This window comes from Hemicordylus capensis, chromosome 3 (genome assembly GCF_027244095.1).
Source record: "Hemicordylus capensis ecotype Gifberg chromosome 3, rHemCap1.1.pri, whole genome shotgun sequence".
In the NCBI taxonomy this organism is placed as follows: Eukaryota; Metazoa; Chordata; class Lepidosauria; order Squamata; family Cordylidae; genus Hemicordylus; species Hemicordylus capensis.
This window is the reverse complement of record NC_069659.1, coordinates 150,775,680-150,847,768: the sequence shown is the minus strand read 5'-3', so window position 1 is coordinate 150,847,768 and position 72,089 is coordinate 150,775,680. Positions and strand designations below refer to the sequence as shown.

Below are 72,089 nucleotides of genomic sequence, written 5' to 3'. Positions count from 1 at the left end.
ACAAGGGTACTAGAATGCTTTCTACTTCGAATCTACCCTGCAAAGCAGCATTACAGAGTGACAATGAGGAAGAGGGTGAAAGCCTCTGAGTCCCCACATGGCTGCACCATAGTGGTTATTCCCCTGCTGCTCGGGGTGCAGGGGAGTCTCCCTTCTCCCGGCATGGTACCATTGCTTCTGCTCCAGAGGCGTATCTAGGGAAAATAGTGCCTAGGGCAAGCACTGAAATTGCACCCCCTGTCCAAACATCTGACACCCATCTTTCAGATAACTCTAACATAATATCAGCTGAAAAATACAAGTCAAGCTCGTTAATCTTTTAATATTTCAAAAACTATTTAGCAGTGGATGTAGCCAGACCAAAAAATTCTCAAAAACTACAAATTTCAGTATGCTGGGGCTCATGAAATACCCATATACTATGTGGAGGTGTACTTGGAAAACTAAACAGAAGTGCCTGTCTAATTCTCTACTATGCATTGTAGCATCACTATTACATAAGTTTTTAAAATAAATAGAGAATTTTACTTTTCCCAGATACTCTGAAAATAATTAAAGTATATGCAGAGTAAACTGCGTCACTGTGTGGAATATATTCTAGTATTTTTTATTTTATTTTGTTTGTTTGTTTGTTTGTTTGTTTTTATTTACATTTATATCCCACTCTTCCTCCAAGGAGCCCAGAGCGGTGTACTACATACTTGAGTTTCTCCTCACAACAACCCTGTGAAGTAGGTTAGGCTGAGAGAGAAGTGACTGGCCCAGAGTCACCCAGCTAGTATCATGGATGAATAGGGATTTGAACTCGGGTCTCCCCAGACCTAGTCCAGCACTGAGAGAAAGAGAGCAAGAAACTCCCAGTGAGCCTTAATACTAAGGATTTCACACTGATTCAAAGACAAACTCACCATTAATAGCCATATTATTAAGACATCACATTTAACTCACTTATCACAAGAAGCAAAACAAGAGCAAATGAATACAATCCTAGCTCATAAGCTTCAGCTCAGTATTCACAAGCCCTGATTCTCTGTACATAGTGCCAATCTGAACATGTGTACAGTGACTTATATTATATTTTTAAAAATTAAAAAATTTTCTTTACCTGTAGCCCCTTGGGGGGGCTTCCTAAAGGCCATGGAGGGTCTGCAAAGGTTCCCCCTCCCCCCACTGGCCTCTAGGGCCTCACAGGGACCATTTGAGCATGTGCAGTGGCCATTTTTTTAAAAAAAATTAAAAATGGCTGCTGAAAACAAAATGGCTGTCGTGCATGCTCAAATGGCCTCTGCAAGGCCTGGCATGGCCTAGGGCCTCACAGAGGCCATTTGAGCATGCGCAGTGGCCATTTTGTTTTTGGTGGCCATTTTAAAATCTTTTTTTAATTTTTAAAAATGGCGCCCCCTTCAAGTGGCGCCTGGGGCACGTGCCCTGCCTGCCCCACCCTAGATATGCCCCTGTTCTGCTCCTCCCACCACCCAGCTGCTTCTGAGACCAATAAGGAAAGTGGGCACTGGGGGGGGGGTGCCAGGGAGGCCAGCAGGGAAGAAGTGAAGAACTTCAAACTCAGAAGCGCTCTTGGGGATCAGTAATCTTGTTTCTCCTTTGAAGAGGGTTTTTTTCAAGTCCGAACAATTCTCCTCTGAGCTGAGCCCAGGGACCTTTGCTGACACCCCTAAAAAGATAGAGCAAGAATCATCCCCGCCTTTCCAAAGAAACCATACTTCTATCATTCCTCGCCAGATAAAGATTAACTCCAGGAGAGAGGTTTGAAAATAGCTTAGGTGGCTCAGCATAAAAACAGCACAGACATAGCTGTAGGTTATGAACATGGACACGTGCGTCACAGCATGCAGGACTACAGAGACAGCTGCCTTGTACTGGGTCAGGTCATTGGTCCATCTCTCTCAGCACTGTACACGGACTGGCAGCAGCCCTCTGGGGTTCCAGACAGGTCTTTCCCAACTCAGCCTGGAGATGCCAAGGGTGGAACCTGGGGCCCTCTACATGCAAAACAGATGCTCTTCCACTAAGCGAGTCTTCCCGCAACTAGCTGATACTAATATTTTCCTTCCTCAGTTCAGAAACCATAGAGAAACCCGGGTTGCATACATGAACCTTGCACTCTCAGGCATCAGGATTATGGCTAGCAATCCTGATCCAACAAGAGAGATTTACAAGTATGAACAAAATGCAATGGAGTGGTGGGGAGGGGGATATCCAAAAGGTATACCAAGCATGAAGTTCCAGAGTCAGTCCGTGTGTCCCATTCCTCCTTTCCCAACCATCTAACAAGCATCAGGGATACTAGAGGTGCCATTTTGGACTGGCTGGCAAGAGAATGTGGGATTTGATTATCACATTTCTGGCATTTGTGATCGGTAGGTGGGTGTCTTTTGGATGGTCATATCTGATAGTCTCTTTTTTCTTGAAACAGTTGTAAACGTCCATATTGTGGAGCCTCATAAAATATTCCAGGCATTACATTCTTTAACATTATCTTCTTTGAGCTTATCTTCCAAGCTTATCTTCTTCAGCTTGATTCTCTTGCCTTGAGTAGCCTTTGGATCTGTTTTTCCTCCCCACTCCCACTGCCACTTCCCATCATGAAAGTATGAGAGATGAACATCCAGGGCCATGGAACCCTGAGAAGGGGCACATCATAGCAGCAAAAGCAGCAAAGATCATGGTTAGCAGACTCCTTGACAGGATAATTTAATTAGCTGGGACATTCCCCTTGAAAGGAAACATCTTGTTTTCAAGGATATTCTGGAACTAGAAAAGCAAAGCATTATAGGCACTCAAATCCCATACCAGCCCTGATGAGTCCATGTATGCAGCATCATGTCTGCCCTACAAGATACAGGCCTGCACTATGACAAGTTTACTACGAATATGTATATAGCACATTACAACAACAGTTCTCAGAACTGTTTACATTAGAAAGGCATAAAGACTTTTCCTTGCTCCCAAAGGACTCACAATCTTTTTTAAACATAATGTAGTCATCAGCAACAACAGCCACTAGAGGGATACTGTGCCCTGGGCTTGGATAGGGACAGTTGCTCTCCAGCTAGTAAATATAAGAAAATCATCACTTTTAAAAGGTACCTCTTTGCTTAGTTAGCAGGGGTTAGCAAAGCACAGCATGACTCCCACACCATATGCATATTGTGCCCAGCAAGTGCTCCACAATCTCATTTTTCACAGGACTAGGAGGCAGCAAAAGGAGGAGGCTTACTGAATCCCTGGTGGGCTACCATATTTGGTTGATGGGCTACATTCAGCTTGGTGGGTCACAAGTTGTGCAGACCTGGCAGGTCAGGTTAAGACTGTCCACATGCTTCTCTCTTTGGGGGCAACACTGCTTTACATGCAAAGCTATTCTCCACAGTACTTGTTTCTCTGTAGAAGAGCTGCGCATACACTGCCCATGTATCATCGTATATGGCATGCACACCTCTGTCTATTTCACTTCATATGGCAACATATGCACTTTAAACTTTTGATGTATGCTGCTCCTACTCTTTGTGGTTTTTATTATTTTTATGTTGCCGATCTTTCTGTTTTTATGATGTTGCCGATCTTTCTGTTTTTATTGGCTTGATTGCTGTTTTGTCTTTATTTTGCTCTAGTGGTCCGAGTAGTGTTTTAGTATGGATTTCAAATTCTGTTCTGAGCTGCCTCAAAGACGAAAGCTGAGAATCACAATAGACATATTTTAATGAAATTGTCATTATATTTTATCCGAAGCAGTGTGTCTGGAATGGAATTTGAGCAAGCAAACTTTCCTGCCCCTTCCTCAAGACACAGCCCCCTGCAGCCCCCACCCCCGAAAAAAACCTGCTCCTAGGGGTCAGAGGCTCTAGAACTGGACTACATGGGGCACAGGGGTTATAAGGGGAAAAGGGGAGGTGGCAAAAGTCACCCCTGGAGTGAACAGAAGTGCTTTCTGTTTGAGCAAGATGCATATTGGACCACTAGTATCATTAAGCCTGTTACATTAACGGGCGCTAGAAGAGTTGTATAGAAATGTTTGTGTATTAAAATGAAGAAAAATTAGCACCTGCAAGAGACACGGACACAGCACCATGGAAAAATTTAAAAACAGACACAGTGGGGTGATTTAAACAGCGACCAAGCGTGGCGTCTTCATCCCACTGACTGTTCTCCGCCTTGATTCCCCCGGGGCTTCCGCTGCTGAACTACCACCCGCCCTCCCAGCTGCCGAGACCTCTCCTCCCTGGGTGCACGTCCTTAAATCGCTTGCATAGCCAACGCACAGAAGGAGAGAGGAGCTCGCTTGCAGAGCTCCTCACTCCTTAAAGCCTCTTCCCGTACTGCTGCTTTGGCCGAAAAGGATGCCTATGCGTCCTATGCGCTCCGCGCATGCTCAGAACGGCCCAAAAAGACACGGGCACACGGGATCACGCTTTAGCCTTTTATTATATAGGATAGTTCCATGGTAGAGCATCTGCTTCACAAGCAGAAGGACCCGAGTGCAATTCCAGCACCTCCAGGCAGGGTTGGGAAAGATTCCTGCCTGCAACCTTGGAGAAGCCTCTGCCAGTCAGTGTAGACAATACTAAGCTAGATGGACCAATGGTCTGACTCAACAGAAGGCAGCTTCCTATGTGAACATAGTTTTTATGGCATTACATAGTTATTACAACATTAAAAGGCAGCTTCCTATGTTCCTATATGAACCCATTATTATGACATTACATCCATATCATATCTTTCTTCCATAGTGGAATTTTAGGTGAGACAAGGAACCTTTTTAATTATTATTTCTCTGCTATGCAAAACACTTTGTGAACGTATTGTTAGAAATCAATACATAAGTATTTTAAACTAAATGAACACATTAAAAATCCTAAGGTCTAATGAAAACTAGTCATATGAAATTCACCAGTCAGGTATAGTATTAGATTGCCTTGGGGTGAGACATTCTCACATGGACATGTGTTTACAAATTTTATCAAAATGCTTTCCAGCTTGGATATAGTTGTTTGAGTCTATATCCATGCAACCTTTGAACTACAAACCAAATTCAGAACTTATCTGCTTGTAACAATGGGTTTCCACACACACCCAACTATGACATGATTTACAGGTATAAAAAGAATCTAAAATGTGTTCATGTTCATGTAAACATAAAGCCTTACATATCCCATCATGAAGTAAAATAAACCTGGGCAGAGTATCTGTGATGCAACTTGGTTTCAGAACAAAACCAGGGTCATCATAATAACGCCAATATTCAAATCATGGTTTAGAGCTTGCCTTCGGCGGTCACTTTATAAGAAAACATCATCTGGAGACAGAATTCCTGTTCCAGTTTGGCTCTGGATGTATTCTCCTTTTTGTACTAAATATAGATGTGTGTACAATATACACTTGAAGCTTGAGCCTTTACCATACATGGGGAGAAGTGGGTGTAGCAACATTATCATGTTTTCTTTCTTAGTAGAAACAAGATTGTGTTATAAACTCCTTTCATGCCAACATCCTTACATAGCCATGCTCCAGATTCTGTGCTGTGGGAAATCATAAATATGCAGGGAATCTTCTTTTAAAGTACCTTAAATCATATAGGATTTTGTTTATAAAATAGCACAAGATATGCGCTTATGTAGGCAGAGTCCTCAAAAATCATACGATTGAAGTCAGGCATTCTCACATGTTTAGCTTTACACATCAACAGTTAGGCTTTTTAAAAAACCCTATAAATTAAACACAATTTTACACAAAATTTTGCAACGTTTCAGAATGTGACTTCTTGAGTTTGGAAATTTTCAAACGTTTGGAAATTTTCAAATGTTTGCTTTTGAAATTTGGTTTTAAAAACTCAGGGCCAAATTTTTCTCATTGAAAAAATAAGTTACTAATATTCATATTACTAGCCATAAGTTAATATTAGTTAGCATATCATGTTATCTATCTATGTGGTCACTAAGAGTCGAAACTGACTTGATGGCACGTAATCAATCATAGGAAGCTGCCATATACCATTGGTCTATCCAGTACTGTCTACACAGACTGGCAGCGGTTTCTCCAAGGTTGCAGGCAGGAATCTCTCTCATCCCTGTCTTGGAGATGTCAGAGAGGGAACTTGGAACCTAGATGGTCTTCACAGAGTAGTTCCATCTCCTGAGGGGAATATCTTATTAATATGAATATGAATACAATGAGTATTTATATACCGCTTTTCAACCAAAGTTCCCAAAGAGGTTTACATACAGAAAATAGTTAATTGAATGATTGATTGATTAAATGGCTGCCTGTCCCCAAAGGGCTCACAGTCTGAAAAATAAACATAAGAAAGACACCAACAACAGCCACTGGAGGGATGGTGTGCGGAGGTTGAATAGGGCCAGTTGCTCTCCTCCTGCTAAATAAAGAGAAACACCACTTTTAAAAGCAGCCTCTTTGCTCATTTAGCAGGGATAGGTGCCTCTTTGCTCAGTTACTCAGATCATTAGTGACCAAGTGGAATAGCACTTTCTCCCCCAGTTTTTTCCAGTACAGCTTCTACACATGCAACAGCATGCCTCTGCTCTGAGTCCCATTATGCCTGTTTTCAAAGTCCCATTATGCACATTTATCCATTATGACTCTCCATTAGGGTGATGCTGTCTCCCAAGTGCAATTTTTCGATGGGAGTGAATGATGGTCACTCACATTTATATGAAAAAAGGGAAATACTTTTATTCAAAAATAAAATGGGGTGATACTGCACCCCTGCTGCTGGGGACTCCCATTTAGGATGGGTTATTCTTCCCTCAGAGTCTTGTCCATTGCAACCCACTTACTTTGTCCCATATAACTTAATGGCAGCCATCAAAATTGACACCTATTTCTGCATAGCTCCCTCTCCAAAGCAAAACATCTAGAAATCCCTAGCTCACACAGCCATAAAACGAAAACAATTGTATTGATCAGATCATTACGCCCAGAGACACCCAGAGACATAAGTTTTGGGCAGTATAAAAATGTTTTAATAAATATTAAATAAATAAATTCCAGAACTTCCTGGGTTCCATTTCCTTGTCATACCAGATTGTTTCAGAACCCAGGACCTGGACACTACGTAGAACAGGAAGAAGGGGTGGGTGAGAGTTGTTCTAATCTAGAATCTGCACTTGCAAACATTTCCCAAACTTGCATGTGTTCTGTGGGACTAATTTATAGGGTGGGAGCTATTAAACTCTGGACTTTTTTGGGCGGTAGCATTGAGCAAGATTCAGGGTCCCAGATTCATTCAGCACACTAACTAGCGCTCAAATCAGGGAGGGACCAGAGGAGGCTTGCCCCCCACCTTACCTTTGTACTGCCTCGCACTTATTGTTTTTAGAAGGCTACAGCGAGCCATAATTTATTTGCCTAAAACTGGAGGATGTTCAGTTTTAGGTGGGTCTTGTGAATTTCATTATCTCCCCCAAATAATTCAAGCTATTTATTATCCTGAAAACCACATGGTATTTATTAGTGCTTATTTCCCCACTAATATACACAAAAGCGTAGGGATTTGTGGGTTGTGTACAGGCACTGCAGCCCACAGCATCGTTATCTCTTCACACATCTCAAGTTTTTCTCTGGAAAAGCACTTAACCTGCAAGGATTAGTCTTAACACCTGGCAGTCTATTCATTGTTCTCTGTTTAGCCACAGAGGTGGTGACTGCAATTATCAGGTTTTCCCACAATATCATAATGTGCAGGTTTAACACAACCAGGAAAAATGAATTCCCGATTTAAACCACACACACATATCCTGTGCAACTGGAACTCTCAAAACTGGGGTGAGGGAGGGGGAAAGGGGAAACTTTGAATGGAGTTCCTTTACCTAAACAGGAAATTATTTCCTGCTGTGACTTTTGAAGACAGGCTTTACTGTGGGTTTATTGTGAGGCTTTACTGGGTGTTCAAATTTGCCAAAAAACACCCAATGCAAAATGTGGAATTTTTTTTACCCCAAATATAAATCAGGCTACACTCTTAATGCACAATGAAAACCCTGAATTGTGTGTGAAGGGTAAATTTGGCTAATATGTGAAATCACATCTCCATTCCAGAGGAGATGTGAACTAAAAGCCAGGTGTGAAAAACTTCCAGGTCTTTTTCTTTGCAAAGTGGTGTACACTCTCAAGAGGGGGAGTTTTTCAGCAGGGAAGCTGGGAAATGCTTAATTCTTCCCCTGACAAGTGACTTTCACTTAAACTCCCCTAGCAAATGGTTTTCCCCATGACACTCTATGGATGCGAAAGCTGGACTTTGAAGAAGCAAGATAGTATTGACGCTTTTGAACTTCGGTCCTGGAGAAGACTTTTGAGGATACCATGGACAGCCAGGAAAACAAACAAATGGATCGCAGAACAAATCAATCCAGAATTTTCACTCGAGGCACAAATGACCAGACTCAAACTATCATACTTCGGACACATTATGTGAAAACCCAACTACCTCGAGAAGTCTATAATGCTGGGGAAAGTTGAAGGAAAGAGAAGAGAAGACAAGGACGACCAGCAGCAAGGTGGATGGACTTGATTATGACAGCAATGAATGCACCATTGAGAGACCTTAAAGGCCAAGTGGAAGACAGATCATCCTGGAGAGAATCTATCTATGTGGTCACTAAGAGTCGACACCGACTTGATGGCACTTAATCAATCAATCAGTATCCTCTACAGAATAACTATATTTCTGAGGGGCTTAAAATGATTAACTTAGTCCAAATGTAGCATGTAGACATTTCAGATAAACAAGCAGATTCCCTTAATATTATATATATAGAGGGAGAGAGAGAGAGAGAGAGAGAGAGAGAGAGAGAGAGAGAGAGAGAGAGAGAGAGAGAGAGAGAACACAAATATAAAACAATTAAAAGCAATTAAAACAAATGCACAGAATAAAAAAATTAAAACAATTTCATAGGATTAAAACAATTAAGCCATTTATAATTAATTTCAGTTAAAAGCCTTAGGAAACAGGTGTGTCTTGAGGTTTTTTCTGAAAGCAATCAGAGGTGGAGATGCTCTTAATTTGAAAGGGAGCATATTCCCAAACTCCAGGTCAGTCACAGAGAAGGCCCAGTCCCGAGTCACCACCAAACAAACCAGTGGCAACCATAACTAGACCTCCCCAGATGGTCTTAAAAGGTGACTGGGTTCATGACAAAGAAGACGGTCTCTTAAGTACCCTGGACTCAAACTGTTAAGGACTTTATAGAAATAACCAGCACTTTATATTTCGCTAAGAAACATATCAGTAGCCACTGCAGTTATTTCAAAATTGGTGTTATATGTTCCCTTTGAGTTGTCCCAGAGACCATTCTGGCTGCCGCATTCTGTACCAATTGTAGTTTTCGGACTACGTACAAAGGCAGCCCCACATTACAGTAGTCAAGCCTGGAGGTTACCAGCATATGCACCACTGTTCTATTACCTCCAGAAATGGGCATAGCTAATGTATCACCCAAAGCTGATAAAAAGCACTCCTGGCCAATGCCTCAACCTGAGAAACCAGCAAGAGTTTTGGATCCATGAGCACTCCCAAGCTACATACCTGATCTTTCAAAGGAAGTGTAACCCCATCCAGAACAAGCAGCTCTAAACCATATCTCTGGTCCTAACCCCCAACCCCCACCCCCACCAGGGGAAGCCTGGTGTAGATGTTAAAGAGCATTAGAGACAGTATGGAGTCTTGTGGAACTCCATACTTTACTCTGCACTTTGCCGAGCAGCAGTCTCCAAGTGACACCATCTGTAATCTACCAGAGAGGTAAGAATGGAACCACTGTAAAACAGTGGCATCCAATCCCACCTCCCACAGGTGACCCAGAAGCATACCATGGCCGATGGTTTCAAAAGCCACCAAGAGATCCAAAAGGATCAAGAGAGTCACACTCCCTCTGTCAGTAACCAATTGGAGATCATCCATCAGGCCGACCAAGGAAGTCTCAACCTCATAGCCCACCCAAAAGCCAGTTTGAAATGGGTCTAGATAATCAGTTTCTTGCAGGACAGTCTGAAGGTGAGAGGCCACCACCCACTCAATTACCTTGCTCAAGCATGGAAGATTGGAAACAGGTCCAATTATCCAATGCAAGTTTCTTCAAATAAGGTCTAGTAATAGCCTCCTTAAGACAAAGAGGCATCCTGCCCTCCCTCAGAGAAGCATTGTTTATGGAACTGCCTTGAGGGTGATTGGTCAGCAGCCCCAGTTCAGCCGAATGTGGGGAATTTAGGTCAAAAGGGAAGACAGTTCCAATCAGTTTTAATTTGTGCAAGCGTCTGAACTCAAGAAGCCAGCTAGAGTGAGAGTTTTTAATTAAATCAAAAAAGGTTTATTAGAAGAAAATAATAAAATCAATAAGACTAAGTTACTAGGTGGACCTAACGTAAGATAAAGGTAAAGTGTGCCATCGAGTCAAAGGCAATACAAATATGTTTACAAATAGACTATTGTAAGGAACATTTAACTTAAAGTTCCAGAGTATGTGTAAATTCCCAGGCAGGCAAGAGACAGATGCTAAGAGAGGGGGAAAGGGGAAGTTTGAAAAGAAGTTATAGATTAGAGTCTTGAGAGCCAGACTACCACTATATTATTATTATTTCTTGTTTACACAGTCAGACAGGTGTTATTGACTGGTTTGTTTTATCCAGACATCGAGTCCTTCCCAAGGACCTGGGATGCCAGAATTTTATTGTCAATGTTGTTGCTGTTGTTATAGATATCGTCGCAGAATATAGGCTGTTCCCATTAAAGCTGCTTTTTGTAATTGGCTGATGGTGATTTCTGTGGCCCCTATGGTGTTGAGGTGCTCTTCAAGGTCTTTTGGAACTGCACCCAGGGCGCCAATTACCACTGGGATTATTTGGGTCTTTTTCTGCCACAGCCTTTCAATTTCAATTTGTAGATCTTTGTATTTGGTGATTTTTTCTATTTCTTTTCCTTCTATTCTGCTATCCCCTGGTATTGCTATGTCGATTATTTTAATTTGTTTTTCTTTCTTCTCGACTACAGTTATATCTGGTGTATTGTGTGGCAGATGTTTGTCTGTTTGTAGTTGGAAGTCCCATAATATTTTTACATCTTCATTTTCTACCACTTTTTCCATTTTATGGTCCCACCAATTTTTGGCTACAGGAAGCTTGTATTTTTTGCAGATGTTCCAGTGTATCATCCCTGCTACCTTGTCATGCCTTTGTTTGTAGTCAGTCTGTGCGATCTTTTTACAACAGCTGATTAGGTGGTCCACTGTTTCATCTGCTTCTTTACAAAGGCGGCACTTGCTGTTTGTTGTGGATTTTTCGACTTTTGCGCTTATTGCATTTGTTCTTAGTGCCTGTTCTTGCGCAGCCAGTATTAAACCCTCTGTTTCTTTCTTCAAGTAACCATTCTTAAGCCATTGCCAGGTCTTGGTGATGTCTGATTTTCCACTTATATTGTGCAAATATTGACCATGCAGGGGCTTATTTTTCCATTTTTCTGCTCGGTTCTTGACTTGTTCTTTCTTGTAGGCCTGCTTTGTTTCATTGGTGTTGAATAGTTTTGCATTATTGACCATTTGAAGTGCATCTTCTTCACTGTCCTTGATATATTCTTCAAGGCCTCTTTTCTCCTCCTCTACTGTTTGATGGACTTGCAGCATTCCTCTTCCACCTGAGCTGCGAGGGAGGTATAGCCTATCGACATCACTGCGGGGGTGCAGAGCATGATTGATGGTCATGATTTTCCTGGTCTTACGATCCAGCGTCTCTAGCTCTGCCTGGGTCCAGTCTATTATTCCTGCAGTGTATCTGATAACAGGTATAGCCCAGGTGTTTATGGCTTGTATGGTGTTCCCGCCATTGAGTTTGGACTTGAAGATTTTTCTAACTCTCCTGATGTATTCAATTCCAATTTTTCTTTTAACTTCAGTGCGTGCGATGTTACCAGCCTGGAGGATGCCCAAGTATTTGTAATGTTCTTTCTCTTCCCGGTTCTTGATGTTACTTCCATTGGGCAGTTCTATTCCTTCTGTTTTTCTTATTTTTCCTCTGTTCATTATTAATGCAGCACACTTGTCTAGTCCAAACTCCATTGCCATATCGCTACTGAATAGATGGACAGTGTTTAGCAGTGATTCAATTTCTGACTGGGACTTTCCATACAACTTCAGATCGTCCATGTACAGCAGATGGTTGATTTGACTTGATGTTTTAGATGTTTGGTATCCGAGGCCTGTTTTGTTTAGTATTTGTGAAAGTGGGGTCATGGCGATTACAAACAACAGAGGGGATAGTGAGTCCCCTTGGAAAATGCCTCTTCTAATGCTAACCTGTCCAAGTGTCTCGCCCATTGATTGTTAACTGTGTACTCCACATGCTCATTGCTTTTTTTATAAATATCTGAATGTTTTTGCTGACACCAGTTGTTTCTAAACATTTTAGTATCCATGTGTGAGGCAATGAATCGAAGGCTTTCTTGTAGTCAATCCATGCAACACTTAGATTGGTTTTTCTTCTCTTGCAATTTTCTAAAATCATTTTGTCAATCAGCAGCTGGTCTTTTGTGCCTCTGGTGTTCGGGCAAATTCCTTTCTGTTCAACTGGAAGCTGTTTGTTAGTTAATAAGTGTTGCATCACTTCATCTGCTATTATTCCAGTTAATAATTTGAACATGGTTGGCAGGCACGTGATAGGTCTATAATTACTTGGCACTGCACCTTTTGCTGGGTCTTTCATGATGAGATGAGTTTTCCCAGTTGTTAGCCATTGTTCAACATCACCGCCTTGCAAAATGTGATTGAACTGTTCTGATAGTTTTTTATGAAGGCTTGTTAGGTGTTTAAGCCAAAAGCCATGCAGTTCATCGTCGCCTGGCACAGTCCAATTTTTAATTTTCTTTGCTCTTTCACTTATTAATTCTGGTGTTATTATTAGATCTTGCATTTGTTGGTTACATTTTTTTACCTCTTTCATCCAGCCTGTTGTTTTATTATAATCTATTGGATTGTCCCATAATTTCCCCCAGAATTGCACTGTTGCTTCTTTATTTGGTGTTTCTACATTTCTTGCAGTTTCTCCTTCTATACTTTGGTAGAAACATCTCTGATTCGACTGGAATTGGAGATTCTGCCTGTCTTGTGTAGTTCTGGCTTCATATCTGCTAATCTTCTTTGACACTGCTGTTATTTGCTGCTTTATTATTTCCAGGACTTCTCTAATTTTCCTTGAATCTAGGTGGTATTTTTGGATCAGATACTGTTTGGTATTTTCATTCTTCAGCTTCTTGTCTTTCATATCTTTCAATTTACTAGCATCTGATCTAAGCCTGGCGATTTTATTTTCTAGTCTAATCTTCCATTTAGGTGATGTACTGCTTTCTTTTTTTTACAGGTCCACTGATCTTATATCCAAACTCTTGTGTTGTTATTGTTGCTGCACTGTACATTAGTTGGTTTGTTTCTTGCAAATTATTGGTTGCTATTTCTGCAAGTGCAGCATTGACATCTTTTAATGCCTGAGCAATTTGTTTTTTGGCAACTGTTTTTAGAGCAGGAAGTCGAACCCTGGTGGTTGTTTGGTTCATGTGCTCAGTTGTTGTTGTTGTTGTTGTTGTTGTTGTTGTTGTTGTTGTTGTTACATTTATATCCTGCTCTTCCTCCAAGGAGCCCAGAACAGTGTACTACATACTTGAGTTTCTCCTCACAACAACCCTGTGAAGTAGGTTAGGCTGAGAGAGAAGTGACTGGCCTAGAGTCACCCAGCAAGTCTCAGGGCTGAATGGGGATTTGAACTCAGGTCTCCCTGGTCCTAGTCCAGCACTCTAACCACTACACCACACTGGCTCTCTGACAGCTATACTGTACCTGTCTCTAGGCAATGGGGCTTCGAGCAGCGGGAGACTCACGTTTTTCAGGGACAGCAAGATGGAGAGTAGGAGGGTTGCAAGGATTAGTGTAAGAAGGGATGCCCACAAGAAAAATGTCTCTGTGGACCCAGTTTCCTACGCCTGCTAGGTAAGCTGGCTGGACTTGCACACAGACCAATCCAGGTAGTGATTTCAGCTCTGGTGGTGCCAGCCAAAGTACAGCATATGATGGTGGAGTGGCTGGTGCCCAATTGTGGATTGTGGCATGGAAAGAAGTCTTCAACACAAAGGTTGTTCGCAGTTGGAACCCCCAGTGAGGGGAACACAGAATGGAGTCTCCCAAGGAAGGTCTGAGAGAGCACACTGCCTCATGAAATTAGGGATACTTATATCCCAAAACATGCTTTGGGGGCAACTTTCTACTGTCATGCTTTGCTGAATAGCAAAGCCAACAGGCTTGTTTGGAATGCATTGTTACTGATCATCCTTCCTGGGTAGGACAGTGTGTGAATAGTCTATTGTATGCAAGGCTGACTGAGATGAAAATCAGAGTCTGCAGTTGTGTTGTAGAATATCCTGTGCTGGGAAAGGTTTCCCAATAATTCTATCAAAAGTTTTGACAGGTACACTTCCAGAGTGCCGTCACTGACTCATCTCTTTTTGCGAAGGAGGGCTGTTGCTGCACTTGTCTTATCTACTTTCCCTTGCTCAGCATAATAGTTTTATTAGCAAGTTGTGCTATCTCCCTTGCGAGAGGAAAAGGGAATCTCAGAGTTCACTCTGTCCAGAATGACCTCAGATGCCAGACAACTCCAATCAATCAATCAATTTATTATTATAGCCATAGGCCATACAGTGCCAGACAACTCACAGTAGCTAGTTCTGGAGTCTGGTTAGCGGGGGGGGGCATCTAGAAGGAGGGAGAGATGGATTTAATCCCCGTGTCAATTTGCATTGTTTACTGTCAAATCTAGAATCAGCCAGCCCATCACTAGCTAAGTGATGTGATCCCATATGTAGCATAAACTGGAAGCTCACATTGTGGTGCAGCTCCTGAGCATAACCAAAGTACAATCTCCCAGCCTGGAGATGCAGCTGCAAATAGGGAGGCTTCTGGGAGCCAGGTAGAATAACCTTAGCTGGTGACAGCATCTCTCTCTCTCTCTCTCTCTCTCTCTCTCTCTCTCTCTCTATATATATATATATATATATATATATGGCATACCTGTCACTAATCCCATGCGTGGCAGCTCTCACAAGGGTTTGTGAGCAAGCTGCAAGCAGGGGGAGAGGAAAGCGCCGGCAGACAGACTTGCGGGCAAGGCAGCAAACAAAATGGCAGGAGGGAGGAGAAAACGGCAATGGTGGGCAGGTGGGCGGGGGAAGAAAACGGCAGCAGAGGCAGGCGAGCAGGGAAAGAACACACTGGCAGCAGCAGGCAGGTGGGGAAGAAACCAGCGGTGGGCAGCGGGTGGGAGGGGAAAGAAAATTGCAGTGGGGGCAGGCAGCGGGTGAAGAACTAGAGGCGCAGTTGCTCTGTGCTCGGCCCAGCTAGTTTAGAATATTTACCAAACCCTCTCTGATAATATGATTACCAGATGAAATAAGCCAAGTTGGGCAAGGACCAAGAGAACAGGTTGTAGTATGCACAGTCCGAAGCAGTTTGTCCACATCCTCAGGAGTCACAAACTGAAAGTGATCCATTTTGACCACAAATGTCTCATGTGAACATGCCCAAAGATATCCAGCATGTAGGTCATTTGTGGCTTGCCTAGCCAAAATAAACATTATCTGTGAACATTTAATATTATCAGTTATAAAGTTGCTGGGTATGTGATACAAAAAAGGAAAGAAATCAGGAAAGAGCCACAAGCAGAATGTCTAAGTCTATTTAGTGATATTTCTAACAATACCCCCAAGAATCTTGATTTGTGTTCCTGAATACAATTTCTTGTAAGAATCAGCAACTGGCGATCTCTGGGCCAAAGCTCCCTGAGCGTAGCCCCCGCCACCCAGTTGCCAGTCCAGAGGCATATAGAGCAAGGGGAGGATTGCCGGTCTTGTGGTAACAGGCATGAATTGTCCCCTTTGCTAAGCAAGGTTCACCTTGGTTTGCATTTGGATGGAAGGCTACATGTGAGTGCTACAAGATATTCCCCTTAGGGGATGGGGTTATAGCTCAGTTGGAGAGCATCTATACGCCTGCATGCAGAAGGGACCAGATTTCCTACCGGGCATTTCCAGGTAGGGCTTCCTTCCTGAAACCTTGGAGAGCCACTGACAGTCAGTGTAGGCAATACTGAGCTAGATGGACCAATGGTCTGACTCAGAATAAGACAGCTTCCTATGTTCTTATGTTCTAAGTGGTGCCTGTGGCCATGAATTTGACATCAGCTGACTTTAAGTGAAACTCTGATCAACTGAATAATAGACTGGAGGGCTGCTTTGAATAGTTGAGGCCTGTGCAACTACTATTTACATCTGGAAAACTCAACATGCAGGCCACGGTCGTGCAACTGGCATATTGACAAATGACTTGGTCCTAAGAAGTCTCTGGGCAGCAACAAACTTGACTGGAGAACTGCTTTCCCCTTATCAGCTCGAAAAGCCTGGAGAGCATCAGCCCAAAGTTTCCTGTGAGCAGAGGCATGTAATAGGGCTGAGGCTCCTAAATCTGCAGCATTTGAGAGGTGAGGGAGTAGGGAGAGTGTCTGTTTCTAGCTCAGTGTTTCCCAACCTTTTTCCTCCTGAGAAACATATTTTAAAAAATTAGGGCACACTGCCCCCACACAAACAGACACACCTTTTTTCTTTTGTTTCTTTTGGTGGCAATAAAGCCACTGCACAATTTATGTTCACTTCATTCCTTCTCCAGCCCAGCAGGGCTCAAATAGCACAGGACCCCCACCCATGCCTTTTAACAATGGGAAATGATTTTCATTGGAAAATGACACAGTTATAGAGCCTTTTCCCCTTCAGGCAATTCCAGGTGATTCTATTCATCAGTCTGGGTCAGCTACCCACTTTGGGAACTGGCTTGCCCTATAATACACCAAGAAGGACATGCCCCTCCTGGTGAATGATACAGCAAGTACGCTCCTAAACATGGGTGTCCATGAGAGGGGGGAGTTCCGTCAGTATTGTGAAGTGGGGCTGTTCCACCCCTCTCTCAATCCTTGCAAGTCAGCACTTCATTCAAAGCGCTAGCTGGGAGCTTCTTTCTCTGCCTCAGAGCAGCAGCCAGCACTTGAGCAAAGTGCTGACTGGCGAGGATTGGGAGGGGCGGAGCTACCCCTCTTCCTGCTACTGGCCATGCCTCCCTGTGTCTGACATCGACACAGGGGCATGGTTAGAGCATGTGTGCACTGGTGTGTGTGTGCCCATTTACAATGGGGGAGGGGCCACAAGCGGGAAAAGTCCTGCAGACACCCATGCTCCTAAAATGGGGAGTTTAGGAGCATAGGAAGCTGCCTTATACTAAGTCAGACCATTGGGCCATCTAGCTCAGTATTGTCTATACAAATAGACTGTGGCTTCTCCAAGGTTACAGGCAGGAGTCTCTCCCAGCCCTATCTTGGAGATGCCAGGAGGGAACGTGGAACCTTCTGCAGATGCTCTTCCCACAGTGGCCCATTTCCTAAGGGGAATATCTTAGAGTGCTCACACTTCTAGTCTCCCATTCATATGCAACCAGGGCAGACCCTGCTTAGCAAAGAGGACAATTCATGCTTGCTACCACAAGACCAGCTCTCCAGCTCTGAGGGAGGAGAGCTGGTCTTGTGGTAGCAAACATGAATTGTCCTCTTTGCTAAGCAGGGTCTGCATTTGAATGGGAGACTACATGTGTGAGCACTGTAAGATTTTCCCCTTAGGGGATGGGGCCTCTCTGGGAAGGGTGTTTGCATGCAGAAGGTTCTAAGTTCCCTCCCTGGCATCTCCAAGATAGGACTGAGAGAGACTCCTGCCTGCAACCTTGGAGAAGCCACTGCCAGTCTGGGTAGACAATACTGAGCTAGATGGACCAATGGTCTGACTCAGTGTAAGGCAGCTTCTTATGTTCCTATGAGTTTATACTCATTTTTGAAACTGAAACATTCCCTTATATCCCAAGAGAAGTGTTCCCCTCCTGGTGCATTATGGGGCATCTCAGTTCAAAAAATGGGGAGTTTATAACCCCCCTTTTAGAACTTATGCAGTGTGAGTCAGTACAGCACACTACTAGCCAATGTCCCATGGCACACCGATTGGGAGATGTTGTTCTAGGTTATGCAAAGGTTAAAATCTAGAATGACCAATGAAATCAAATAGGCTTATAGGAGGTAAGTAAAACCTAGTATGGTATTTAGTTCTTATGTTGGTGCCATGCTGCTGTGTTGAATAATAGATGTTCTCCTAGGGCAAATAGCAGTGGTTAGAGACTTGATCCAGATCAGGGCTGCAGCAGGGGTAAAGCGTTAAATCCCTTCTCGGGCTCCAATCTAGAAAAGGGCCTGTGTAACTACTATTTACATCTGAAAAACCAAACATGCAGGCCACAGCCGCACAGCTCACATATTGACTGATTTGGCCCTAAGAAGTCTCTGGTCAGCAACAAGCTTGACTGGAGGACTGCTTTGAATAGTAGACTGGAACAGGGTTTGATCTAAATGCATTTAGAGCTGACAAGGGGAAAGGCTCTGTTGGAAAGACTGGGTGTGGCTTGGTAGTGACTGAGGAGAAAGATACAAGTGGTGGTGGGGTGGTTTTGTTTTGTTTTTTTTGTTGGCGGGAGGTTAATGGGAAGTCTCATCTGCTGGATATTAAGCACTTTAGTAAGTAGATCTTTCACCCTTACATCTCTGCCATTGGTTCCAACTGCTGCAAAGCCTTAAACAGCATAGGCACCAGTCAGGCATTGGGCAGCCTATCTCAAGTCAAGAAAGGACTTGTTCAGCCATTAAGAGATAAATCTACCACTTTTCTGCTCTAGGACAATTTGCAAGGTAAAGTACTATTTCAAGCAAATTAAAGATGAACACATGCTTTTACTTTTTTTAAAAAAGAAGTGAATATGTTTAATTTTATACATGTTTTTAGATATAGGCTTTATTCCAAATATTGTGTTTAGAGTGACGGTGAACATATTATACAGAACACGGAGAGGAAAATAAATTTTAATAACTAAAGTCTAAAGTCAACTAAAGGATGAACTGTGCAAAATAATCTCTGCTTTGGTTACTTAGGTATTCTTCTTAAAGTGGTTTTGTTTTTGTTTTTTGTTTTAATGCATCAGTAACTCTGTAAATCCCATTTTTTCCTTGAAATGTATTCCTTGAGCTCAGTAATTTTTGAGTGCAATCAACTTCTTTGGTTTTTTACTACAAAAAGTGTCCCAGGAAGAACAGGATTTAAATAAGGTAGGTCACAACCAGCACCCCTACTCGTGTGGCCTAAAAGATTGGTTGATTGATGGAGAGAAGGAATTTAAATGGAGCAGATGCGTTTACTACACTTTTTTTTTCCTAGTAAAACTGTTCAAGATCTTTCAACACCTACCAATGTTCATGAAGAAAATTTCTTAAATGTACAGAGTAGCATATAACAAAGGTACTTGTCCATATAGGAGTTTAACCGGGTTGTTGTTGTTGTTGTTGTTGTTGTTATCGTCGTCGTAATTAACATGATCATGATGATAATGATATAAAAATAAACACTTTCTTTTCCTTGCTTGGACTTTTACCGTCTGTCTTTGACTATGACAAAAAGGGGCTTCCCCAGTAAAGATTACTAAGCGATTGATTGCGCACATAGCTTCTTATTTTGCTCTTACGGCTATTCCACCTTTAATACACTATAGTAAAACTGGAGCTCTTACTTCGGAAGCAAAGACAGAAATGGATATGCCGCTTACACAGGTCGATGTTTCCAAAACTGGCATTTTGCCAGAGAAAGGATCAAAGCGCAGAGAGTAATTGCAACGGGGACGGACTCCCTTTACCCGGGAAACTACGTGTTTGTCTGGCTGGGTTACCATTTCCCCCCCTCCCCGCCTCTTTTTGCGCTCCCAGACCAAGCGCAAAGACTCGATCTCAGTGATCAGCTCGGTGGTTCAGGGTGGGCGCACGTGCTTTGGCCCGCTGGGATTGGTTGCTGCGGGGAGCCTGCGGGCGCTGTTATCGCGGCAGGGTTCGCTTAGGAGTCTGATCTGGTGCCTGGTGGTTTTTCTCTTTCTTTCTCACTACCGCCCCCCACCCAATAGATTCGAGGCGGCGTTCCATCCTGTCTCTCTGGGCAGCGATCATGGGTGGGCGCAACTTCTGGACGCTCTTGAGCCTGGCGACCTTGCTCAGCTACAGCGAAGCGGTGGAGCAGAGCGAATCTCCGCTGCGCCTGGCAGGAACAGGCGGGCAGAGCCCCGCTCCTCTCGGGACCAAAGTCCCCCAGACCGTAGGACGGCAGGACGAGAGCAGTTCCTCCAACCTCTCCCATCTGGCTGCTACGGCTGGTCGGGGTGACCAGGTGCCTTCCTCCTTGATGTGCACCAAAAGAATTGAGATCAAGAAATGGTGCAAATTTATCACCACGGTTATCGCTTGTGTGGTCTTCGTGCTGGGCATCATCGGCAACCCCACGTTGCTCATCATCATCTACAGGAACAAATGCATGAGAAACGGGCCCAACATCCTCATCGCCAGCCTGGCGCTGGGTGACCTGCTTCTCGTCATCGTGGACGTCCCCATCCACTTGTACAAGGTAAGCGGCGGCGGCGGCAGACGTCCAGGTGCTCCCTCAAGGTTCCTGGGCTGGCTGGTTCTGGAATCTATTTACAGTGTCTGGGGCAAAAATAATGACGAGAATGCCTCTGAGCATGTGCAGAGGGCCTTGCTGTTATCGCTCTTTTGCCGCCACCAGTCTGTGTGTAAACTTGCACGTGCAGGGCTTCAGTCGGAGGGTTTGACTGGCACGCAGACTTGCGCCCACGCGCTCTTTAAAATAACAGCGAGGCTGCACTCCTAACACTTGTGCAGAAAAAAGGGGTGCAGACAGAAGGAAAGTTTGAGGAGCAACTTCTCACCCAAAAATTTTTGGGAAGGGAGGAAAGACACTTCTGAGGGCAGAAAATCTGAAGATAAAGGTTAGATTTGGCAAAAGAAAGTTCAGTGAAATGAGGGGGAAATTCCTCAAATGGGGGGGGGCGGGATGTGCACCCCTGTCGGTCCATACACACATAATTATGTAAAAGACCATTATTCGGGGGGGGATATGTATAATGGTTATTAATTGATTTGGAGTAAGGAAAGCCGATTTGCTTTGAAACGAAAATGAGTAGGTAAGAACTAGTGAGGAGTACTTAAAACTAGAAGAGCTAGGGCTTAAACCTACCCAGACATTAAATCCTCAGTTACTGAAACTCTTCTGTCTATTCAGATATGTATGCAGATGCTCATACAGCTATATAGGGGTTGGCTGCACTTAATGATAAGGGAAAGAAACTCTATATATGCTCAGAGGCACTCTCTTCTGTAATATCACTTCCAGATATGAACAATGGCACTGAAAACTGGTTCCTGAGCCTGGAAACAGTTGGTAGCTTGTCTTAGGCTGCCATCCTATACATACTTATTTGGGAGTGAGTGTCATTGAACTCAGTGGGGCTTTGCTTCTGAGTGGAAGTTGTCACACAATGAAATGTAGATTCAGCAGGCTTTAAAAAGCAAATACAACTGTGGGTAGGAAGATGAACTGTTAAGTACTTGTCATATCCTCTTTCCTGCAGAATCAGAAACTCAAGGGGAAGACATGTGCTTAAGCTACCCATTGAAATCAGTGGGCCTTGACTGTGACTGATTGTATATTTTTCCACATTCTGCAGATTAAAAATGAGGAAGGCTGTGCTATCATGCTGCGTAATGACCAGTAGTACAAGTTCGTTTCTTTAAAAGAATAGATATACTGTATTTATGGAAAACAGAAATAGCAGAGGTTATTGCATCACAAGTGTAAAACATCCATAATAATACAGACGGATACAGTATTATATGGGAATGTGAAGTTTCCAGGCATTGAAGGTGAACTTCAGAGACTGGGCAGTGCTTGTTAATAATTTACTAATAACTCGTTTAGAGAAGATTTAGAGGATGTCTTTTACGTCATGCCAGGTCTATTTGGCCTCCTTTGGGGGAAGGTCAAGAAGGTATTTTCCCCTTGTGCCAAATGACTAGTCCTGGAGAGCAGCAGTAAGTAAGCTCGTGTGCCTTGGCTCACTTGCTTGAGTCAGTTCTGTGCACACTTTCCTGAGAGTTAGCCACATTTAATACAGTGGAACTTTCTCCTAAGTAAAAATACATAGGATTGTGCTCTCCGCTGTTTAGATCGATTTAATGAAGGAAAGAGTCATATTTGGAGGGATCCTGCTTTGTGGAGTTGATGCAGGGCCGGAGAAAGGCATGCTGAGGCCCTAAGCTATGACAAGCTTAAAAGACCCCATAACATTACAAAATGGGACTCACCTAACCTTGGCATGTCACCCCTCCCCTCCCCCCCCACTGCTTTGCTCACATTTACGGCAGCATTCATGAGAAGAAGCGAATGCTTGCCTATAAAAGTTCGATATAGCTTACAATTATTTCTGTCCAAATTTATACATGCAATATGATAAATAAACATGTCAATATTTTATTTTATGTTTATGTATTTACTTATTTACTTACTTAATTACTTACATTTATATCCCGCTCTTCCCCTGAGGAGCTCAGAACACTGTAAATGGTTTATTTTTATCCTTACAACAACCCTGTCAGGTAGGTTAGGCTGAGAGATACATGACTGGCCTAGAGTTACCCAGTGAGTTTCATGGTTGAATGGGGGTTTGAACCCAGGTCTTCCTGGTCCTAGTCCAATACTCTAACCACTTATACTATGCAAAAAGTACATTTTTGTTTCGTCTTAGAATGATACCTGTTTTAGAGTCGTCGTCCGCACCCCCGCCTTCTCCTTTATTTTTCAACCAATTATGTAAAACTTGAAATTTAGAAATTCGAGGGGTATTCAGGGGCTCCTCCTAATGTGAGGGCCTAAGCTGTAGCTTACTTAGCATGTGCCGAAATCTGGTACAGAGTTTATGAATTCCTGGTCCATTCAGCCACATGAGCCTGGAATTAATGAAGTATTCAGATCTGGCCGCTGTAAGAAATATGATAACTGATGGGCTACACTGCCCATTGGCTTGACCCAATACATTTGTTTTTCTGTCTTTTATAGAGTATCATATAGTTCTTCAGCACCTCTTTTTATATCTTGTGGAAGGGACTGAGCCATCTTTGTTCATGGTACAGACAGAGCTGTAGGCACGTCCCACTGAAGTCTCTCCTGTTCTCATCTTGTGGCACTATAATGTTAGGATGACCTGTTGGGATGTAATAAATTCCCATCCCCACCCCACTCTGTGTGCATGTGTAAAAATGTAAGCGGTGTGGCTAAATTATTTCAGAACAATATCAAGCATGATTCAAGGCTCACCAGATACATTCTCCCCATTCCACAGAGCTCTCCAGTTTTTTTGAACTCCCAGAAAAGTCTCAAGCAGCCACTGAGATATCTGTGCAATAGCTTTACTACTACTATTACTACTACTTCTACTACACTATTATTTACTACAAATATTTATATTTTCCAGAATAAGTGTTTTAACATGTGCCCTTGTGTGAGTTTTGTGTTTGCTGAAGTTCATTTTGCTTGATATTAATGCTTAGCATAATTTGTCAAAGGAAATAACACTTACACTGCTGCATAGGTTATGTATGCCTGTATTGAGCCTGCTGTGATGCCCTAGTATTTGGCACCAGCGGCATGTTGAATTTCCTGTGTGACATGACAAGAGCTCTGACTTGCTTCGCTTGTGATTCCACCCACATACACACAACTTGGGCTTCCTTTTGCTGCAGACCTCATTCAGAGGCATAGCCAAGGCAGTGCCTGTATAATATGGCATGTGGTACTCATTCTGAATTTCATTCAGGAAAGATAACGCAGAAGTAGTTGGGGCCCAGTCCTCTGCAAGAACATGGGAGTATGTCTGATTGAACTCAGTGGGACTTACTCAGTGGGAGGAGAACTGGTCTGGTGGTAGCAAGCATGAATTGTCCCCTTTGCTAAGCAGGGACCACCCTGGTTTGCATTGAATGGGAGACTGCATGTGTGAGCACTGCAAGATATTCCCCTTAGGGGATGGCGCTGCTATGAGAAAAGCCAAGGTTTCCAACTTCCCTCCCTGGCACCTCCAAGATAGAGCTGAGAGATTCCTGCCTGCAACCTTGGAGAAGTCGCTACCAGTCTGTGTAGACAGTATTGAGATGTTCCTGCTTCTAAGCAAGAAGTGTTTTCTCTCACGTTGCTGCCCTTGATAGCCTCTTGCGGACTTATGATGCTAGTATACACTGGTCCCACACTGCATGAATGCTGGCCAGTGTCATGCATTCTTGACAGAAGTACTTCCTCATCTTTCTCCTTAGCAGGTCCCCCTTTCCCAGCATCTACCACAGAAGAGCAGGTGACTATTGAGGGCCATTTTTATCAAGTGGTAGCTTATCACTGCATATATGTAAGCACTGGGTACACATGTCATTTGTATTGTCCTGCCAAGTGGTGAGCTTTTTACCACACATTAGAAATGGGGAGAAGCAGGAAAGTGGCCACATTCTTCTTACCTCTTGGTACAGACTCATCAAGCTAACCAAACTTTGTTCACCAAGGATAGCTTTGTCATCTGAACCCACATATGAATATATGGAGCTGCCTTCTGCTGAATCAAATCACTGGTCCATCTAGGTCAGAATGCCTCTGACTGAAACATAGGAAACTATCTTATACTGAGTCAGACTATTGGTGTGTCTAGATCAGCATTGACTGCACTGGCTGTAAGCTGCTCTCCAAGGTGAAAGGAGAGCTAGCCTTGTGGTAGCAAGCATGACTTGTCCCTTTTGCCCTGGATGCATTTGAATGGGAGACTTTACTGTATGTGTTAGCACTGGGAGGTATTCCCCTCAGGAGATGGAGTCGCTCTGGGAATAGCACCTGCATACTTGCATGCAGAAGGTTCTAAGTTCTGTCCCTGGCATCTCCAAGATAGGAATGAGAGAGACTCCTGCCTGCAACCTTGGAGAAGCCACTGCCAGTCTGGGTAGACAACCCTGAGCTAGATGGATCTGTGGTCTGACTCAGTATATGGCAGCTTCCTATGTTCCTAAGGTTTCAGACCGGATTCTTTTCTAGCGCTACCTGGATATGCCAGGGAATGAACTGGGGACCTTCTGAGCTATGGCTCTATTCCCAAACTCTAGCCCCATCCCATAGCATGACTGGCAGCAGTTCTCTACGGCAGGGATTCTCAATGTTGGGTCCCCAGATGTTATTGAACTTCAACTCCCATAATTCCCAACCAAAGGCCACTGGAGTAGGGGATTATGGGAGTCGAAGTCCAATAACATCTGGAGACCCAACATTGAGAACCCCTGCTCTAGGGTATCAGGCAGGAATCTTTCCCACCCTACCTAGAAATGCCAAGGATTGAACCTGGGATTTTCTGCATGCAAAGCCCGTGCCCTACCACTCTATCATCCTACTAAGCAATAAGGAGAATGCTACCATACATCAGCTGCTAGTGTATAGTACAATGTAAGGGTAAATTGTTGTCTGGGGAACTACTGTTAGGTGATTACATATGGGCAGGAAAATAACACTTGGAAAATAATTGCTTGCATTCAAGGCAGTGTGTCATGGACATTTCGTGGCCTTGCTTTTTTCACTGAAGATGCTAGAGCCATAGGATGTAGTCACAGGACAGTGATTTGCTTTAAGTTCTCTGGCACACCTTTTTAAAGCTTGACAAGCTGCTTTGCAGTCAGAATCAAACCAAGTGGCCTGGTGCTGTGTAGATCTTAAACTGCATTCACCTCTAACCTTCAGTTCCTCAATAATTTGTTGGTAAAAGCCCAGAATATTAGATGACGGAGGATCAGACTGCAGCAACTGTCCATCTCCCAGTTGTGACAAAGACAAACTCTCTTTGATTGCAATGAAGGCGCATCCCACACATGGTTGCCTAAATGACACCCAGCTCTCCTTCAGAGAACATGGGAAAGGGTTGCTTGAAAAAGAAGGAGCCAGCTTCTCTTTGAAACCTCTCCTTCCATGCCATTGATTTTTATATATTTCTTGATTAGATATACACACAGGCCTCTTCTTCGGGTCAACATGGGGGCTGCATGCTTTGTCTCTGTACAGTTCATGCTAGGGGGGCAGTGGGGCATCCCCTGGTTTTCCATGATCTTTCCTGCTTCTCTTGAGTCTGTTTCTCTCTGAGGTGTGCCTCCTTCCTTCCATTCTCTATTCACAATCTCATCCCAATTTTGAGATGATCATGAGTGCTTTCAGCCTAGACAGCTGTCTTAATTTAAATAGTTACCTTTGAGGAGACCCAGAACAGATTTCTTTTGTCTTGCTTTTGCTTATTATAGCCAAACCTAAGCATTTGTATTTCACAGTATCACGGGGTAATCACAATGTGCTGGCTATTACTCCTGTATGGTCAATTCTGCTAAATTAATGTTTTCTTCAAGCTGCTATGATCTTGTCACCCCTCCCCCCCGCCAAAGACTTTTTCACATCTTAAATTCTGAAAGGTTAACACCTAAAATGAGTACAGTACGGTTAGACTGGAGGGATGGAGAGAGAGACTTGTGGTTGAAGGGCATGTATGAGGAGAGTATAATCTAGGAGTCTGGTTTGGCTATTCTTTCCTGCTCCTGCTTATATATACATTGAAAAACATGCATTTGCAGCTACATTACATGTGAGGCTTCGCCTGGTCTCCCTTGCAATCTTTTCTTGAGTCTTATCTTTGCCCTTAAATCTTTCTGTCCCACTTCCTCCACTCCACTCAAGCTTATCTGTTATCAACCCCTTCTGTTTCCTTCTCTGACCCCTGTCCCCACGCCTCCTGCCCTTTTCCTTTAGCAGCTTCCTCCTCCTCTTTGTTCATCAAGCACCTGCCTTCTCAAGATCCACACTTTCAGCCAAGTTCGGAAAGTGCTCTAGCCTAGGCTGACCTTCTACTCTCTTGCCACCTAACTCTTCCCTACCTCATCAATGTGATTTGCCAGCGCCAGAAAGTTTTACACATGGGACTTTTAAAGCCCTTTAACTCTCATCTCCTCCAGAATGGAGGGATTGCGTTCACATTGGGGAGCAGTTCACATACAATTCAGGTTTTTCACTGTGCATTAGAATGTAGCCTGATTTATATCTGGGGTAAAAAAAAATCCACTCTTTGTGCCAGGTTTTGGGGAGAACTTTGGGTTTGCAGTAAAGCCTCCCTGTAAACTTGTGGTAAAGCCTGCTGTGTGTAAAAGTCCCAGGTGCCTGCCTCCATTTCCATTGTACCTGCCTTTTGTTGACTTTAAGCCCTCTGAGTACTGACTACATTTGCTCCTTTGTACTTAGAATTAGGGTGTCAACCATTTTTCCAAGGAAAAGGCAGTGTCCCAATAACCTTAGCTGCAAATAAACCCCTTCTGCAAGGCAGTTTTGTGAAACCATTCAAAGCTAACTGGTTTGATGATTGCATGCAACTATTGACAGCTTTAATAAGGTGATTGAACTGTAAGTTATGTAATTTTTCTTATTTTCGTTCAATTTTCATAGTATTCCAAGTTTTGCAATGATAGCTAGCATAGAGTAAGCTATAGCAAGGACCTCTGTCAAGTGCCTCTCTCCATAAGATGATGTAGCCTCGTTGGCTTGGGTTCATCTCAGTTACATTTCTTTTGGTGGCTGAAGAGGCCAAAACTGGATCAGCCAAATCTCCTGCAAATGTCACATTTGTATATTTCAGTGGAGAAATCACGGCTGACATTGTTCTAAGACTGTAGGAGCAATCTTAGTTCTCTGTAGTTCTCTGTGCCAGCCCAAATTCTGTGACACCAGACACTGCAATTGTCACAATTTCACACATGATGCCAGTCTACTAAGTTGTATTCAGAAATGTGTGAGGCCCCCTTAACAGGTACTTGGGGCAACATGGTTGCTGCTCCTTCGCAGTTGCACCCATATCAGTCTTGGAAATGTATAAAAACTTCTGCTCATGTGGTTGAGCTTCCTTGCATGTTTTTATGAGAGGCACACAACTGATGTCCCAAGGGCACAGACATTCCTTCCATGTTATGTAAACCATTCGAGAAGTTTACATGGCCAGAAGATTTTCATTCCTGGAAGCCCAACCACATGGCCAGAAGGTTTTCTCCATTCTTGAAAACCCAACCACATGACTGGAAGCGTTTATATTTTCCTGAAAGCCCAGCTGCATGGGCTTTCAGAGGAGAGGAGAGCTGGTCTTGTGGTAGCAAGCATGACTTGTCCCCTTAGCTAAGCAGGGTCTGCCCTGGTTGCATCTGAATGGGAGACTTGATGTGTGAGCACTGTAAGATATTCCCCTCAGGGGATGGAGCTGCTCTGGGAAGAGCATAAGGTTTCAAGTTACCTCCCTGGCTTCTCCAAGATAGGGCTGAGAAAGATTCCTGCCTGCAACCTTGGAGAAGCTGCTGCCAGTCTGTGAAGACAATACTGAGCTAGATAGACCAATGGTCTGACTCAGTATATGGCAGTTTCCTATGTTCCTATGTTCCTATGACTTGGAAGGTCTTGATTTCTGGGATCCCAGCACTGGCCTGAGGCTTTCTGCCACTAGAGGCAAAGGCCAAGCTGCTGCGGCCCCACCCACTGACACTGACATCAGCCCCACCTCCCTGGCCGGCCGGCCCTCTTCCCCAGCGCCCTGTTGCCTTTGCTTCTGGGTGTGCTGCTGCTGTGCCTGATTTAAATTTGGCGAGGCAGAGAGGATGGAGCTTTTAGCATGGAGTAGAGGTTCCAATAGCTCCGTAGCTTTTCCTCTCACCCTCATCCCCCCCCACCCTCCCCCAACGGACTTGGGAGCTGCATTTTCCAAAGCTAGCAAAGCAGCGACTGTGAGGCTGCTGCTCCATGCTAAAAGCTTTGTCCTCATCGCCTCTACCTCTGCTGCTGACTTGCCATTTCAAACAGGCACAATGTGAGGACTAGAGTGTAGTGGCTTGATTAATTTAAGTTCCATTAATTTCCATGTATTGGGCCCATTATGTGCATTAAGCTGTTTATTGCAAAAAAAATGTAATTTTCAAAAATCATTAAAGTGGCGCCTGAACATTTTCTGGAAATGTTTTGAGACCTCCGTATTTGGCCTGACTTTCAGATACCAGGTTCAGTCATTTGAGATTTTTTTATTATTATTACTATGTGTGACGTTTGTATTGTAGCCTGTCCAAAACCCTCAGGATTAGGCAGGCTGGAATTTTTAACCATTGGTTATTTACTCTTTACAGCTCCATGCAGAAAACTGGCCTTTTGGAGTAGAGATATGTAAGCTGGTCCCTTTCATTCAAAAAACATCTGTGGGTATCGTGGTGCTAAGCTTGTGTGCGCTCAGTATTGATAGGTGAGGAACTATTACTGTTTTTAAAACTGTCTTGTTTTTATTGAGTTTTTCGAGAATTACTAACAAGAGAATAAAGGACACTGAAAATAATCCCCGTTCAGGAGTGTAGCTATAATTGAGCAGATGGGTTCAAAGAACTCGAGCTCCTGAGGGCCGCCCAGATCTACCCCTCCCTATTTTCTTCAATATCTCCCTCCAAGGGACCGCCGAGGAGAGGTGCGAACACAGACCCCCTCTCCCCTAGCTACGCTCCTAACGCTGTTGTTCATTTCTTGAAGACTACAAGCTCAAGAGGACTCTTCCCTTAGAGTGGCAGTGGGAGCCAGGAGCTCAGGAGTATTTCCCAGCCCTACCCAGAAATGCCTTCTGTACCCAGAGTACATGCTGCACCGTGTATTAGTGCATGGCTGATTTCAACTGCTCTTCAACTGATTATAACTATGGCTGATTTCAACTGATCAGCCTGAAGATGTCAGAGCAGGCCAAGTCTTTTGGGGATGCTATGCTCAGGTCATCTGCCTTCAAAGTCCTCTTAAAAACTTCTCTCAGAGCTGCTCTACATAGGCGGGGTTCACAAAACTACAATGATCCTGGTTAAAAAGTTAATTGGGATTAGTGAGCTCTGTGGAGCTGATTGTGAGGTTGAATCCTAGTTATGTATCCTGGTTAAATGCTGATTAACTGGAGTGGTTTGACACAATCTTCTCATAATCAGCTCCACAGAGTTCACTTATCTTAATTAACCTTTTAACCAGGATCTTTGTGATTGTGTTAACCCAGCCATATAATATTAATTATGCAGATACTGTTGATAAATTCCATGTCTGTGATGAGTTTTATGTATGTGCACCTTGCTGTAGCATTTAGAAGTTTTTACTTGAAAGACAAGCCTCATCACATTGATGTTTCAATTATTATTTTTATATACTGCTTTTCAACAAAAATGTTTTCAACTCATTTTACGTAGCAAAGGAATGGGAAGATAATTCCCTGTCCCAAAGGGTCTCACAGTCTAAAAAGAAACAGAAGGGAGTCACTGGCCCCAGCCACTGGGAAAGAAGCCATGCTAGACTGAACAGGGACAATTGCTCTCCCCCACTACATATAAGAAAGTCGCCTCTTGAAAAAGGGCCTCTTTGCCTACTTAGCAGGGATGTGGTGATCAGCCATGCTGACATCAGGAATGTGCCAGACAAGGGCATAGCTAGAGGTGGTCTTGTGGTAGCAAGCATGAATTGTTCTCTTTGCTAAGCAGGGTCCAACCTGGTTTGCATTTGGATGGAGACTACATGTGGGCACTGTAAGATATTCCCCTTAGGGGATGGGACCACTCTGGGAAGAGCATCTGAGGTTCCAAGTTTCCTCCCTGGCATCTCCAGATAGAGCTGAGAGAGACTCCTGCCTGTAATGCAACAGAAATTTCTGGAACACTCCACTTTGAATAGATATACCCACCCAAAACCTAAGTAGTCACTGATATAACCTCTGAAATAATAGAGATGTTTGAGAGAGTAGATTAGGATTAAATTCTGCCATCTAATCTAATCTAATCTAATCTAATAATTTCTTCTTTATAGGTATCGGGCAGTAGCTTCATGGAGCCGTATCAAGGGAATTGGAGTGCCAATGTGGACAGCAATAGAAATCATATTGATTTGGACCGTGTCTCTTGTTTTGGCTGTTCCAGAAGCAATAGGCTTTAATATATGTACTTTGCAATATGGAGAAGAAAACTTGAATGTGTGTATGCTTGCTCCCCATCAAGAAACATCTTTCATGCAGGTACTCTCTCCCAAACCAGTTGTTTAGGTGGTATAGAATTTCTTCAAGTTCAAATGACAAGGAGCTTATTTTTGTTGTAGCTGTTGTAAATATAAGACATGAATTGGTTATACTCAAAGGGCCTATTCAGATTAGCTCTGCCCTGTTTAAACAGGGTTTGCGAGCATGTGTAGAGGAGAGATTAAAATGAACACCCTCCCCATGTGTTTAAAGCACATCAGGTCATCCTCCTGTGACATCAGGGAGGGCATGTTCCCAGCATGTTCCTGATCTTATCGCTTATGCCGGGGGCACTCATCCAAACTGCCCTGGGGGCACCTCTGTTGCTGACTTAACAACATGGTATTAAATATTTTCAAATTATTTTTCTCGGCTGCCGATTGAGGACCTCTCACGTGGGTTATCCTTTCCCACACGCTCCAGAGGCAGGACAATCAATTAAGCAAAGCCTTTAGAGGCAGGGAAGGATGACCCCTCCCAGTTCTGTTTGTCCTGCCTCGCTCCAGAGAAGGTCATTCCTAGCTAGCTGCTTCTCCCTTACCTCTTTCACTTGAGCATTTTTCTTCCTTATTTCTCTCCTCAGTCTCTCCATTACCAGCTTCTCCATTCTGCCTTTAATTCTTGTCTAATCTACTTTTTTTTTTTTAAAGAATTTATTCTTTCAGATTTCTACTCCTTGGTCTCCTCCCACCCTCTCCTCCTCCCCTTTCTTATGGAGCAGAGCGATCAGGGCATTTTGCATGTTCGCATGCACAAGGTAAAGAAAACTCAGCAAACACAGCCAAAACAGATCATCCAGGTCCCTCAAGTCCATGCCGGGTCTTTGGATCCGCCGCAGCTCCCGCAGCTGGTGCTGGACTCTCTCTTGAGACAGGACGGCCATGGAACTCAGAAGAGAGCTGCAGAAGCTCAGCTAACGCCCCTCACCTGAACGCAGAAGCGCTTTCGCCCGCTCTCCCCCGACCCAGCTCTCCAGGCAGCCGAGATTGTGGAGCTGGGGGAGGCTTCCCCCTCAGACGCTGAGGCCGTCCGCTACCCAGCTGAGCCCCCCACAGGGCCGCTGGAGAGGGAAACGCTGCTGCCCACCTCCTCTATCACCAACGTCCTGGGCTCCTCGGCAGGCGGCCCCTCCACGGCATGGCCAGCCGACCAAGTAGCAACAGGCCAGTCTGACTCTCTCCTGCTGATCCCTCCCACGCGGCAGGCCTCAGCAGCAGCTACACCTACTCACGAGGAGGCCAACAGCCACCTTCCAGCCAGACCAGTGAGTCCTGCGCCTCATGGCTCCCCTCTCCCGGGCCCATCCAATCCTGCTAGGCTCCCCTCCCCTCCTTCTGCCCCAGTGAGCCTAGGCCTTCCCCAAGACATGCCTGTGGCCTGGCACGCCTGGTTTGTGGAGGCAATACATGCTTCATTGGAGAGCCTCAAGCCCCAACAGGCAAAGCATAAAAAGTGCAAACGCAAAGAGACACCTTCCCCTTCTTCTGGGGATTCCTCCTCTTCCTCATCAGAGACCCCTGGCAATCCTAAGCAGTCCCACAGGTCAAAAGAGGAAAAGAGGGCATCCAAACGTAGCAAGGCCAAAAAATCCAAAACATCTAAACGTGGCCACTGCCATTCTAATCCACACTCTTCTGATATCTCTGACTATGACTCCCCGGACCCTCGCCTTCCCCCCTCGGAAGTGCCGGTGGAACTCCCTCCCACTTTCCCACTACAGGCCCCCTTGGCCGGGCCTTCATCTCAACTCCCATCCGCCCCGGGTTCAGGAATCCCTATTCAGGGCCCTACCCCCAGCGAAGAGGGCAAGTGGTCTGACGGCCAGCAACCGGATTCATCCCAAACCTCCCTCAGGCTCCTGCCGCCCAAAGAATTTTCTCAGCTCCTCCTGAAAGCCCTGTACACTCTGGGCCTTCATTCAGACCTACCTGAGAAAGCTCCTCCTCCTTCTAGACAATCTCTGGTGCTTCCTACTGCTGCATCTAACCAACCTCTTTTTCCTCTTCCTGAGACCTTTTCAGAAGTAGTGAAACAGGAATGGCAAGCCCCCGCTTCCTCCAAGAAAACAGTGGCTATCATCTCTGAGCAGTATGCCTTCGTTCCTTCAGCAACAGCCCTTTTTCAGACCACCCCCCCCCCGGCCGATGGCCCGGTGGCCACCCTTACCTCTGGGGCCATTCTGGCAAGAGATGGGGAGTCCTCCCTTAAGGACCCCACAGAAAGAAAATTGGAAGCGCAGCTGCGCAAGAACACTGACGCCATATCAATCTCCATCAAGGCCTCTGTTGCTGCCTCCATTCTTTCCAGGGCAGCCCTCCTGTGGTCGGATGAACTGCTTCAAACTCCGCCCCTCGAACCAGTGCACCAATGCCTGATTGCATTAAAAAATCCAGAAGGCCCAGGCCTTTATTGCTGACGCTACCCTAGACTCGGTGTGCTTCGGGGCAAGGGCCACAGCGACTAACATCATTGCATGACGTACCCTATGGCTCAAGCACTGGCAAGTGGACCAGACCTCCCACACAAATCTGATCGCTGTGCCCTTTACGGCTTCCAAACTATTTGGCGATGAGGCCCTGCAAGAGGTCCTCATTGACACAAAGGACAAAAAGAAGGTTCTCCCCTCTTCCTTTCACAGAGACGATAAACGCCAGAACCGCAAAAACTTCCAGCCTTTTCGTTCCTTTCGCCAGAATTTCAAGTCCAGAGACCGTGATTTCCGTACATCCCGCCTTCAGTGGAATCGACAACGCTTCAACCCTCGCAGTTCAACCAACAAGCAGTTCGGGCAAGCCCCCAAGCCACGGCAGGCCTCCTGACTCGCTGCCCCATCACTTGGTGGGCCGCCTAGCCCATTATTTCCACATGTGGGACTCCTCCATCTCCAATCGTTGGGTGCTGGACTCCATCCAAAACGAGTGCAAGATCGAATTCACTTCACGTCCCAGAAGTTGCTTCCTTCCAACCCCTCGGTCCCGGTGTCACCGCAAACACTCAGCTCGGCTGCAGGAGAGACTCCACCTCCTTCACATCTCAGTCATAGAACGGGTTCCAAAGGAGCACCAGGGACACGGCATTTATTCCATCTTATTCACCGTCCCCAAGCGGGACGGCTCACTGCGCGCTGTCCTCGATCTAAAATTTTTGAACAGATTCGTCAAACGTAGCAGGTTCCGCATGGAGACGGTCCGTTCCATCTCAGAGGCCTTACACCACAGGGACTTTCTAGCCTCAGTCGACCTGACAGAGGCATACCTGCACGTCCCAATTCGTCCAGATCATCGCCGTTTTCTTCGTTTCTCCTACAACGGCTCCCACTACCAATACACTGCTCTTCCATTCGGTCTCTCCTCCGCTCCCCGAATATTTACAAAGATCCTCGCTCCTCTACTAGCACACATGCGCCTCCAGAAGATAAGGATCTTTGGGTACTTGGACGACATTTTGGTCCAGTCACCCTCCCTTCAGTCAGCCCAAGCAGACCTGGACCGTGTCCTCTCTACCCTCGATGCACACGGCTTCCTGGTGAACACCTCCAAAAGCAATCTGACTCCCTCCAACAGACTACAGCATCTCGGGGTGGTCATAGACACCCTCTCAGATCGCCTCTTCCTTCCCCGGGACAGGATCGCCAAGATCCAAGCGCTGATTCGCCAAACCCTTCGTTCCAAGTCGACCCAGCTGCTCTCCTTGGCACAACTCCTAGGTCTGATGGTCTCCTCCCTGGAAGCTGTTCCCTGGGCTCACCTTCACCTCCGCTCCCTTCAATGGTTCCTGCTCCCACATCAGGCCGCTATCACCCTGAGGAGTCACAAGAGAGTGGAACTCCCCCCACCAGGACGTCTCTCTCTGAACTGGTGGCTTCTGGACTCCAACCTGACCAATGGGCGGCCCTTCCGGGACACACACCCCATGCTCGATCATCACAACCGATGCCAGCCTCTCGGGCTGGGGGGGTTCATCTCTCAGCCCAGGGCTCCTGGTCCCCATCCGAAGCCAGTCACTGTATCAATTGGCTTGAGCTCCGGGCCATTCGCCTGGCGCTCCTACCCTTCAGGCACCAGATTCAACATCAAGATGTCTTGATTCGAACAGACAACACAACCGCCAAGGCCCATGTGAACCGCAAGGGCGGCACCAGATCCAAATCTCTTCATGCAGAGGTGGTCCTTCTCCTAACTTGGGCGGAAGCACACTTTATGTCGATCCTGGCCCATCACATCAGCAGCTCTCTGAATACCCAAGCCGACTGGCTCAGCAGACAAGAACTTCACCTGGCGGAATGGAGACTCAAACCCGAGATCTTCCTTCAGCTCTCTCGCCGCCTAGGCCATCCCTCAGTGGATCTCTTTGCATCCCCAGCGAACTCCCAGCTCCCGAGATTCTTCTCCCAGTTCCCGTGCTCCACAGCGGAGGCAGTGGACTCCCTTTCGTCTCCCTGGCCCAGGGAGCTCCTCTATGCCTTTCCTCCAATACCTCTTCTCAGCAGATTTCTCTGTCGTATCCGCCTCCTCCACGCACAAGTAATCCTAGTAGCTCCCTTCTGGCCGAGGCGCCCCTGGTTCCCAGAGTTACTCCATCTCGCCGTGGAAGGTCCCTGGTTCCTGCCTCCTGCCCCAGACCACCTCAGCCAAGGCCCAATCTTCCACCAAGATCCCATGTGGTTCTGGCTTGCCGCCTGGAGGCTGAGCAGCGCCGACTGAGCAAGAGAGGCTACACGCAAAAAGTCCTGTCTACAATACTGGCCTCTCGCCGGGCCTCTACCAACCGCATTTACCAATCTACTTGGCGGGTATTCCTCTGCTGGTGCAACAAGATTGGCACTCCTCCTGACCAATGTTGGATGCCAGAACTACTCCATTTCCTTCAGGACGGCCTAGACAAAGGCCTCAAGGCTAATACTATTAAGAGACATGCGGCTGCACTCCTTCTCCTTCTCTCTCCCTCCATTCAGCGTGACTTTCAGTCTCAGATGCACCTCCGTCGCTTCCTGAGGGGCGCCACTCTTTCCTCCCCACGTGTGGTCCACAGGTTCCCATCCTGGGAGCTCCACAAAGTGCTGCGAGTCCTCCATGCTCCACCTTTTGAACCGATAAAATCCATTCTGTTCTGGATCCTGTCGTACAAACTCATTTTCCTAGTGGCAATCACCTCCGCACGTCGGATCTCAGAACTCAAAACCCTCTCTGCCAATCCTCAGCTATGCATTTTCTCTCAGGACTCCATTTGTCTAATTCCCAACCCGTCCTTCCTACCTAAGGTCCCTTCGATCTTCCATAGATCCCAGGATGTTCTGCTCCCGTCTTTCTGCCCTAACCCTTCTAACTGGAAGGAAAAACAATGGCACAAACTCGATGTACGTCGATGCCTAAAGACCTACATTTCCAGGACTGCTTCGTTCAGGTCCTCTGAATCCCTATTTATGTCCTTTCTCCCAGCCTCCATGGGCCGCCCGGTTTCCTCATCTGCTCTGGCTCGGTGGATCAAGGCATGTATTGCGTTGGCCTATGAGGTGCAACACATTCCTCCTCCTCTCAGACTCACCGCTCACTCTACACGCTCTGCCGCCACGTCTGCAGCCTTTTCGGCCAATGCACCACTGGATGAAGTGTGCAGAACAGCTACCTGGTTGTGCCCGTCCACATTCACACAACACTATAAACTAGACCTCTTCAAATCAGCCCAGGCTGCATTTGGCAAAAGGGTACTTCAGCAGGTTCTTCCGCCCCGGTAGCCAATGACGCTCCCACCCAGGGTCTTCAGCTGTGGCATGTCCCATGTGAGAGGTCCTCAACCGGCAGCCGAGAAAGGAGCATTGGTCACTCACCGTGAAGGCTTCTTCTGGCTGCCAGTGTTGAGGACCTACAGATCGTCTACGGCTACTGGTTCTGCACTCTTTGTATTTTCTTCCTGGGGGCCTGATTAACTATACTCTTTTCTTATACCTTTCTTAGCAGCTCAGCTAGACTAAACAAAACTAGGAGGGGTCATCCTTCCCCGCCTTCTAAAGGCTTTGCTTAATTGATTGTCCTGCCTCTGGAGCGTGCGGGCAAGGATAACCCACGAGAGAGGTCCTCAACACTGGCAGCCAGAAGAAGCCTTCACGGTGAGTGACCAATGTGGCTTTCTTCTGTATTGTAATAAAACCTTGTAAACAGCCACTTGCTTCATCATCTGTGGCAGTAGCAGCCTGTACAGGTAGAGCACGGGTGGGCGGTAAACAAGCTGCTTCTTTCTGCTTTGTCTCCCCTGCCTCCTTGTTAACCCCAGACATGTGAACTGCTCATTTGTGTGGGTTGGGGTACCAAGCAGATGAGCAGCCTGGGTGCCTGGGGTTAGCACTGCGGTGTGGGGGTGCTCATTCACCTGGGTTGGGGAACCAGGTGAATGAGCAGCCCAGGTGCCTGGGGCTAACATGGCAGTGGGGGAAGCAAGGCAGAATGAGGGAGCCAGAGTGGGGAGAGGAGAGTAGGGACGAGCCGCTATCAGTATTTATATGCTGCACCTGCGGCTTGTTTATACCCCCCTGCTCCACCTTTACAGGCCACTATTGGTCTGTGGTAAGAGCCAGGCTGTGGATTCTACTGATCTGATCACTTGGAAAGCAGCCCGGCTCTGCCTGTTAAGAATCCTCAGAGTTCCCTCCCACTGGCTTTCTCTACCCGTGAGTAAAGTTGGATGGGCCTGATGTGCTCATTCACTTCTCACTTTTCTCTTTTCCTTCATAGCCCCTGCCAAGTTACACTCGCCAAGAAAGAATTGCTGCTTTCTTGAATTGCTGCAGGAGACCTTTCTCCTGCAGCTAATCTCTCCTAGCAGATGGGAGGAGAAACAGGGAAGATCAGGTGCATGAGAGAAAAGGACTAGAGCAAAGCAACATGGCCATATGCCTGGCTGGTCTCTTTTTTCCTTGGAAGCACAAAAAGAGTGAGCAGGCTTCTCTACTTTTCCTTGACTGTAGGGAAAGCCAGTGAAAGGGAGCATTCTCGATTCTAGAGGAGGAGGACCGAGTTGATGTACATGCAGTGAGTGTAACATGTAGCCTGGTTCTAAGATTCCCTTCTAGATAGCAATGCTTCTGTAAAGTTGAATCTTTCAGGCTATCAGTAAGTATGCCATAAATGACTAATGTAGGTAATTAAAAATGTGTGATCGTAAACTTTCTGGGCTATGGATCTAAGAGGATGGGTTCTCCATTAAGTTCCACCTGTTTTCCATACATATAGAGAGGGGAGAGGGTTAGCACATCCTTCTTGTGTTCTCTCACTGTGTGCCCAAAAGAGTCGCAAAGGAGTCTTCCCTACCTCCAGTCTGACAGACCTTATACTCAGCAGCTAGCTCTATCTAATCTTATCTTATCATCTTATCCTATTTTATCTATCTATTTATTTACATTTCTAGCCCACCCTCTACTCAAAGGTCTCAGAACAGGTTAGATTAAAACCAATATAAAACATAATTAAAATTCAGCATCATAAAATTAAAAAATACAATGCCTGAGACGGGAAGCACCACTACATCTCTAGTCAAAGACCAGGGTAAAAAGATGCGTCTTCACCATTCTCCTGAATGTACACAATGTCAGAGCTTGGCACACCTCAGAGGAGAGGGCAACTTCACTTTCTCGGCTCTCCATTCCACCTCCTGTTTACATCCAGGTCCTAATGCACAAAGGGTAGTGTCCCTTTGCTGCAGCAAATGGGGCTGTGCCTCCCAGTAGCTTCTGGCCTTACGCTCTCCTCTACCTCTACCTATTTTGCTCGGGTAACTGGGATACTGCTACAATGTTGGGTGGGACGTAGCTTTTCTCTAATGGCAGTCAGGCATTGCAGTTCTCCCAGCCTACGCCAGGCATCCTGGTCCCCAATAGGGGCTTGTTTTTTCAAGACAATGATCAGATAATGGTCTCATGGGGTGCTGTGAGTGCTGACCAGTTCATTTTGGCATGTGATATGGTTTATATTTCACGGGCACCTGTTATTTCCTTGACTACCAATAGAAATAAACTCTTAACAGTTCTTACTTTTCTCTTCCCTTAGTTTTACAAGAAATTTAAAGATTGGTGGCTCTTTAGCTTTTATTTTTGTTTGCCATTGTTAACCACTGGACTTTTTTATACGCTGATGACCTGTGAGATGTTAAGAAAGAAGAGTGGGATGCAGATAGCTTTAAATGACCACCTAAAACAGGTAAAAAGTTGCATGAAACGTCTTTCCTTCCTGAAAGAGGAAGGGGTAAAATTAAACATCTTTGGTACTGTGTACATTCCACACAAGTTTTCTAATGCAGTGGCATATTGTGACAACCAAACAAGCTATATGGTTTTCACTGTGCCCTAAGGGTAATTATCGCAAGTAGGCCAGTAGTCACAAACAGGTTTCATTGTAGAGATTTAGTAAGACAAAATTAAATTAAATTGTTTTGTTTTTACTCTGTATTTGTTGTGTTTTCAGTTGTGTACACCACCTAGAGATACACATACCAGGCAGTATATAAATATGATAAATAAGAATTCCTTTCATTTGATCACAATCAGTGCCATTAATTTCCCAATAGTTCTAACTAAAGTCAGGGTATACAGTATATGCAACCAGTCACACCAAAAATGCTTCATTATTTTGGTGTACTTGGCCATGTTTATGAAACCTTGGATTGCAGTCTATCCAGACAGTATCAATCACATGTCTATCCTTTTGCTCACTTGTTGGTTGGAACGTTTGGTTGGTTGGTTGGAACATTAGCAATGCCTAACAAAATACACAAACAGATTTTCCTTTTGAGGGAAGTAAGGGATAGAAAGCCTTTCTCTCTCTCTCTCTCTCTCTCAACAGGATTGATGATCTTTTACTTAATCCCCTTGGTTTTTCATTGTTACTCCAGAAGCATGAGTATAGGGTTTGTGATGTTTGTGAATAACATAATGGATTCATATATTGTCAAGATTAATTTTCAGCTAGGAATTTTAACTACTCTGTGTTTTAGCCATGTATCTATGTCCCTTTTTTTCAATGGTGCTTCTTTGCTTTCAGAGACGTGAAGTGGCCAAAACTGTGTTCTGCTTAGTGCTTATTTTCGCACTGTGTTGGCTCCCTCTTCACCTGAGTAGGATATTAAAGTTAACTCTATACAATCAGAATGACCCCAACAGATGTGAGCTTTTGAGGTAAGGCTGCTACAGTGCAACATCAGTGTATGCTTTTTAACTATGCTTCCCAAAAGAGTGCTGCCATTTTGATTTAGGATGTAAATAAACAAACAAACCTTTGGGAGAGTAGAAATATAGAGTCAGCCCACATGATCACCACCAGGAACATGCAGCTCAGTCAGGAGTACATTCAAGTGCCAACTGTATGATCCACTATCCACCACTGTTACATAGATCATTGCACATGATGAGCTGGTCTTGTGGCAGCAAGCATGACTTGTCCCCTTAGCTAAGCAGGGTCCTCCCTGGTTTAATATGAATGGGAGACTAGAAGTGTGAGCACTGGAAGATATTCCCCTCAGGGGACGGAGCTGCTCTGGGAAGAGCAGAAGGTTCCAAGTTCCCTCCCTAGCAGCATCTCCAAGATAGGACTGAGAGAGATCCCTGCCTGCAACCTTGCAGAAGCCGCTGCCAGTCTGTGAAGATGATACTGAGCTTGATAGACCATTGGTCTGACTCAGTAAATGGCAGCTTCCTCTGTTCCAATGTTCCTACTGGATTACCCCCATGTGAAGGCATCCATTCATCCATTCAGTGCATCTACATTAGCTGAGCTAGGTTTTGAGCTCTCAGATAGCCCTACGTGCTCCCAGAGATGATATTTGTGAGCTCTGGCAGTATAAACCATAAGAAGTTATGGTTCTGCTACTTCACCATGTTTGATGGCAGTTTCATTAGTGGTATATTGTCAATATTGTATATGCTTGTCTGGAGTTTATATACACAGCCACACAAGTCTGTCTTTTCTACAGTCCACATTCTGACAAATATATCTTCTGCCTCTGCGAGTTCCCATAGTGGCCTTGTTCAGATGATCATCTTGTTTAGATGATTGTGAATAAGTCCCCGTGAGCCTCGGCATCCTCCTCTCAACTTCTCTTCCACACACTAGAGAGTATTGAAAGCTTCTGTTTTCCCTTTTGAACTAACTGCAGCTCCCTGTTGCAGCCAGAGTATTGCAGTTTGTTCAAACCATGGCTAGTTCACCAATCAGCATATCAAACCACGGTCAGAATTTCTTTCACATCCAAGTGCACGGAATCTATTCACGATCAAGCAGTTTATCTAGGTGGGCAGCACTGCCTAGGACAGAGCCCAAGAAATGTCTCAGCCCCAGAAATTGTTGACAGTGAGAAGGCAGCATACTCCTGGCAGAGAGACTGAAAAGGTATTCTCTTGTCTTCCTTTGCTCGGTGTTATTAGCCACCACCAAATAAACTAGAATTCATTATTCTAGGTTTTTTCCTGAGTTCCTGTCAGCCAAACTTTCCTCTTGATGGCTCTTTTGCCTCCTGTTCTCTTGATTTACTAGTGAAAACCTCCCATCAGTTCAGCAATGGCTGTCTTTGGCTTATATACAATGCAGCAGCCTGCTGATCCAAAAGTGGAGCATGTGTTTTGTATATCTGCTTTCACAAAGAATGAAGCCATTTCATTCCAAATAATTACAATGCGGAAGGAATAATATTTATTTGCTACTGGTTGTACTTTTGACCCACATGATAGCTTGGTAACCACATGCTGCCTAAGATAGCCTGGTGCTTATATTGTGAACCTTCGGTAACTTTTTTTAAAAAATAAGCTATTGTAATTATTTATTTTTGCTTCCATACAGCTTTTTGCTGGTGATGGATTACATTGGCATAAACACAGCATCTCTGAATTCCTGCATTAATCCCATTGCTCTCTATTTTGTGAGCAAAAGATTTAAGAACTGCTTTCAGGTAAGAAGTCTTCATTAGCTCTTTATTATCAAAATGAAGCTAGACGGCATCAGATGAAATCTCCAACCCATATAGTTTACAGTAGTATACCGAAGTGATTGGAAGTATTGGAGTAATGGTTGGTACACTGCAGATGTGCTCAGGACCACAGCCTAACACACAACCAGGGCTCACTATGGCAATAACCCTTAGCTCGAGTTCTTCTATTGAGAAAATGAGTATGGTGAAAAGAAAGCTGAAAGGAAAAATCAGGAGAGTCACTTCACTCCAGAGTGGAAAGTAGCAAATGTAACACCCATTTTCAAAAAGGGATCCAGGGGCAATCCGGGAAATTACAGGCTGGTTAGCTTAACGTCCATTCCAGGCAAATTGATAGAAAGCATCCTCAAGGATAAAATTGTAAAAAACATAAAACGGGCCCTGCTGGGAGAGAACCAGCATGGCTTCCGCAAAGGTAAATCTTGCCTCACAAACCTTTTGGAGTTCTTTGAGAGCATCAACATGTGTGTGGATCAAGGTGATCCAGTTGACATAGTATACCTGGACTTCCAAAAAGATTTTGGCAAAGCTCCTCATCAAAGACTCCTGAGAAAACTTAGCAGTCATGAGATAAGGGGACAAGTACATGTATGGATTGCTAACTGGTTGAAGGACAGGAAACATAGGGTAGGTATAAATGGAGAGTTTTCACAATGGAGGGAAGTAAGAAGTAGGGTCCCCCAGGGATCTGTACTGGGACCGGTGCTTTTTAATTTATTCATAAATGATCTAGAAGTAGGGGTAAGCAGCGAGGTGGCCAAATTTGCAGACGATAACAAACTCCTTCGGACAGTGAAATCCAAAAGAGATTGTGAGGAGCTCCAAAAGGATATCTGCAAAATGGGGGAGTGGGTGACAAAGTAGCAAATGCGGTTCAATGTTGGCAAGTGTAAAGTGATGCACATGGGGACGAAAAACCCCAACTTCAAATATACGTTGATGGGATCTGAGCTGTCATTGACTGACCAGGAGAGGGATTTTGGGGTCATGGTGTATAGCTCATTGAAAATGTCGACTCAATGTGCGGCAGCTGTGGAAAAGGCCAATTCCATGCTAGGGATCATTAGGAATGGGATTGAAAATGAAACTGCTAATATTATAATGCCCTTAGACAAAACTATGGTGTGGCCACACCTGGAGTACTGTGTACAATTCTGGTCACCACATCTAAAAAAGGACATTGTAGAACTGAAAAAGGTGCAGAAGAGGGCAACCAAGATGATCAGGGGTCTAGAGCACCTTTCTTATGAGGCAAGGCTACAACACCTGGGGCAGGGGCCCCCAGACAACTGTCTCCCCTTGCCCTATTATAGTTACACCCCTGACCTGGGGCTTTTTAGTTTAGAAAAGAGACGACTGTGGGGAGACATGATAGAGGTCTATAAAATCATGCATGGTGTGGAGAAAGTGGATAGAGAGAAATTCTTCTCCCTCTCACATAACACTAGAACCAAGGGTCATCCCAGGAAATTGATTTTCAGGAAATTTAGGACCAACAAATGGAGGTACTTTTTCACACAACGCATAATCAACTTGTGGAATTCTCTGCCACAAGATGTGGTGAGAGCCAACAACCTGGATGGCTTTAAGAGGGGTTTTGATAACTTCATGGAGGAGAGGGCTATCAACGGCTGCTAGTCGGAGGGCTATAGGCCACCTCCAGCCTCAAAGGCAGGATGCCTTTGTACCAGCTGCAGGGGAGTAACAGCAGGAGAGAGGGCATGCCATCAGCTCCTGTCTGTAGGCTTCCAGCTGCATCTGGTGGGCCACTGTGTGAAAGAGGATGCTGGACTAGATGGGCCTAGGGCCTGATCTAGCAGGGCTGTTCTTATGTTCTTAAGCAGAGAAAAGCTGTAGCTGTGCTTGTGGGACTCACCTGCTGGCTTGCAGCTGCTACTTAGGAGTGGAATTAACTCCTGCTTAGTGAGTATGCACTGAACATTCAAGATGAACATTCTCAGAATGAGTAATTGCTCATTTCATAGTCTAAAGAACAGCCCAGAAGGCTTCAAGTGCATATTTTATAGTTCAGAGCACATTGTCCACAATGTAGAAATAACATGATTAAACATGAAATATATACTAAGTTTTGTGCCATTGGGCGTTTTATTATTCCCATGCTATAATATAGCATTTGGCATATGAATATGCCATAGCAAAAGACACGGGAAACATTTTTGAGCCTTTTCGTAACTGTGATGGCATGTCTACACTACACACGGAAACCAGTTCAAACTTGTTTCATTATGCTGATTCCCAAGCTTTGCATGTAGGAGATCTCCAAATAAAACTGGGGATCACTGTAGTCTGTATCTCTGAAGAGCTACTGCCAGTGAGTCAGTGTTGACAATAATGAGCTCAATGGACCAGTGGTCTGGCTCAATATTTATTTATAATATATATACCCTGCCCCTCCAGTACACTACTGCTAACAAGGTAGCTTCATAGGTTTGTAGTTAGGAATATCTTAACAACAAAAAATTGATCCACCCTGCTAACTGGGCAAAGAGGCACATTTTTTAACATGGTGGTTCTCTTTATTTAGCAGGGGGAGAGTAACTGGCCCTATCCACCCCCACCACAGTATTTCCAGTTACTGTTGCTGGTGTCTATCTTATATTTCTTTTTAGATTGTGAGACCTTTGGGGATAGGGAGCCATCTTATTTATTTATTATTTCTCTTGTAAACTGCTTTGGAAACTTTTGTTGAAAAGTGATATATAAGTATTTGTTGTTGTTATCTCAGAAAACTGAAATTCCCAAAGTTTTCAAAAATGTAGATGAAGGAGGGGCTCAATTTATTTTTTAATATTTCCTCTTGTGAAAGTACTCTCCTCACATTTTAAAAAATAAATAAATTACTGCAGCAGGGAGAGAAACTACCACCTTTCGGCCTAGAGTAGATATGCTAGCTTTCCTTATGAAAGAAACTTGCCTAATAATTCCCAGCATGGAAGTTGTCAGTTCATAGTTCAGTTCTGTATTTATGGTCACTGACCAGAAAAATATATACATACATCTCAAACAGTAACAATAACTAATCCAGCTATTCGCAAACCTTATGGAATCCAGCTATATAGATACACTCTTACTTCGACTTCTAATGGCAACGAGACAAAACATAGCGACTGCATAAGTAATTTTGCCATCGCTATCAGATAAAAGATAGCTAGCATAGAATTCGTCCAGGCAGCCAGGGTAATTTGCTAGGAGGGTCACTATTAATGCATAATGAATGTCCCTATATAAACTACAGGATAATAGCACATGGAATAGTGTCTCAATAGCACAAACACAGCAGTAGAAGTTGTCTTTTTCACAGGTGTCACGTGGTAGGGTGGTTCACATGATGATTACTAGGGTGGGAGCTGTTCCCTTCTACCCAGCTGCGGAATGAGGTAGGAGGGAAAGCCCTCCAACCTGGCTGCTACTAACTACACTGTCACAGAAGGAGCCTCTTGCCTTGTTTTCTACTCACAGACAATCCAATATTGGGAGCGCACACAGCTCTTGAACTAGGGTAGGAAGTGTCTAGTAATCATAGTGTGAACATAAGAACTGCCCTGCTGGATCAGGCCCAAAGCCTATCTTGTCCAGCATCCTTTTTCACACAGTGGCTCACCAGATGCCTCTGGGAAGCCCACAGGCAAGAGCTGAGGGCATGCCTTCTCTCCTGCTATCACTCTCTGCAACTGGTATTCAGAGATATCCTGCCTCTGAGGCTGGAGGTGGCCTATAGCCCTCAGACTAGTAGCCATTGATCGACCTGCCCTCCATGAATTTTTCTAAACCCCTCTTAAAACCCTCCAGGCTGTGGGCTGTCACCACACCTTGTGGCAGAGAATTCCATAGGTTTATTATGTGTTGTGTGAAAAAGTACTTCCTTTTGTCAGTCCTAAATTTCTTGGCAATCAGTTTCATGGGATGACCCTTGGTTCTAGTGTTATGAGGGAGGGAGAAAAATTTCCCTCTATCCACTTTCTCCACACCATGCATGATTTTATTTATAGACCTCTATCATGAGGCCTATTGAGTTGCTATTTGCATTGAACTACTCACTGTAGCCCAAATATCTCTCTTTTCATTAGTCACTGCCAGTTCAGACCCCATCATTGCTTATGGGATTAATTGTGGGGGTTTTTTTTGCCACAGTGTGCATTTCTTTGCACATTCTTATATTTAATCGCATCTGCCGTTATACTGTCCATTCTCCAAGGCCAGAGTTATTTTCTGGAATTTTCTCTTTTTGGACCCCCTTCAAAGACCACTTGGGTGTTCACCATCCTGAATAAATGTGGTGTCATCCACGAACTTGGCTACTACACTGCACATGCCTAACTACAGATTATAAAAATCATAAATGATCTGTATGATCTGTAGTTAGGAGTGAGCAGTAAAGTTAAATAGCTCAGATTCTTCTACAAATTTTTCTTTTGCTCACATGATTGTCAGATTACATTTGTTCTGCCTGAGTTTCATATCTGCCAACATGTCCCTATTTTCCCATTCAGGTGAATGGGAAAATAGGGACATGCTGGCAGGTATGGAGTTTGTGCTTCTCCCAATTTGGGCGAGGCTTACTTTTTCTGAAGAAAGCCTCCTTGCCTTTTATAGCTTCCTTGACTTCCTTGACTCATTAACTACCTTGGCATCCTCTTGAACTTGCTGATAACTTTCCTGATCTGTAGTATACCTTCTCATTGAACTTTTTAATTATGGTATTGAGTTCCTTCAAGCATCTTGGAGATCTTTGACCCTCTTTACTCTCTCTCAGGGTCTTGTCAGCATTGGGCCACACAGACAAGAGCCCTGGATCAATTCTTTAGTGCCCTGGATATCTTCAGTGCTGCCTGACAAACTACGCGTGCAGTTACTTGACAGTAGTGTTGCATGGTTACTCTTAACAGCCACCTCTCTTGTGCATGGCATGCCATCGGCATTCTTTGCAGGTGCCACCCACCCACCCACAGGCTGACTCTTTACTGTGCAGTATGTGCACTCCCAACTCATGCAGGAAGTTCCTGCAGCTCCTTCATGTAATGTTGAATGGTGGGTAGCAGCACCTTCTTTCTTCCATCCTCTCTTACCGCCATGGAGGCAAGCGGTAGCCTGGAGAAAGCAGATTGAACTTGCCTCTGCTGCTGCCATGTACAAGTGGAAGAGCAAGGATGAGGTAGAGCAAAGGCAACCTTTTGTGGAAGACAACAGAGTGAGCACCAGACTGCTTTAAAATAAGGTCTTTAGCTTCCTCTCCCTGGAAATATTTGGCTTCAAAAACTGGAAGAGAGCACTGGATTCCTTTAAAAAGCATGAAAAGGTTCAATTTGGGCCAAGGCCCTAAAGCTTTTAAGTCCTGCTCTCCCTCGGAACTTCCTTTTAACTAATCCTCTACATTTTGAGAAGTTTTCTCTTTTGAAATCAAGTGTGACTATGTTAGACTTCCATGGCAACTTTACACAACAAACATGTTGAAGTTGATAGCACTGTGGTCACTATTCCCAAATGATTCAATGAGACATCATCTCGCATCAGACCCTGGGCATCCCTCAGGATTAAGTCTAGGGCTGCCACCTTTCTGGTATATTCTATGACCAAATGTTCTGAGGCATCATCATTTTTAGGGTATCAAGAAATATCTTGCTTGCAAGCCAAAAATGCATTTACTCAGCCAATGAGAGAGTAACTTAAGGCACCCATTATTACAACACTTTCTTTTTGGATGCCTCCCTGATTTCTTTCTCCATTTCAAGATCACTCTCAGCATTTTGGTCAGGAGGAGTGATAGTACATCCCCAGCACTAAATTTCCTTTTTGGATCTGTTTTTTCCACCAACAGCAATTCTATGAATGAGGTTGTTCCTCTTTTTCATTTATTGGACATTATGCCTTCTACAGAGAAGTGCACACACCTCACATGCCCTTCCCTATCCTTTCTATAGAGTTTGTGTCCAGGGATAACTGAAATTTACCGATTCTCTTTGTTCCACCAGGTTTCTCCTTTGCCTGCTGTTTCTATGTTCTCATTCAGCACCAAAGAATTCAATTATCTTATCTTGGCTTCAAAGCTTCTAGCATTAGCATATGAGCACCTATACACTGGATTTCTCTTCAAATGTCTTTGGAACACCCATTTTCCCCTTAGAGACCTCTGCCATCTTTAACCAGTGGCCATATCTTGCTGTATTCTCATGGCCAAATCTACCCTAACTCCATTTGGATGACCTGTAACACACCATCATTCCTTGTGGTGAGCCATTCCAAACCAGATGCTCTCCAGTTCTTGAAAAGCTGCTTTACTGCCTTTGGGATATTATGCACCAGTAGTCTGTTTCCATTGTGGTTCAGATGGAGCTCATCACTTTTGTACAGGCTCATTTGTCCCAGAATGTCCTCTAGTGCCTAAAAAATCTAACCCTTTCCTCCCAACACCACCATTTCATCCACACATTGAGACCTCTCTGCTAGCTGGCCCTGCATGTGGAACAGGTAGCATTTCTGAAAATCCTACTTTTGAAGTCTTGGATTTAAACATCGTACCTAGCAATCTAATTTTTTTCTTCCAGGACTACCGAACGTTGTTGGTGCAAAAGTGTACCACGACCGCTGACTCTTCCCCAGCTTATCTACATGGTGCCCACAATCATCGCACAAGGAAGGCAAGTCACAATGCAGCCATCATGCCCATCTCTTTAAATTCCCATCTCTTTACATTGCTAACCCATCATTCCTAATCATAAAATCTTCCACCACCTCCTGAGGTGTATATTTGGTGCAAGAGGATATCTTCTGAGGAATGGGCCTCTTCTAAAGTATTTCCCTCTTTCTCAGAATGATCCCCTCCTGCTCAAAGGTCCTCCTTCCCTCTGACAGCAGACAAACTGTCATCTAGGAATGGATGCCTTGACCACATCCCTGAAAGTCTCCTCCACATACCTCTCTCTGCTTCTCCAGTTCATCCAGCCTGATCTCAATGAAACAAGCTTGCTCAAAGATGTAGCTCATTGCAGTGAGTCCATTCCCACAACTTATGACCAGACGACAGCCAGTCATCCATGTGATGCTCTTGCAATATGCTGGATAACATCCAAGCAGGATTTCTAGCTTGGCTAGAAAAACACAACTGGTTTTGTTTTTAAGGCTTGTTTGTTTGAAGATGGTTTGCAGCTTGCTGTGAGGGAGGAAGTTTACTGCCCTGGCCTCCTCACCCTGCTGCTTGATTCATACGAGTGCCTGACTGCTTTCCATTTGCTTTTATGCTTATGCTTCCTCTTGCTCATTGAGACCTGGCGAGCTTGTTCTAAATAGATATTCCTGACAGTTTGTGTTGCAGCAAATTGGATGAGGAAGGCCTAGTTACAACATGGACGTCTGACTTGGCTACTGTGGACTCTTAAAGCATTATGCTCCCCAGCACAGGATTTTGTTGGGCTATATCGGGTGGATGGGGACTCAGTGGAGTGCTACCACTTGTTGCTGAGGTAGAGAAGGAGGAACCAGTGGTAGCAAGAAACTTACTAAAGTTGGTGGAGTGAGGGAGAAACTGAACAACTAACTGAAAGTTGTCCAGGGGGCATCAAGATTAGGATTGGATCAAGAATACTGCTATTCCTGGGAAGAGATTACAACTACGACTGCTTTTGGCACACTGACGCACTGTACATTCTCATTTCATCTTCCTTACCTCCCTCAATGGCGGCAGCAGCTCCCCATCCTTCTTCTTAAAGAAAGGCAGCTGATCTGGAGCACCCCATGTGCAAAGAAGCTGCTTGCCTCAGCTGTACCTCCACCTAATTGAGCACAGCCCCTGCCTGCGTGAGCGTCAGCAGTCGAAGCTCTCTTTGCTCATGCCTGACTTCTCTCCCTGCTGCTCACTCATGGACTCTCTCCTCTCCTTCTTCCAGCTCTTTCATATTTCACTCTCACACCCATCTGCTCCCTCTCATGAGTCTTCCTCTCTGAGCTGAGAACGGATGAGAATGTCCACTCCAAATAGCCCCATGCACTGGATGCAGCCTGCCCTGCGTGTAGCACTTGTTATGGCTATTCCTGCTGAGGGTTCTACTCTACAAGCACAGTAGAACACACAAGCGTTTGCCTCTCACAATCCCAGAAGTAACCTTCATTAATTCCCCAGATATCTGTGCTTTCTCTTCCACAGAGTGTGCACTCCATTTGTGACTTGTTGCCCTGAGCAGCTGCTGAATTTGTATGACTGAACCTATCTAAGCTTCAGTATGTTTGCTGCGGAGTTGTAACATAACTATCAGGGGAATCTTGAGATGCAATCACGCTCTGGAATCATGAAGTTGCTAAGTTTAGTTTCTGCAGGTGTCTCAGTAAATTGGTGCAAATTCACTGGTGAAAAATAAAAGCAGCTGGCTCCAGGAATGAAGATAAAGGGCAGGACAACCATTGGGAAGAGGGCCAGTAAAATGCTTCTGTTCATGCTTTTGACTTCTTTAAGGAGGTATAAGCTTACCAGAAAGAATCCAGCTCGGAGTTTGCAAACAGTGATGGATTGTGTGGAATGTACTTCTTCTTTGCAAAATGTTCTATATGAGGTTATCCACGAACTGCTAGTATGGATGTACCCCTAAGGTCCATGAGACATACAACTAAGGCAAGGCATGGGCTTGTGAGGAACAGAGATTGTTGCATTGATTCTTGAGCCCTGTAAGCTTACCATTGTGTAGGAGGAAGAGCCTGCCATCTCAATCAGGCACACTCATAAGCAAATCTGGAATTAGGGGAGGTAGGGAGGGCTAGAACCACCCCCATCAAATGCCATGGCTCTTCTCATGGTTTGAGGACCACTGAGTTAGACCACAAACACCTTTATGGCAATGAAAGAAAAGTGGTTCTGAACTTTGGGTCAGAAATAGGCCCATATTCCATGTGTTGCACCGAAGCCTTCTAATGGGAGTTCTCTTCTCTTTCAACAGTCATGTCTGTGTTGCTGGTGTCAGTCCAAAGAGATGTTGTCCCTGGAAGAGAAACAGACCTGTCTAAAGTTCAGAGCCAACGACCACGGATATGACAATTTCCATTCTAGTAACAAGTACAGCTCATCTTAAGCAAAAAATGTACCCATAACTCCTATGTTATTTTCAGGGCCTTGCTTTGGGTATGGATTACAAATGACTGTTATGATAAAGACAGCTGGTTTTTTGAAACCCCTCCAGTTTGGGGTTTGCACAAAAATCAAATTATATAGCACATAGTCTGTACTAGTCATAAGAATGCATGGTGTCTATAGCTATTTGAACACCAGAAGACACCAAAAAAGACCCTTGTTAAAGCACTTAAACTCTTCAGAATGAGCTCTTCTGGATCACCTTCGAATCCTTTCACTGAAATAACTGTGTGTGCACTGGAGTGGCCCTGGGAGCCCAAGCAATAATTCTTAATCTACAGAGTATATCATGATCAACCTTGGGATCAAGCCAGCTTTGTCTGCAAATCACTGTTAATTTTTTTTAACCACAGACAAATATATATGAAGTATACAACCCCACATAAATGTTCATTTGGTAACATAGTACATGATGCATCATGCCACAAAGTATATATGTATGTGTGTGTGTGTGTGTGTGTGTGTGTGTGTGTGTGTGTGTATATATATATATATATATATATATATATATATATATATATATATATATTATTTTTTTATTTTAAAAAATTCTGGACACCCTTGTGGGTTTTATGGACCCCCAGCACTTTGGGCTTTTGAGCTGCAATGTGTTGACCCATACTGGGGCGGGGGGGGGGACCACTTCTTCCCCATGCTGTAATCACATCTGCCTGAAGCTAGGGTGACTAGAGGTCACCCACCCACCTCTAGTCTAGGGTCCTTAACAAGATGCTACATTTTCCCCTTTGTGTTGTTCATGAATGAATAGCCCTCCCCCACCAAAAAAACCCTGGTGCTAACGTATGCCCAGGGCTCTATGTATGCTGAAATTCCACAGGGAGACAGGAAAAGTACAGAATGAAAGAATTTTATTTCATTTCAATGAAAAAAAGGAAGTGTCTAACCCTTATGCTGTGAAGATCTGTTTGGGCAAACTGCTGAAATCTCATAAGCAGCAAAAAGGCCTAAATAAGATTTCCCATGGTTGGATTGGGGATTCAATGCTTTCCCCCCCCCCCCCACCGCCCCCCAATAATTCTATCATCTCCCCATAGATGGGAACTCCAGAACAAAATATGCAGAATAGTTTTTTTAAAAGTAAAACAAAAATTAATTTTTTAAAAATCTGCATACTGTATGCAAAGCTCTGATTTTTGATTACTTGGCTGCAGACTTTCCCCCCCCACTGTATAGGATACACAACTTTGAGTAAACTACCTACCAGTGTTAAGACGTTTGCCATCCCTTAAGTAGATAAGGCATCGCTCTTTTTCATTGTGACTCAGTAACAGATTGCTGCACATTTTAACAGAGAATTCTCCCTATTGACATGGCAGCGAATGTCTCACTAGGGAGGGTCCATGGCTCAGTGGTAGTGCACATATTTTGCATGCAGAAGGTCCCAGGCTCAGTCCCCAGCATCTCCAGGTAGAGATTGGAAAGACCCTGTTGGACACCCCAGAGAACTGCTGCAAGTCAGTGCAGACAATGCTGAGCTGCACGGACCAGTGGTCCAACTCCGTATAAGAGGGCTCCATGTGTGTTCCACTGATTCAGAGAGCTGTATGTATCAGAGGGTGATGGGCCCTAGCTATTACCTGTATTGTTCCTCTAAGGAGCATTTAGTTGTACTTTTGCAAATATTCTAATGAGACATTACTAAACAGAGCGTAGTAAGTTATAGAATGTGGGCAGGTCCCATTATTAATGCCCTTCTGAACGACACAAGGGTGGGGGTGGGGGTGGGAGAATGTGCTTGTAACAAACACAACAGCCCGATTCAGACATTATTCTGTATGAGTGTACAGGTGTCTGTACACTCGTACATGTGTTTGTGTGAATGACTGTACCTGCGTTCATGTTGAAAGTAAACCTGGATACAGGCCCTTCAGATGCATGGTACAGATAGGAAGTGGATTTCTGTACCTGCATTGAGCATAACATGTGATTGACTGTACCTGTGTACAGATCTGTACCTGTGTACACTCGTTGTACAAGTGATGAACATAATGTGTGAATGGCCTAATGTAAATAGCCCAGAACAAGTCAGATGTTTGTATTAATAGTCTCTGATTAATAATTTCTGTTCTTAAAATATATACAGGTTGCCCTCATTATTTGTGGGGGTTCCGTTCTTCCATGTAGGCACAAATATGGAAATGTTACCCTTATAGGGATGAGATCTAGGGATTAGGTTCCTACACACACACACACACACACACACACGCACACGCACAGCTAAAATCGGGATGGGGGGAACATATATAAGAGAAATAAAGTACTCTGCCTTGCTCTCGGGTCTCCAGCTCTCCAGCAATGCCCCCCAAGCCCCCAATTCTTCCAATTTTAGCAAGAAATCACAGTAAAAAAAATGTTAAAGAGCCTCAAAATGGCTCCACACTGTCTCCAAACCAGAAATTACTCCAGAAGTCATTTCCAGTTGTCCTGAAACCACGGATAAGTGAAAATCACCTATTTTTGCGCCTGTGGATATAGAAACCAAGTCTCTAGGACCTCACCCTGGCTACACGAAACCATGCTTGCTGGAACTGCAGAAAATGAGGGCCACCTGTATATCAGGTATATAGATATGGATATATTAGTTCATCTGAATGGAGATGTAAAATTTAGCACAAGGACTGATTAAAGTTAAAGTTGTGCCATCGAGTCAGTGTCAACTCCTAGCGACCACAAAGCCCTGTGGTTTTCTTTGGTAGAATACAGGAGGGGTTTACCATTGCTTCCCCCTGCACAGTATGAGATGATGCCTTTCAGCACCTTCCTGTGTTGCTGCTGCCCAATATAGGTGTTTCATACCAGCGGGGATTCAAACCAGAAACCTCTTGCTCGCTAGACAAGTCCCCTGCTGTGCCATTAGGTGGCTTCAAGGACTATTGCCTGTACTAAAAACTAATACAATGTTCTGGGCTATACAGAATCAGAGTTTGAAAGGCTTTATAGGATCTTTGGGGCAGTCGATCTCCAGCACTGTGGAGATCCGCTATAATTAAATCAGCCCTGACTGGCCCCACCATGAGTTAGAGTGCAACAGCCAGGGGAGGCAAGAGGGGGCAGTCCCCACCCCGGATTGAGCCAGTTCCCATTGAATTCAGTGGGACATACTCCCAGGGCAGGGGGTATTGGATAGCTGTCTTTGCCCCCCCCCAAAAAAAAATCTTGCGGACACCCCTGGAAACAGCCATCTCAGGCAACTGAGTTTGGTCACCCTTAAAGGGTGACATATTACCAAGTGGCAAATTGTGTTTTAAAAAAAAACTGGTATGGTGCAGTGTTCTCTCTAACAGGGAGTTGTTGACTACAACTCCTAGAATCCCCAGCTTTTGGCTTGGGGATTCTGGGAGTTGTAGTCAACAACTTCAGTGATTCCCTGTTAGAGGGAACACTGTGGGGGACAACTCAGATTTTATATCCCATGCACTCAAATGCCTTGGAATGTTCCAAGATGTCTATTCAACTTTTCCATACATTGCAAAGGAGCAGGGAAAGGAGAAAAGGGAGCAAACTCTTAAAAATAGACTTTTCCCATAAAGTGCTTTTAACAGTCTGAGATTCCAAGTATTTTAGACCAGCATAGGAACATAGAACGCTGCCGTATACTGAGTCAGACCATTGGTCCATCTGGCTCAGTATTCACAGACTGGCAGTGGCTTCTCCAAGGTTGCAGGCAGGAATCTCTCTCAGCCCTATCTTGGAGATGCCAGAGAGGGAACTTGGAACCTAGATGCTCTTCCCAGAGCGGCTCCATCCCTTAAGGGGAATATCTCACCGTGTTCACGTGTCAAGTCTCCCATTCATATGCAACCAGGATAGACCCTGCTTAGCTAAGGGGACGTCATGTTTGCTACCACAAGACCAGCTCTCCTCTCTAGCAGTCAGGGCATTGGGGGAGGGGGATCTTCATTGGTTTCGTGGAGCCCTGCCAATTTATACCTCTGTTGGGAACATCATCTAGAGGACAATGCACCAGAGACTTCTCCAGCACAAGCCCCTATGGAACTGAATGGGAGTTGCACATGAGTTCTGTAAGCAGGTGTTCCTAATGGAATTCATCCTCACTGCGCTTCATCATGCTTGGGGGTCTTCAGCACCATTAGGATGCTGTCCTCATTGTTTTGAGCTCATAGCTCAATCTATTGTAGCATTACATAGAACTAGACTGAAATAGTTGTAGGTTGTTTTCTACAGTCCTCTGAAAGTGACCATTAGGGAAATAATTGTGTTAGGAACCAAATATCTCATCCCAGATCCTAATAACCTGATGATAGGATAGTTACGAATATGTAGCACATATCTGTATTTATCATCAACAATGTAACATCAGATGTCAAACTGAGGATACATCCATTTACAAATATCTCTTTGAAGTGTGGGGGTGAGTTTGTTAGATTCCATACAGCTTCAGCAGTTTGGAGGACACTCTCCATGTTCTTCAAGGCTTTCCATTAACTACCTCTCCCCACACACACTGCTTTCATCTTAATCTTGTCAGGCTGCTATTTATCTGTTAGTGGGTTTACTTGGGTGAATGTATTAATGCTGGCAGTGCTGATCAGCCATTAGGTACTGATCGACAGTGCAGATTAGCTGTTTACCACTGGCAGCAGATTAGCATTTTAAACTTCTGATGTTTGATCACCTGGTTGGCCTTAGAGCCTTCCTCAGCCTTTCCTTATGTTTTGCACTTCAGAATAATACCCTCCTCTCTCCTTTGGGAAGGCTTACACTTTATGCAGCAGAAACCTGCACCCTCCCAGTACTTAACGTTCAGAATTTCAGACATTCTGCCACCAAGACTTTTAAACAAGCGTGATACTGCATTAAAAGTGGGTAGCCAAATAAATCATCAAGTTGAATCTGCTCAGTATTACTGCTAGAGTTCATAGCATTACAGTACTGTATATGTGTGATATTTGCAATTGTATTTAAAATGTAGCTTTTATTGTAAGGTTGTATTGTATGGGGGGATTTTTGCCTGTGTAAGTTTATTGTTATGCATATACCCCTTAGGGCCCATGCATTACCAAATTCTGCCATGGAAAATGCTTCCATTTAGGAGTTAATATGAAAACCTCATTTAGATCTAAACTTGTGACAATCCAACATATGAGTTTTTAACAAATTGCCTTCAATGTGGGAATTTAGTCACATATGGTGTCTCTTACATAGATATATATATTACAAGCACAGAAAATTTATATGCTCCCTAATTTTTACACAATTGGACTAACTAAATTTGATGTTCAAATTTCATTTCCCCCCCAGTGTCTTTAATAATAGTAACCTTTCCAGAAACTGTAACTTCCATCTGATTGAACAAAACAATACAGTTTGCTTAGAGCTGACAACTTCTTTGCTGGCCCCTACTCCTGTGCTTAACAGCTGCTTGATCTACAGAGATTAGCAGCTTATCTCTGTGCAGTCAAAAGCTTCACCTACTGAATTCTACAGCTCAAACTGCTGTTACATTAAGGCACACACACAAGCCAGAATGGGGGGTTTCTGCTCAGTTGGCAGTTCTGAGGTTGATGGGGAGGAAAGGAACAAGGCAGTCCTGGGAGTGCCTAGAAGTAGAAGCAAGCTTTATAAAATAAAGAACTACCTCTATTACCTTTTACCTGATAATACCTGAAGAAGTGAAAACACAGAGTAAGTTTAAAACTGAATATTCAGAATGAAATTCCAGTTTGTTTCATTTTGCTTATTTAGATATCTGGATAGAGAGTTCTATCAGATTTTGTGAGCTTCCCAAGAAAAATATCTCATGGACATACACCTGGTTTAGTGACAGAATACAGGAAGAAACATGCCAGATGAAAAGCATTGAAACAACCAGTTCTGAGTAGTACTACCTGTTGTTAGTGTCAGGCCACACTACAGCAGTCCAAACAGTGAATCAGATATTCCAGTATTCAGATACATTGCAGTGCAACTCTAGTACACAAGGAGACAAACTTACTCAGCTCAGCTGTGGTCAAAACAGCACCTTGCTTGAAGAGCATGCTTGTAAGGGCCTCCGACTGCTGGAACAGCTTAATTCTCATGGCACACTAGTGTGTCATGAGAAACAAATTCATTAACTAAATTAAAGGCTGCTGTAAGCAAGGGATGTGCATGGAACCAGTTTGGAGGCCCATTGGCATCCAAACTGGTTCGAATGGTGGGTGGTTCCGCCAGTTCGAAGGCGGGGGTGGTGGTGGTGCATTAAGGGCAAGGAAGGGTGCACATACCCCTCCCGCTGCTTTCCCCCTGCTGGCACTCTGTTTTTGGCAAAGTTCATGGGGCGGAAGCATACCTCCCTGCCGTCCCGTTGCGCCTGTTTACTGGAACTAACCAAAAGTATGTGACGTGCCTGCCTATGGAGGTGTGTTGGATTCTTCCAGTTCTGGTAAACGGGGGCAATGGGGCAGCAGGGAGGTACGCTGTCACCCCATGGACTTTGCCAAAAACAGAGCACGGGGGGGAGTGCACCCTCCCCCGCCCTTAAAGCAGCACCCCCCACCTTCGAGCCACCCCCACTTGGGTCCATGCACATCACTACTGTAAGCCCAACCACCTGCCACAGTGATCTGCTGCATGATTCCTTGTTCCGGCTTTCTCTTCTTTACCAAGTTTTATAAATATTGCAGAATTACCTGCTCTCAGAAGCAGTTGTCTGGGACATCTCGCCAGGATTCCTGCATAAACAGAGAGGGCAGGCTTCTCTGAGGGTCAATCACTCTTACATACCCTGAAAGCAAACGATTTCAAATGTAAGAGTGAAATGTCCATCCAATTTGAATTCAGGAAAATAAGTTCATCTTAGCTGAAATTTGGAAAACATTGCTCTGAAGACTCCTGTACAGAAAATCTAGACGAGGGATGCAGTAAAAGAGTTTCCAGCTATGAAAGACCAACATAACCAAAGGCAGGAAGGAGACACAGAACACATGGAGGAAGGGCATGCATCCCCCCTGCCCACTCCTGTTTAATCTGGTGGCATCACCCACAGCAGTGGGGCAAAGCAAGGCCTGGTGAGGCAGCCTGTAAGGTGGCAGTAGTGCCATATCACTTCCTCCACCTCAGCCAATCGCTGCTTAAGGCAACCACTTCACCCACCCTTCATTGGTGGGCCGATTCTTTGTACTGCTTCCCATAAAAGTATTCACTGCAACTTACAGATCATACAAGGTCAGATGGATTGGCACTGGCAAAATTTTACTCCTTGTAGCTAAGCCTCGTTTCATGATAGTTTATGAATGTGTAAATATTTGTGTATTTTACTTTTTATGGCCACTTTAAAAAAAATAACTTGTTTAGGTTACCACAATGTAAACAAACTGAATTTTCAATAAATATATTTGTAAATTCAGATTAAGAGTACCTGGTATTTTCACACTTCATTAAGTAAGCAGATTCTGAAAGTGGCATTTTCAAGAATCCATAGTACTAAAGAACTGAAATAAAGCATGCGAAGTGCTTTGAACAGTTCAAATGTGTGTGTAAACATAAATACTATTATTAGAGCGGCAAGCCTTCATTGGTTTAATCAGGAGACTAACTAAAGCCTTAGTTGATTAATTAATGGGGCCAATCTTAAACTGTAGGACTGGAAGTGAAGGGCACATTTGCTTGCCCTTTGAGCCTCATTTTGAGGCTATTTTAGCTCTGGTGTGTTCCTGTGATGGAGAATGAAAAAGAATATATTAAAGAGGATGGCAGACATCCCATTCAGAGTAACATAGGCAGTTCTGAACCTCCAGCGCTGCTGGAGGCATCTAAAGCAATGCCTGTGATGTTGCACAAAAGCACTCACACAAACACCTAAATTAGCACAAATGCAGTTGTGCAACACTACATCCATTATTTCCAGTGGACATAGGACTGTGCAACTATGTTTGTACAATTTTAGGTGTCAGCAGAGGCGTGCTGTTTTAAATGCCTACAGTAGGGCAGGCATTATTTGAACCACCTGCATTATTCTTTGCATGGTTAGCAGACCTTTCATCCTAATACTCAAGGTCAGCAGACCTTTCATCCTAATACTCAAATGGTAGCATTGGTTTACTAAATGATAAATTATCTTACACTTCCTTCAGTATCTCAAAAGGCAACTACATTGAGATCTTAGAAATATAAACCTATTACTGTATTTTCAAGTATATACTCCATGGGTTATATTTTTTTAACCTACTTTCCTTAAGGAAAAAAAGCTTATGAGATCACCAAGCATTCCGTGTGTGTGTGTCCATCCATGTGTGTGCCCACCCACTTCGCAATGCCTGGACCAATATGAAGCAGATTGGGTACAGTTATAGGGACACCTCAACGGTATAGTTTGTGATTATGCCATCCACCCCAATTCAAGATGGTGGATGTGTGAACAATTGAGGCACAGGTGGGAACCAATTTGGACCAAATTTGGAACAGCAGTAAAGACACATAGGGACACCTCAGACGCATAGTTTGTGATGATTTGATCCACCCCATTCAATATGGCGGATGCATTAACATTTGATTGGGCAAGTGGACTAACCTGTGAACTGCCTAACCAATTTGGACCAAATTTAGTCCATTTGTAGGGATAGTGAAAGGAAAGTAGGCAGATTAGGTCTTACCAGAACTACTTGTATCCCAAAAGGGGTGGTGCAGGAATCTAAGCATGTGTAGGTTATACACAATCATTTTTACATAGGTGTCATTTGTTTTAAAATAACACTTCACTTCATGTCGATTGCTGATTGCCTAGTACCGAGAATAAAATGAATGGGGGGGGGGACTGCATGTCCTTGCCCAGCTATCTCAACCAACAGACAAGAAGCAGCTACTGTATTTTCACTTATATACACTGTGGGTTAAACATTATTGGTGTGGGCTATGCTTTTTTTAAAAACATAAATGCTCATTTTCTGTAGGTTATACTCAGGTGTGGGTTATACCTGTGTCAGGGACATATATGTGAAAACATGGACAAATATAATACATTTCTTGATCAATTCACAGAATTCATAACTAAAATTATAACCTGTTAAAAGCTGTTATTATTACAACTACTGCAATAAGTGGAAGATGCCTGAGTTTCAGAATGACTTATAAATGCAACTCTGTATGCTTGGTATGGAGAGCTGTATCTATTTGCTTGGTCAAATTGTTATGCAATCTCTGGCTGCAATCTCCAATATGTCTATGGAGCTCCATATACAAAAGGAATACCATGTTCTGTATCCAAAAATCTTCTTCACGCACAATGTGAAATCCATATTCCACATGCTCAGCAGTCCTTAACTCACAGAAGAGACAAAGACCATCCATACATGCATGGAGCTGAATCTGGATACATGAAAGGGAATAAACTGTAGTGTTCACTTGCAGGCCAGTTTGTACCCTGCTAACTTGGCAAAGAGGCACCTTTTACCATGGTGATTCTCTTTATTTAGCAGGGGGAGAGTAACTGGCCCTGTCCACCCCCAGCACAGTACTTCCAGTGACTGTTGCTGGTGTGTATTTTATGTTTCTTTTAGATTGTGAGCCCTTTGGGGACAGGGATCCATCTTATTTATTTATTATTTCTCTGTGTGAACCGCCCTGAGCCATTTTTGGAAGGGCGGTATAGAAATCGAATAATAATTATTATTATTACTACTACTACTACTACTACTACTACTACTACTACTACTACAGTCACAATCCTTTTCAGTACTGGACCACAGGCATATTTGAGATAGTAGCTACTGTGTCACCAGACACATTGAAGACCTTTTTTCTTTAAAATATAAATCAGTTAATCACCAACTTGGAATTGCAGAAGAGATTGTATGTAACCAGGCTTCATGTTCTGAGCTTTTTGAAGTACGCTGATGTTTGCCTACAGAATCTCTGGAAACTGCCTACAGAATCTCTGGAAACTAAAAGCTATCTACTTCCTCCTTCAGCACATTCCTTTAAGCCACTATATCTGTTTTACTCCCATTTGTTATCTTCCAGGCATTGTGATCTTTAGATAAGTTGTCCTCCATCGCCATTATATTGCACTTACAAGAATTCCCCCAAAAGGTAAACAGATATTACCCTAAGAATCTGTCTAAGAAATGTGTCACATGAATGCACGGAGGAGGGAATGGTGATCAGGTGGCAGAACCCACCTCTAGCACCCACATGTTGAATGATTCTGTGTGCACAAAGTAGATCTTTTCCTAAAAAGTGTGTTAAAATGGTGGCTGATATGCAATCCAATTCAACATAGATCTTGGGCTGAAAATCCTCACATATACACACACCAGGAAGAATATTTATATCTGCCATATATATATATATATATATATATATATATATATATATATATATATATATGTCTCCCATCAGGCCATTGCAATGTGGATGAACATTTAGATGTTCATTGAGCTTCAGCATTTCAGCTGAGGCAACCAAGTGTAGTGAGTAGCTGTAATGGCCAAGTGTAGTGGGAAGCTGTAGCAAATTGTGGATTTAAGCCCAGACTTTGTCTCAGAGCAAACCCACGTGGGGGAAAGAAAAATGCTGATTCATTCCCTCCATCTTTGCTCAACAAAGGCTGTTCCTTTAAACTTAAACTGATAGAAAATATGCTGCCACCACACCCTAATTACAGAGCTTAACCCTTCCCTGAATTTGGGTGATTGTCCAAGGAGACTCTCATTCTCTTTACCAAATAGAAAATTACAGAAAACTTTCCATGTGCAGGCTACGCGTGGAGAGAAAACCTGGTAGGTTGCTGAGCAATTAACACTGAGGCATGTTTGCACCAGAGTAAAATCTCTTTCCCTGAGTTAAAAATCCACTTGGAGACAGGTAAAATGCAAAGAGCAAAAAGAGAAAAACTGTGTTCAAAATACTACAGACTGCTTCAGTCTGAGGCACTCTCAGCTTTGAATTACAGATTTTAAAAAAACATTCAGTACTTTACCAGATTACTTCCAAAGATCACTCCAGCTGGTGTTTGGAGTGGCACACTTTAAAATCATGGTTACCCAGTTGCATGGAACAAAAATGCAAGAGAATACAAAAAGCCCGCTTGAGAGTTTACAGAGACTTTTACAATGCCCTAGTTGGAAAAGGGCATTGGCTCAGTTTGCCTTGATTTGTTACGTTTCAAATAAAAACACAGTAAACCAGTTGTAAGGATTTGCAAAAGCACAAAATCAAAAGAAATCTAACACAGGCTACATAACACACAGTTCCCTGGCTAAACCTTTCCCCAAAGCCAAAGCCCTGGCTTCCCTCCTGAACTCACCAAATCCATGGTAGAGACTTCAGGCCCTTGCAGAGCACCTGGTTGCCACCATTGCCAGGCCAGACACCTGTTGTTTGTCCTGCCTGGCTCCAACAAGAACAAAGAACCCCTTTCACTTCCTGCCGCCAGGCCCATTATGTCCCAGCCACCGTGTGCTGAGTGGCTGATCCCCAAATGCCACTGCCTGTCAGTCAGGACAGGGTTCACTTCCGGTTCACTCTTTACAGGAAAGGAAAGGATGTTACTGCCTGATCGTTACAGTAGCTATGGATTAATAGGGCCTAGAAATCCATAGGAGCAGTGTTCCCTCTAAAGTGTGCACATGTGTGCACACTCACATTTTTTAATGTCTGCTCAGTTAATTTTGGATCCCGCTCAGGTTTAATCAAGAAGTTCCCACTCTGAATGCATGTGTGCACACACTGCCTTGAGCCCAAAACAAAACTCATTCCGCACACAGCTGAAAACAAGTAGTTCTAGTAAGAACTAAGCAGCCTACTTTCCTTTCACTGTCTCTACAACTGGACTAAATTTGGTTCAGATTGAGGTCCACAAGTTAGATCTCTTGCACCTCAAATGTTCATGCAACCACCATCTTGGATCAGGGTGGATGGTATCATTACAAACTACACCATTGAGGTGTCTCTGTGTGCCACTCACTACAATTGAATCAAATTTGGTTCAAATCAGTTAGACAGTCCTCAAGTTAGTGCACTTGAACCTCCAAAGTTCACACATCCACCATCTTTGATCAGAGTGGATGATATCATCACAAACTACACCATTGTGTCATGGCCCAGACCTCTGAGTCAGAAGAGTCAGAGGAGGAGCAGGAGGACTTGGTTGGGAGAGCAGGCTCAGAAGCATAGCAGGAGGACTTGGCTGTGAGAACAGACTCTGAAGCTGGGCTGGAACGGCACTAGACAGAACAGCTGGCAGAGATGAGGGCTGAGGAGACTGATCAGGAGGAAGCTGGAATTTCACCTGTGTGAAAAGGGGGGCTCGTTCTCTGTAACCCAAAGAATTTTCCCCACTGTGTTTCCAATCTGCAAATCTGCTAATCCAGAGGTTCTCAAATGGTATCATGCATCTCATTTGAAACCTTACAAAGTACAGGGCCAAGGTGGGGTGGGAAGGTATAATTGTCTTTATATCTTTTAGGTCATTCATTCATTCATTTGATTTCTATACCACACTTCCAAAAATGGCTCAGGGCAGTTTACACAGATAAATAATAAATAAATAAGATGGATCCCTGTCCCCAAGGGGCTCACAATCTAAAAAGAAACATGATAGACACCAGCAACAGTCACAGGAGGTACTGTGCTGGGGGTGGATAGGGCCAGTTACTCTCCCCTTGCTAAATAAAGTATTGCATCCTCAAGTTCATGTCCGGCGAAGTTGTTCAGGGTTGTGAGAGAGCTGGTATGTGCCCCTCCTCCCTCGAATCAGAATTTGGAACCATCGATTACCCACTGTGATGTCTTTAATGAATTCTTTGTGGGGAAAATATCTTGTATTTGGGACGACTTGGATTTCTCTCCACACTTACTTCAGTATCTGATGTGGAAGTATCCAGCAACTCCTCTTATGTGGTTAGGTTGGATCAGTTTCGGTTTGTGACTCCTGAGGATGTGGACAAGCTGATTGGAATGGTGCAGCCTACCACCTGTCATCTTGACCCTTGCCCAACATGGCTTATACTATCTGGCGGGGGGGTTGTTGTAGAAGGCCTGGTAGAGATCATAAATGCGTCTCTGAGGGAAGGCAGGATGCCTCCTAGTCTTAAGGAGGCAGACCGCTTCTAAAGAAGCCTACCTTGGATCCCTCAGAGCTGAGCAACTACAGGCCTGTCTCCAACCTTCCGTGGCTGGGCAAGGTAATTGAGAGGGTGGTGTCCTCCCAGCTCCAGACAGTCTTGGATAAAACTGATTATCTTGACCCATTTCAAACTGGCCTTTGGGCTGACTATGGGGTGGAGACTGCCTTGGTCGGCCTGATAGATGATCTCCAACTGGGAATTGACAGAGGAAGTGTGACTCTGTTGGTCCTTTTGGACCTCTCAGCGGCTTTCGATACTATCGACCATAGTATCCTTCTGGAGCGTCTGAGGGGGTTGGGGGTGGGAGGCACTGCTTTGCAGTGGTTCCGCTCCTACCTCTCGGGCAGGTTCCAGATGGTGTCCCTTGGAGACTGTTGCTCTTCAAAATCTGGACTTTTGTATGGTGTCCCTCAGGGCTCCATATTGTCTCCGATGTTGTTTAACATCTACATGAAACCGCTGGGAGAGATCATCAGGAGATTTGGTGCAGGGTGTTATCAGTATGCTGATGACACTCAAATCTATTTCTCCATGTCAGCATCATTGGGAGAGGGCATAACCTCCCTTAATGCCTGCCTGGAGGCGGTAATGGGCTGGATGAGGGATAACAAACTGAGACTGAATCCAAATAAGACTGAGGTACTCATTGTGCAGTGTCAGAACTTGAGATATGATTTTGATCTGCCTGTTCTGGATGGAGTCATACCTCCCCAGAAGGAACAGGTACGCAGCCTAGGGGTGCTTCTGGATCCAAGTCTTTCCTTGGTGTCCCAGGTTGAGGCAGTGGCCAGAAGTGCTTTCTATCAGCTTCGGCTGATACGCCAGGTGCGGCTGTTTCTTGAGATAGACGACCTCAAAACAGTGGTACATCTTCTGGTAACCTCCAGACTGGATTACTGCAATGCGCTCTGTGTGGGGCTGCCCTTGTATGTAGTCCAGAAACTGCAATTGGTCCAGAATGTGGCAGCCAGGCTGGTCTCTGGGTCATCTCAGAGAGACCATATAACTCCTGTATTGAAGGAGTTACACTGGCTACCGATATGTTTCCGGGCAAAATACAAGGTGTTAGTCATAGCCTATAAAGCCCTAAACAGCTTGGGCCCTGGGTATTTAAGAGAACATCTTCTTCGTTATGAACCCCACCACCCATTGAGATCATCAGGAGAGGTCTGTCTGCATTTGCCACCGGCTGGTCTGGTGGCTACTCAGGGACGGGCCTTCTCCATTGCTGCCCCGAGGCTTTGGAATGCACTCTCTAGTGAAATAAGAGCCTCCCCATCTCTGACAACTTTTTAAAAGTCTTTAAAGACACATCTGTTTACCCAGGCTTTTAACTGACATTGTTTTGATTGTTTTAATGTTGTTTTTAGAATATTGTTTTAAAATTTTAAATTGTTTTAAATTTCTTGCTTTTAATTTTTTGTTTGTTTTTTTAATTAATGTTTTACTTTTTAATTTTGTTGTAAACTGCCCAGAGACGAAAGTTTTGGGCGCTATAAAAATATGTTAGATAGATAGATAGATAGATAGATAGATAGATAGATAGATAGATAGATAGATAGAATCACCACGTTAAAAGGTGCATCTTTGCCAAGGAGCATTTTGGTATATCACCTTTACACTTCCCTATGGAGAAAACAGAGCACCTGGACTGTTAGTAGGGAGTCATGTAATTGTTGCATCAATGCATTCATGTATTTACGGTGTGAAGGGTCTGGATGGAGAGGAAATAGAGGTGTTAATCTGGGGAGGGACACAATACGATATGTTCTGGTTACTTCTCTCTAATACCTGGCTTCGTACATCAAAAATTTTGGGAAATAGGACAAGTTGGCCCACACAAGAACAAAGAATGTATTTAGTGTAATATACCCCAGGGGAAATTAACTAGGGAATAAATTATGGAATCGGCTTCACCAGGGAGCTGGTGGGGTCAGAGGCCCATAGAATGACGGTCAGGCATGTTTGACAGGGGCGTAACGAGGGTGGGGCAGGCAGGGCACGTGCCCGGGGTGCCATTGCAGGGGGTCGCAAAGTACCTGCCATGCTCTGCCCTGTGTCCCAACTGCGGTCGGAGAGGCACCCCACTGCCCCCCTTCCAGCGAACACTTGCGTTTATTTCAGGCAGCGTTTGCTGCCTAAAAGTGTCTATTCCCCTTTCTCTCCCTCCAGAGAGGGAGAGAAAGGAAGGATAGATGCTTTCAGGACGCTGAAGAGCTTTCTCCGGCTCTTCGGAACTTGAAGCCATGCCCCCTTTGACATCACATGAAAAGGGGCATGGCCTCGAGCTCCAAAGAGTCTGAGCAAGCTCTTTGGAGTCATTTTAGACAGGGCTTCCTGCCTAAAGGCATCTATTCTTCCTTTCTCTCCCTCTCTAGAGGGAAAGAAAGGGGAATAGACGCTTTTAGGCAGCAAAGGCTGCCTGAAATAAACAGCAAGTGCTTATAGCATGCATTTGCAACTTATAGCATTCATCAGATTCCATGATAAGAGGGCCAGAAGGCTGTTTATAATAATAAACAAGAGATCCTTGATTACTGCTATGCAACAGGCAAACAATAATTCCATTAGTTCCTTCAGGGTCTAGGGAAATGGGACTTAGCTTTGTATGCAAAAGATATTCCGTATACAAATGCTGCCAACCACAATTTCCAACAGAGGAACCCTTTCAGTTTCCAGACTTAAATGCTTAAATACGACAGAGTGCAAAGTCCTTTTGCATTGGAAACTGTCATTGTCACTGTGTTTTAATCAGGGTTGAGAAAAATGGATTTTTTAAAAAATTAAAAATCTGATTATCTAAAATTTAAATCTGATTTTTAAAAAATTGAATTGATTTTTTGATTTAAATTTGATTTCATTTTTTAATTCGGTTTAAAAAAAACCTAGGTCAAAGATATCATCATGCATAATAATCATAACCTCATTATATTATATGAACATGTTAAGAGCAGTATATAAGGATAAGATATAATAGACCTGATCAATCCTATTCTGCAGGTGGTGTACATGCAGCACACATACACAGTCAAGCCCTTCCCTGCCGCCCCCAAAGTGCAGTGACAAAGATGGTCAACAAATTAATTGAGGATTTGGGATGATGGAGTAGACCTGAGTGAGGAGAAGTTATAAATTATTATAAACGCAAGAGATGGGGGTGGGCAATAGAAAGGGAAAACAAAAGTGAACAAATTAGTCATGCAATCCTGAGGAAATGATTTTGGAGTGTATCCTCCATTGTAGAAGGGAAACACCTAACATGGCAGCAGGCTGTGAAAGAGACCCCATTTGGGAACCTTTTAATGACATTTTTGTGGGTAAGACAGGCATGTGCGTGAAATGCAAACAGTGCGACAAAGAAATGCAAGGCCCAGTTGCCCAAATGAAACAGCATTATGAGAAGTGTGTACCTATTACAGTGTGTACCTATTTTCTAAAAAGAAACCCACATCTATCTATGAATATGTGTTAAGGTTATATTAGATTATTAATTTGTTAATTAAAAGATTAATGAGCTTGACTTGTATTTTTGAGCTGATATTATGGTAAAGTTATCTGAAAGATGGGCGTCAGATGTTTGGACAGGGGGCACAATTGCAGTGCTTGCCCTAGGCGCTATTTTCCCTAGATACGCCTCTGCGGGGGGAGGAAGGTCCTTTTCCTTCCTGTTGCATGTTATGGATCATTTATTCACATTTTTTATTTTTAATGTTACTAACTAAATTTCCATCTGATCTTTTTGTTCATTTTCCTTTCCCCTTTATTTGCTTTCCTTGGCTTATTCCTTTCACTTCTTGTCCTCGTTCTCCCACAAGTATATTCATTGCATTGCATGTATTAATTTTGAATGTGCTTTATTCCAGATGGTTCCAAAATGCCTAGAGCGGGGTTAGAGGGTGTGAAAGATACCCACTGGGTGTGGAAGTTTTTGATGCCCTCCATATGGTACTGTTTAGTGATTATGACCTTACTTTTTGTGCTCAATTTGCATGATACAGCCATATTTTTCTGGGCAAGACATCCATCAGAGACTACAGGGTGAGGACATGGCAAAAGCAGATGGAAGCACAGTACACACATATTAAACACACACACAAAGGGATATGTTGTTTTGTTCTGGGAACTAAGATCAAGAGTCAACATCCAAGATCAAGGAAAATTAGATCGACAGATCATGTTGCTGAGCTACCATCTATTCTCATGGAATCAACACCAGTTTTGCCCCATGAAGGTAAAGTGTGGGAATGTATTCTTAGTACCAACTGAAATCCATTGAAATTGCTGATGGGAACAAAGGTGAGATGGCAGATATTTGGACATTATATGAGCAGGGTGATTTTGAGTACAAATAAGAAGGTTGTGACGTATGATTTCAACTTGGCAAACCAACCTGGGAGAATCATGTAGATGGTAACATTGGTCAAATATGTGACCCTTCGAAAGATTGAGCATGTTTGTGAATGGACCACTACTGTAGTTCGGGACTAAAAAGTGTTAAAAAGGGCTGTTGGTCACTCACTCAAACAACAGGCCAAGCAACAGATGGTACAGATGGTTCCTGATGTAAAGAGGATTGGTTGATGTGCCTGGAATGGGACATTTCCCACGGGAGTGACTTAAGGCAGCCCACCTGAATAGTTTGGCAAATGTGCTCTCGATTCCTCATGAAAGGTTTCCTTTAACTCCTGTGACTCTGATCAGTTGAGCTGTTTAGAAGAAATCCAAACCCTGTCCAGATGGTTGTTGGGCCAACACTCTGAAATTCCAAGTTGGACCTGAATTCTTCTCAGTCTCTGCCTATAACAAGGACAATGTTTTCACAGATGGACAAATCAAATATGGCTATGGCAACCTCAACTTTACATTCGTACAGAACCTGGGATCCTGCTGTCAGCCTAGATTCCAGTGGACTATTTTCCTGGTGCAGCAGTGTTCCTGGGCTTCCAGAGCACTGTTCCCTCTAAGGTGTGCATGTATGCGCGCGCTTACATGTTTTTTGATGGCAGCTCAGTTAATTTTAGATCTCGCTCAGGTTGAATCAGCAAGGCCGCACTCTGAATGCATGTGCACACATGCGGCCGCACAGATCAACATTCATTCCACACAGAGATGAAAAAAAATAGAGAGAACACTGTTCCAGAGATGTCACCTATGCTTGGTGCAGTGTACCATGTGATGTGTCATGCAAGAATCGTCCTCCTCCCCCTCCACTGAACACTGTTTCAACATTACTTGTTGAGGGAGTGACCAGAGCTGGTGGAGCTTCAAATCCCAACAATGACCTTCCTGTTTCCTACCTTGGTGGCAGTCTGTACAGAAGAGACATTCCTGTTTTGCTTGCCTTACATCATCAAGAGGACAGGATATAAGGGTGGAGTAGTAAATCAAGAGGATCAAAGGAGGAATGTAGAAAAAAAACAGGCAAGCAAACTTCCGGCTTAAGGTTTCTAACAAAATCTCTATTTAGCATTTACAAGGGGCAAGCTACTTGTATCCTGAGAATTGCATTTTATGTTGCTGACTCCTGAGATTGTCAAGCAATTGGGTGAGAATAAATATTCTTGATTTTATTACTTGTCTGTGTATTTGCTTGGGTCTCAGAAGGGCAGAAATCCGCCAAGATAAAGACAAAGAATCTAGACTTCTGGATGCTCTTTTCCTCATTGGGAGAAGGGAATTCTGATGTTAAATTAAAATCTTACAGTGGACAATTTTATTGTAAGGAGGTTGGCACCACCAAATGATCAGCATCAGCTCATTGAGAAGGGACAGTTCACTAACAACATGCATATATGGTTGAAGACGTTCAGGTAACTCATTTTTCATGGCCATCCATTAGTTATGTAAGGTTTATGTTCAGTAAGCCCTTGATTGGTACTGAGGGCGGCTTTCCACTTAGAAAGTATGATCACTCCATGAGTGGAGGAAGCTATTTGTGTAATTCCTACTACTCCATCCTCTTCTGAGATATCCTCTTGGCTTAGAAGTGAATGTCTGGATAATATATTCCACCTGGAAATCAAAGTCCATAAATCCAGTGATCTGGATTTATGGCTATTCTTAGAGTCTCTCAACTTGATCCCCGAGAAGTAAATAATAGGGATGTGCGAAACGTTTCGGGTACAGAACGATCTGTACCCGAAACAGCGAATTTCGGGTGATTCGGATCCAAACCGAATCACCCTTCTGGCCCTCCGAAATTTTTTGTAGCCGAACCGAATCACCTCCGTTTCGGCTCCGAATATCTGTTTTTTCGGATTTTGATGTCTATTTGAATTTCCCGCCTTTTTGCCTCCCATTGACTTCAATGCAAAAAGGTCTGAAATTTTTCTACTTGAATTTCGGGTCCCAGGGGCAAAATAGTGGGGTGGGGTGGTAATGCCTAATGGGTGGAGGCTGCCACCCCAATTGCAGAGGGATTGGGCAAAGGGCTGATTTTTGGTGAATTTTTGAAGTTTTAGTGTCTTTGGGGCAGATTGTGGGCATAACGTGGTATCTGGGCCAAAAGAGTGGGGTGGGGTGGTAGTGCCTAATGGGTGGAGGCTACCACCCCAATTGCAGAGTGATTGGGCAAAGGGCTGATTTTTGGTGAATTGTTGAAGTTTATGCGTCTTTAAGCTTTTACCCCATTAGGTATATTGGAGGGTGTATCGCTTCACGTCGGGGGGAAAGGGGTGGACTAGAGCAGTGTGGGGTTGGTGGTAGTGCCAAGTAGGGGCAAGGAAGCTACCTGAATTTTTTCAAAGGATTTGTGCAGAGGGCTGATTTTGGGTGAATTGTTGAAGTTTACGTGCCTTTAAGGTTTTTCCTCATAAGGTATAATAATGGAGCTTTCAGCAGCCCCATAAGTGCACTTGGGGGGTGCTGGGGTGGCCCAGAGCGAGTGGTGGTGTAGTGCACATAGGGTGCCAACCACCCCCGTGGGTTTCTAACCCATGGGGTACTTGGCTCTGTTGTTTCTGAGGTGTTCTGAGTGTGGATTCTATGATAGCAAATAAGAGTGGATTCATGGTGTCTCATTGAAAATTTCATTTGCTATCATAGAATCCACACTCAGAATACCATTGGGCACTACCACCCCACCCCACTATTTTGCCCCGGGACCCATTTTTAAGTCTGAATCGATTCAGATTCGGATTAATTTGGATCCGAATCGAATCGGGTGATTCGGATGGGCCATATTCAGATACAAAACAGAACAGGGGTGTTTTGGTTTGGATCCGAATCGAAACACCGAAAATCCAAATTGCACACCTAGTAAATAAAGCAGATAGGGGTTTATGGTCTGACCATAAAGTGAATTTTCTGCCCCACAAGTAGGTCCTGACATGCCTCACTGCCCAGAAACATGCTAGAGCTTCTTTTTCAATTCTTTTTCTTTTTCTTTTCTTTTTCAAAGAATACATCTTTTCTGACACAGTAAGCACTGGAAGCAAAGACAACTGTAACTTCCCTGTCCCCTTTTTGCTGGGTCAGCAGCACCCAGACCATATTCAGAAGCATCAGTGGTTACAATAGTGTGTCTCTGGGTGTCAAAAGAAGTGAGAGCAGGGCTTTCAGCAGTGGCCAGTTTGATGGTCTGAAAACTAGCCTTGCAGATGCATCCCAGCACAATGCCACATTCCTTTTTAAAAGATGATGCAATGGAGCAACTTTGAAGGGAAATTGTCTAACAAATTTAGAATAATACAGAGTCCTAAAATGATTGAAGTGCACCCTTGTTGTGTGGCTCTGGTGCTTCCCAAATAGTTTTTGCCAAGT

The 72,089-nt window shown here is 44.2% G+C and overlaps 1 protein-coding gene across 2 annotated transcripts; it reads left to right on the top strand.

The window, feature by feature from the left end:
• The first annotated feature begins 18,625 nt into the window (after positions 1–18,625).
• Positions 18,626–51,648, top strand: EDNRB (endothelin receptor type B). Of its 2 annotated transcripts, XM_053311673.1 has the most exons (9): positions 18,626–18,834; positions 20,091–20,584; positions 29,245–29,357; positions 30,935–31,139; positions 39,179–39,328; positions 40,169–40,302; positions 41,960–42,068; positions 48,671–48,763; positions 51,050–51,648. In XM_053311673.1, the coding sequence occupies exons 2-9, from the start codon at positions 20,132–20,134 to the stop codon at positions 51,179–51,181; spliced, it is 1,389 nt and encodes a 462-aa protein (XP_053167648.1). In that variant the 5' UTR covers positions 18,626–18,834; positions 20,091–20,131; the 3' UTR covers positions 51,182–51,648. The 2 variants fall into 2 exon arrangements, with proteins under 2 accessions (XP_053167648.1, XP_053167649.1); XM_053311674.1 differs by lacking the exons at positions 18,626–18,834; positions 48,671–48,763 and having other exon boundaries at positions 19,920–20,584.
• The last annotated feature ends 20,441 nt before the right edge of the window (positions 51,649–72,089 follow it).

Excerpts from the sequence above, each read along its gene's own strand:
- EDNRB (XM_053311673.1), top strand. The coding sequence starts at position 20,132 with ATGGGTGGGCGCAACTTCTGGACGCTCTTGAGCCTGGCGACCTTGCTC. Across the intron at positions 31,140-39,178 it reads AAGAAACATCTTTCATGCAG|TTTTACAAGAAATTTAAAGA; the intron begins GTACTCTCTCCC and ends CTCTTCCCTTAG. Across the intron at positions 39,329-40,168 it reads TAAATGACCACCTAAAACAG|AGACGTGAAGTGGCCAAAAC; the intron begins GTAAAAAGTTGC and ends CTTTGCTTTCAG.